At 38.7% G+C, this 72,089-nt stretch overlaps 1 long non-coding RNA gene across 1 annotated transcript; it reads left to right on the forward strand.

Annotated features, from left to right (window-relative positions):
* Positions 1-7,804: 7,804 nt before the first annotated feature.
* LOC135328113 (uncharacterized) lies at positions 7,805-34,026 on the forward strand. The gene is made up of 4 exons (XR_010388852.1): positions 7,805-7,909; positions 24,553-24,645; positions 28,954-29,070; positions 30,797-34,026. It is a non-coding gene; the product is annotated as an uncharacterized LOC135328113 (long non-coding RNA).
* Positions 34,027-72,089: the final 38,063 nt, after the last annotated feature.

Consider the following 72,089-nt stretch of genomic DNA (forward strand, 5'->3'; position numbering starts at 1 on the left):
ACTACCCATGGCAGACATACTCTGTGTCCCAGCACATGGGAGATGGTTCCCTGCTATACCCTCCTCCTCCTCTGAGCTCCCACACGAGCTTTTGGGTGCGTCAACCTGTTATCTCCCAGCCTGAAAACTTTTTGGTTCAACATTTAAATGGGAGCAGGTGGCTAGAATATTTTTGCCTTTGGGTTCTGATTCATGGATAGGGACCACAAAGCACAGGATTGTCCAAGGCTGGCCACCCTGCCCCGGAGGACCGGGGCATGCAGGCAGAGGAACAGCTCATGAAACAGCTGTTCAGCTACCACAGTTTACAGAGCATCATATTAAGGCAAACCAAAATTGCTGACATTTTATTTTAAAATACTACACATCAAACAATGCTGTCCCTTTTACATCAGCAGCTGTCATGTTAGATCTACTACAGAAACTTTGATGTTCAACCTCATGACCTCTCAGAGTACATCTTCATTAGTGTTTTAATTCAGATCAGGAGTACAAATTTGAAGCAAGTCTCCTATTGTCCCTAAATATTATGCTTTCGTTTACCCTGAGGAACAGTCTCAGGGCACACAGACCAGTTCCTTTCACTGAGCCACAATTGCTCTGCTAAACCAGAAATGCTCTGGCGATGAACCTAACACTGAGGGGCTTCCTGGCCATGGGATCAGGCAAGAACTAGCCTGACGTTGGACCTCCAGCATTGACTGTTTGGGTCTACAGATCCAGCCCTATTGGGCTGGATTTCAGGTAGGAAAACAGTGCTGATATTTGCAGACTACATTTCTGATTTCTGGGAGGTTACTATTTTTTTTATTGGCATTAGTGAAAAAAAGAAAAAGAAGCCACTTGCTCATGAAAGTCTATTCTTTCCACTTGACAAAAGACAGGAAGACATCAAAGGGGTGTGTTTTGGTTGATGTGGCTGAAAAATAACATGTTGAATAGAATTATATTAAAAACCTGTCAAACACTAGCTTCTAAAATTCTATTCTCTTTCAAAGAATTACTTCTGTTTGCCCTAAAAAGACAATGTTTTAACTGCCAGGCTCTCATAAAAAAAGGAATAAATTTGGAATCTTCTATATCCTGTTTCCCTAAGTTCAGGTAAACCTCCTTTGCCTTTGATTAGGTTATAATAGTGTAAACATTTTCTCTTGCCAGCGATTTCTTGGCATCTGCTCATGTTAAGTTCAATCTACAGTCCTGTAATTTAACTTAGATTCAATAGATGGAGAAATGATAGCCCTAACCCTGATAAAGGGCATTGCAGGTGAACTAAGAAGCAGGACATAGCACTCTTACAGAAGTGAGTAGCAGCCTGCAAACTGCTGTGCCTGCTGTTGTAAATATGGAAACCATCAGAAAGTTAGAGATACATCTAACTTTTGACAAGACTTTATTTGACAAAAGAGAATTATAATCAAAGTCCAACAATCTGTACTTATGTGGTTGTTGTTGACCATTTAATAACATGTTAACGAAGCACAGCTGACTGAAGCGTCACTAATTGGTCAAATATATATAGCATACTTCTTAGTACAGTATAATATAACATTTAAGGGTACATATGTTTTATATCAAGCTTCAGAAGTAATGTGTGCAGGTTCCATGTGGAATACAACACTCTGTATGGCTCCAGAGTCTGTAGAAGTGCCATATATATGAACAGAGTATGGCACGGGTCCTGTTATGTAAAACTTTCTATAGAAGCATTCCAGGCACAAATAGCTCTTTCTCCATTATATATAACTCATAATGCTTTAGAAAAGTTTCAGCTTTGACCCTAGTCAAATTGGTGCACAGAGTGACGGGCTGAGCTTGAATTCTATCTGTCTCTAGAAGTGATTTTAGGAAGCAGATAGAGTCTTTTGGAATTAGGAAAATGAAACAATAATTGTCTCCATTCAACAAAAAGACAGAGATGAGTAACAATTTTTGCTCTCCACTTTGTTAGGAATAATTTTGCCCATGAAGAGAAGAAAAAACAATCCAAAAGGCAAATAAGAAGGAACTGGAATCTGAAGGAAAATGCAACAAGCAGACACAAAACTGCTGTGCGTGATTTTTGTATGCTAAGAGTTTGTGGATTTACTACTGGCTGAAAAGGGGATTTTGAGCTGTCATCAAAAATACTCTTGTGGTATTCCCATTGCACTCAGTGTTATAAGACTCTACTCACTCTTTGCAGACAGAACTTTGTCAAGAAATTTCCAAGTCCATACATTTTGCTTAAATTGGCCAGCAAACCTCTGACTTCTCAGCTAACTAGTCAGGTTGAAAAAGCGACACTATTTTAATTATCAATGAAAACAGCACCTAAATCATCAAGCTCTTGAAAGCATCCAGCCCCTACTTAACATCAATATCCATCAAGACCAGTCAACAGCATACAGTAGAAGACACAGGTGAAAAGAGAATAAACCTGTGCTGTAGTCCCTGCTCTTGCATGAATGGATGCTCTATTCCTTTTCTCCATGCTTTTCTCACTGCTTCTGACCTCTGTGTCTAGATTTCAGGACTAGATTTGAGGCAGGCACATACTATTATTGCATATGGTACTCAGGGCCTTGCCCTTCACAGAGCTGGCATTAATAGCAGCAGAAGAATAAAGGCTGCTCTGAGCCTACCACACTACTGTGCTGCCAAAGAAGGTGGATTTCATGCAGAATACAGCTGAGGTCACCCAAAGCTTTTTGAGGACACAGTGGGAGCCAGCCCTGTTGTTCAGGGAAGCTCCCTCCTGTGTGCAGCACCTTCGCTCAGAGTTTCCCAGGCATTAACGATTCCACCCTCGCCCCATGCCTGGTGGGAGGGAGGCAAGCAACAGCATTTTACAGGTGAGAAAATGAAACACAAACTACTTCCTGGCTTTCTGCCACCGAGTCCAACACAAAGGCAAGAGGAAAGTTCAGTGTTCTCCTTCCCAGCAATGTTTGTTTGCTTTGTTTATTTATTCATTTATTTATTCATTATTTTAAGTCCCTCAGGAAATCTGAAATTACTCTCTCAATGAAACGGCATCAGTAAGGGGAAAATCAACATGAGCTCAGTAATGGCTGTGAACTCTAGTGCATCTGAAAAGCTGCTACCCTTGAAATAAATAAAATAAGGTAATAAGAAAAAAAGTCACCTAGAAGGGTTGCCGTACATGCATTTATCAATCTGCATATATGCTATAGCTCTGATAGAAGGGCCCAAACCATAATACTTCCAACCACGCTGCTTAAACTTGGTCAGGTCAAATATAATGAACACAGTAAGACTCTGGTATCCTTCTTGCTGCCTTGCCAGAGGTCCACATAATGGTCAAGTCCCTCTGTGACTAGAATAGTAACCCTTCCTTTGAAACGGATTTGGATTTTTCCCCCCTGAGCGTGAAGAGCAATGCAGAAGCTCCTGAAAAGACAGAGTTGCTTGTCCTTTTCACGAATTTGCTAAAACAAACCTCCCACTTGCATGATGCGTTCTGCGTAGGTTGCGCACTGCGTATGTTCCTGTAAGGCTGGGTGGACCACTTCGTGAAAATGTGTTTGACATTTTGTGTCGCCGTGATGGTATGGTGGGGCTGCCTCTTAGTAAGCAGTGGAGAAAACACACTTCTCCGAGTTAGCTCACCCACTGTTACCATATGTAGGAGGGAAATGATGGGGTGCTGACTAACACTGTGGGGAAGCTTGGAAAATCCTATGAAAACTGAAATAGGAGACTATCTTAGGCATTTCCTTCACCTCTGTCTTTTAGGCGTTTTCTCTTCCCATCTGTTCAGTCTGCAATTGCTTCCATGTTCTGCCATTTACATTGCTTATTTTGGGCTTCTGCTTGAAACTGGTTTGAAACTAGAAATGTATTTATTTTCAAAGCTAGACTAAACATTGGGAAATACATGACTATACAGTGACAGGGACAGAAATAACTATTCAAATTAGGAAAACTCCAGTTTGTAGCTTTCATGATTTTCTATAACATAAAAATGACTTTAAAAGCATTCAGAGACACTTAGAAACACTTTGCAGGTTTATACCTTTGTCCCCATAGGAGACAAAGAGAAACAACCACTGACATTAATGGAACAAAAATAGAAACTTAATTATCGTAAGTAATGACATTTTACATTTCCACTTTCTAGCACACAGAGAGAAATATGAAAGGGAAATGGCCACAAATACATTATTGTTATAACTGTAGTTATGAGTTATAATTGCTATGCAACTTCTCTATTTTTGTACTTCTGTCTAATTCATAGATAATCTGCCAGTGCATCAAGAGAACAAGCCCAGAGGTAACAGATTTTCTGAGAAAGCTATGAAATGGAAAAGTTACTCCTCACAGAAATTGAGGAAAGACAAAAGACAGAAGGGTTTTATAGTGAATCACAATAAAATGGATGTTAGCATTCCCCTTGACCGGTTCTCCTATGTCCCTTAACTGTATTCTTCACTGTATGTTTTCTCCTCCTCCTCCTACCCTGGCTATTCTATAACAGCAGAACAACAGTCTCTGTCTCCTCCATGGTCTAAAATCATTTATGCTGTTGAGAGGAAACTGCTTCTCATCGCAGCTGAAACTTCAGTAACGCTTCTAATCTATAAAGTATTGGCACATAACATTTACAGCCATCATATGCCGTGACCAATTTAACAGCTGATTTGCTGCCCCTCTGAGCTAAATGTGTGAAGCTTTTAGACAAATAATGAGCAATGTATCAGGGCCCTAAAAATGCCAATTTGTTTCAAAGAATTCTGTTTATCTTAATTGCATGCCAGCGCAGGAGGAACACTTTAGTAGTGTTCCACATAAGGTTTGCTAGAAAATAGCGGTCTCCGGTAGTTCAGACCATACAGAACCTGCTGGGGTTCATGTAAAACAGTTCAGTCTTGCCTATGAGGACCATCGTGCCCATGTTCAACATGTGCAACATTTCTGTTTCCCCCTTCCTGATGCCATTTTGCACAGATTGGATGGGTAAGACATGTTCACACTTGAAATAATAGAATGATGCCAAGGTCCCAGAGCTGGCTCCAGAATCAACTGCAGCAGACCTATTTCAGCTTAGTGTTACAGTAAAACTAAACAGCCTTCCTGAGCAGCAGGGCTTTCTTGGATAAGGTGGTAGTAGCAGCACTGTCCTGCAACCCAAGCTGGTATCACTATATATTGCTATACTATGGGCTGCAGATGGACAGGTCAGCTTGGAAAGATCTCTAGCATCCAGCTCTGAACTCTTGGATAGAGATTTTCTGTGCAGATTTTATCAGTTTTATCCAGATCCAGAAAAAGTGAATTATTGTTGGAAAACGTGAATAGATCTTATGACTTGCCTTTTGCTCTTCTGTTTTGAACATAGTCTAAAGAAGCGTTATTATCTAGCTGACACATGAACACAAGATACGTGGATTCTGTTTCTGGGTTTCTCTAAGAGCTGCTGGACTACCTGAGGCAAATTGTCTTCGCAATTGCTTTCCGCTAAGACAATAATATCTCTGTTTTCTAGTTTGTGTTTCTACAGCTTCTAGCACAACTCTGGAACCATAATATTGATAATAGAAGTAAATCTAAGAAAAAATATATGAATCTTTGGAAATATAGAAAGATGTTAAATATATACAATTTTGTCAGTGAAAATGCTCGCTTTTAAAAGATAAATTCTCTCTCCCCTCTTTTTTTTCACCTTTTGGAAAATTCTTTTGGCCATACATACTTTGCATCTTTCTCCAACATCTGGAGAGTGTCTTTTAGGGACAGACTAAAATTGTAGAAGAGAGAAAAGTGAATAACATAATTATGGCTTTATTTCGGTCCGCTCATGAAATTGAAGGATTAGCTGTAGCAGGCAGCTGTTAGTCAGGGAGGTGGCCTGAGGTCAGGAGGTTATGCTCTTGACTACAAAGAAGGTCTCTGGATTGGAGAGAAGAAATCTTCAGCTCGTAACAGACTGGTATTTTAGCTTAGTTTCTTAAGAAAAGTGGATTTGTGGGATCACTCATATATACACATGTTTTTGTATAGCCCCCAAAATACCTTTTGAATCCATTTGTGGTGTTCAGTCCAATTTGCCAGAGATTTGGAGGTCTCGGAGATGTTTGGTTCCTACATATATTGGGACAACAGGCAGCTGATTAAAGGGAAGAGACCATACTAGTTTCCCACTGAGTGAAAGACTTTATCAGGGACTCAGCTCTTACTAAACACCAGAAAATCCATGAGAAAAGGGTGAGACATTTTGAAGATGTCTGCTATGGGGAGAGCTTCTATTAGTGTTCACCCTAGAGACTCCAGCTGTGAAGAATACATCAATAAGAAAAAAGATTTATTAAGTTGCACAGATTATAGGTTTAGGTTTATACAGAATAAGCTACAGAGATGAGTGTAGCTACTGGGGAGGCAGAAAGGACTTTTGGAGTCTGAGCTCTAGTTTCAAACCCAGTCTGATAGGTTCTTCTATAACTCTCCTAACGCTCCTTCCAGTGGGAAGAGACGGTTCCTGGCTGCTCTTGATCTTTCTCACTGCTTCCAACACCCATATCATCGCCAGTATGTGAAGTCATGAATATGATGTCACATAGAGGTGGGGTTAGTTGCCACTGTACTTTTTAGGCACCAGAAATCCCAACCACAAAACACCAGCCATATTTCATTATTTCCATTGCTCATGACATTCCCTGTTTAAGCATCAGCCATTGCAGCTGGTAGGATAAAAGCTCTGCTCAGTGGAAGCTAATGAGGTAGTAGCAAATTGTGGTTAAAGAGCTCTAGTAAACTGAAATGAAGAAAGTGTTGATCACAGTGTCTATTAGTATTGTATTCTAAGCATTCATCTTCTCTGTTAGTGCAGTTAAAAGGTAAAGGATACAATTCTGTGTCCGAGCAAATAAAAACCCTGTTGGAGGGCTGGCATCAGTTCATACACATCAGTACATTAATATAGTCATTTGACTTTTGGCCTGGGACTGCCTGTGTAAGCTCAGGGGATGGGTGGAGCCAGATCACAACAAGCTACACCCATCTCTGTAGCTTATTTTATACAAACCTAAACCTATAGCCCCCTTCTCCAAAATACCTTTTGAATCCATTTGTGGTATTCAGTCCAATTTGACAGAGATTTGGAAGTCTTGGAGATGTTTCTGCTTAATCCTTTTTTATAAGAACGTGTTGTTACCTGCCACCAACATAGTTTTGGTTTGTACTGCACACAAACTGTGTAATGGCATAAAACCTCCAGCAATAAAGAACCGCGCTAGATCTGTCAAGTTCAGTGGCTTTGATCCTCTGAACAAGGCATTCAAAGCTGGATGCCAGCAGTTAAACATCTAAAATAAATATGTGCCTCGTTCATTAAAAGTGCAGAGTACCTTTAAACATTATTTAAATATGAAATCCAAACACTGAAGCTGATCAAAACCAACACTTATGACTTGTGTGTGAAAATTAACACAAATATACAAATATATATAGGACAGCAGATAGGAACTTTTAAAAATGTATTTATCACTGAAATCTAAATTATAGTAGGCTATTAAAGTAGCAAAACAGCAGACTCTGAAGAAATAATATACAGGCTCATGGGAAAATGACATTCATTGCTGAGGATCTGGTCTATATTGCTGGAATAGATTACATATTTTGTAATTTGCATTGCTTATTGGGCAGGCATAAAAGTCCATGTGTTAAAGGAAGGAATCGTGGAGATTTCTGAATTCTTTCTTCTGCTCTCCAGGCCCTCAAGGCAGTTCTGACTAAAATAAGAGCTCAAATTCCCCTTTAGCACAGGAAGGGGTGCTTGGGACTGTCCCTGAGGGGTAGTGCCATGCATAGTTGAATGGCAGATTCCTGGACAATGGGATAGATGAAAATCACAGCCCTCTTATCAAAGAGAAGAACAGAAAGGTATGAGAGAGCTGACAGAATACAGCAGGTAATAACAGCCTCCTTTTTGGAGGATTATCTTAAAATACACTAACAACTTAAAACAACCTCTGCAGTCTGCTTTTCATTTGGGCAGTTATTGATTGTTTGGTTTCTTTGTCGGGTTTCTGTTTGGGGTTATGGGGTTTTGTTTGTTTGTTTTATCATTACATTTTAAGTATAATACGATTTGCTGTCAGTGACAAAAAAACAGTGAGTTTGCAGAGATTCTGAAACCTACCAAAGCTGCACCTGATGAAAGGCAGAGTTCCCTAGGCTTGGGTTAACGTGCTTGAACCAGGATTGTCCACTTGCAGTAAATAACAACTTGCAAGATGAGTGCTTATCCCTATATTTTCAGTGGGCATTCAGAGAAGAACATAAATGTTCAGTGTGGTTTATATGAAGTTGACAGAACAGCAACAGAATTAGAAAATCTTATTCTATATGCAGAGATGGGGTACATCTCACCTCACTTCATCTCTCTAAGCATTATGCACTGAGTCTAAGCTAGTCAAATCAGTACTCTCTGTAGCTGACAAAGATACAAGCACCTACAAAGGGCAATTCATCTTCTCCAACAACAGATGTATAAGAGGGATGAAGGAGAAATCTGTCTTTCATCACAGACTGCAGGGAGAGCATAGATGATGAGCTGAGGCCAGATGCCTAACCTTTAGATAGCTGATGTTAAAGGAGATGAATCTGTGACTTTATCAGAAGACGAGAGTAGATTGTACTGTCATGTGACCTGACAGAATAAACTGCTTCCTGAAGAATATTTACCATGGATTATTTTAAAATTCATTTGATTTCTCTTCTTCTGCTAAGAAAAATACAATATTTGGTATTTAATTCACTGGACTACCCTCGCATGAGTTTCTCTGGTATTTTTGGACAACGCCTTTTCTGAAACAAGAAATTGAATGTGAAATTGAAAGCAGAGAGACAAAGAGGACCAGGGAAAGGGAGGAGCTTGCTATTTAATTACATGATGCTAAATAATTGCTACTTTAAGGAACAGAGTATTATGCTGCTATTTTGAAGTGTCGACCTTTTAAAGTATTGCTGGACATAGAAACAGAGGTTCAACAGTGCTTCATGCAGTCACAGGATGGGATAACTGGAATCAATTCATCAATGGCTCCAGTTGACCCCAAGGCAGTATTAATGCCACAACAGAAAATGTCAAACACTATGGGGCTTTCTACCATAACGCTCATACAAATTCAAAGCTTGATCTAACAAGGGAGTTAAGGTGCTTAGAGAGTGATTCAGGCACTTGAAGTATCTAAAAGCCCCTTAGCTTAGCTGTACTGTTTAAAGATTCTCATACGCAGGCCACTCATACCCTAAACTATCCAAACCTCACAATTTGATGCTTCTTCCCAGAACCAAGCAGCATCCTGCTGCTATGCACTCTTCCACCAGTCTCTTCTGAAAGGCTTCCTTCTCAAAGTGTATTTAACACACAGACAAAACCCATCCCACCACCCAGGACAGCTGTGTTTACCCTATTAACAGTAACACTCCTGTCTACTCCTTACACACAATGGGTGGGTGGCCAACCTGTGAATCTTGGGCTGTTCACATGAGACCTCCATGCTGCATGTGTGTGAACTGACTAGCAACAGGGTCTTCTTGATGATGTGGGAACTGCTGGATAACATAAACCTTAAATACAGGAGCAAATATATCCAATACTACTGCTGAGGTTATTCTTGTTACATTATCCTGTGACACCCTTCAGCCTAGTGCACACTGTACTGGAGTTGTGGGTCCTTTTGAGATCTAGTATCCTTTTCTCTCTGTGAACCATCCCCTTCTCAACAGTTTTTGGAAGTTTGCCTTTAACTCTCATATTCAAAGGTAACCGGTTTGCCAGATAGGCAGGGTTAGAGCCATGCTCTGTTCTTTGAACTAACATGGTAGACACCTACCACAGGAAAAGGTCTTGAGCGCTAAACTGCCGAGAAGTAAAAGGTGATTGCTTGCAGCTTTTAATCAAGTGTCAAACTTCTCCAGATGAAACCTCATACTTGAGTTTCTATCAGGTATTTATAAATGACCCACTTGGCACACTGAATGCTTTTTAAGGTAATTTGTTCTCCCCGGACTTTCTGCTGGAAAGCTTAATTTCTACTGTACTAAAGACATAGTTCTGATTTCCACTGCAGGACCTTGAAGCTAAAGCTAAGGACTTTGGTATTTAACTTGCAGACAAAGAAGTCTTTTGTTGGGCCTAGCCCTCTCTCTATAAATCTTGTCAGTCAGGGAGGGGAACTCACTTGTCAGTATCTAAACCATCTAAAGCTACTTTCAAGCATAACTAGGACAGGTGTGGTGCAGTTGTTGGTTTCCTCTTCTAGGCCTGCGGCCAAATGAAAGACAGGAAAGAAGACAAGACAGGAAATTTATAGCCATGCAATTATTAAATATACTGTGATGAGTCCTGGGGAAATCTCTATGTACAGGTACCTTCACAGAAGGTGACAATCCCTTCTAGCTCTCTTGTGTTGATAATCAAGGCAGACATTCATTCATTTACTTGGGAGTTCTCTGTTTTTCCCCTCTTCAGTGGGAAAGAATCTCAATGTGGTGCTAAGTCCATTGTTTCTCATTCATCCTCCTGAAACAGTAAGTTTGAATGCTGCAGAATATTTCCCTATATTCAGCTATAATCAGATGGTATAATGAACATATATTCAATTCTATTTTTTAATTCATTCTCAGCTAATGAATCAAATAGTTTGGCTAGCCCATAGTTATGTTTCAGTCCAGGCCAAATGTTATGAATCATGGGAGAGACCAAAGTACAGTTACACATAAAAACATTTGTGAAGGTAAAGGTTCAAAGGACTTGGCCTGTGGCTTCATGAGACAATAAATCTATCTATAAAAATCTTAATACATGATCAAAAATCCTGCAACCATATGAGGCAAAACACTGATATAGCCTGTGCCTCTGGTTTACTCACTGTGGCAGTCACTTTACCTGTTTTAATTTTTTCCGAACAATTTGACTAATTTTGTGCAAGCAGGTCAAATAACACCTCTCCTTCTGCTGTTGTCCTAAAAGCAGAATTAGCTGCCACAATTGCATGTCCATACCTCACCTCATAGGTCCATACCTGACCTCATAGGTCATGCAGAACTTTGGGTCGTGTGTAGGTCCTGGAGGAGTATGCCACAGAAGCACGGCTTGAGGGCGGCAGCTCTGTGCTCAGAGGGGCGATGAATCTGGTCAAGGATTTTTAATGCACTGTTCTAGTCTTTTCTTACAAATACAGAACTTATAAAGGGAAAACGTAGTTTTTCACAAATTGACCCAGATGTGTATTTGGAGAAATAGGTCTCAGAACATTTTCTTTTAACATTCTCCAAGTGAAAAATGCTAGCTTTTAGAACAAAAACTTTGGGGCCAGAAATTTAGCTTTTAAGTAAAATTAAAGGTGAAAAGCTAGCACTGTAATTCATACTTCTGATAGTTTCAGAACATTTTCACTGTCTCAACTTTAGCATGTATTTATTTACAGTTACTCAAAAAAGCTGGAGATTTTTATTTTTCATTCTGACTTCTGAGAAGGGCTCATTGATTTGTTCATTTATCTTTTCTGGAAAGTCTGAATCTTACAGTTTGGGGAAAACATTTTCTCCCTGAGTGCAATGCTCCCCCTCAACTTTAAAAGCCTGTCAAGCATCTCTCTGTAGTTCTGATTTATTGTAGTCATGCCAAAGGTGGACAGCACAACTCTGTGCTTGCTTGACCAATTCAAAGGGGGTGTTTATGGGCAGACACTGTGGCCTAGAGGATGTTATCGCTTTCCCACCCCCTGCCAGGATGGAATCTGACACTTCTCACTTTGCTAATGTTTTCTTCTCCCTTGCCCCTGGCTGTGGCTAAGTGATTGTTTATGGCAGATACTTTAAATCATTATCACCTCCTGGGCCTTTGAGTATAGCTGCATAATCTGCTTTTGCATCGGGGAAGCTCTTCTATCAGTACAAAACAAGGCCAAATGTTTATCTAGTGAGATGATAGTCAAAGTGTCTCCTCTAATATTTAAAAACAAACAGCAGTACCTCTGTTCAGTTGCAATGAACACTGGCCAGCTAAAGCCAATTTCTGACACTCTTTCCTGCACAGCGCGACACTCCTTGGATAGCTAATCCCTATTTATTTATACAGCATCAGAAATATCCAGGGAACTTAAAGGATGATAGAATATATGAATAAGCATCGCAGCTTTGTTTATGGCGTTGCCTTAGCACTTAAACCCTGGTTCCCACTGTGGCGGAGCTGCAGGAACTATAACAAGAAGTTTGCTGCGGTTACTTTATGGCCGGCAGCGCACGCTGAGGGGGCAGCTGTGCAGAGCAGAAGATTGCCGGGGGCACCGGGAAGGCCATGACCTCTCTGCCCAAGCTCTGGAAAGCAAAGCTCCTCGCTGCTCCCTGGGGAAAGATAGGGGTAAGCAGGACAGGGATTACTGATTAGGAGGGAAAAGAGCCTCTCCCTGAGTCACCAGGGACCCCAACCACATCCCTCCCAAAGCCCTGAGAGAAACAAGTCTGGCTTTCAGGGTTGTCTTCCACTAACACCCCTCATTCTTCCCTCCCTGCTTTCTCTCATCCTCCAGCTCGCAACAGTCAGCACTGTTTAAATGTTATTGCAAGGCCTGCAGCAGGCTCGGTCAACTGCCACAGCAATCCTTGCAGCTTACCAAGGATTTCTAGTAGTTGTCAAGTATTTTGTTGGCAGAGGGGAGTTCAAAGGAAGCAATTGAGGGATACCCATCAGTTGACTGGTAATAATCACAGAGACCTCCTTTTATGCGCCAGGACCAGGGATAAGTTCTGGAAAGCTATCTGAGGAGGAGTTGGAAAACAAAACTCTCACCTATTGAAAGTGCTCGAGTGGGTGTTGAATAGGTGCTGAATGGAAATTGGCCCAAATTTCTAAGTCTTAGGAATTTTAGATCACTTGTTACTAAGTAAATGAGAAAAACACTGTCAAATCTCACTGGATGAAATCCTAAACTGACAGTTTGCTTTAGAGTCCACATGGAATTTTAGACCTGCAAAGGAACTTTAATGCTTTGCTTGATAAGGAGTTAGTGTTAATGTAGGAGTTGATGTGTAGGCTTAAATCTTGGTCCAAATGAAGTTGCTCAGAGCTTTGGCACTGCCTGGAGATGTTTGGAGTCTTTTTCTAAAGAAGGGGATGCAGAGAGGAGGGGGGCATAGGGGCAATGTTTAGGGAAGAAATAAGCAGGTTTCATGGATATTCCCATTCTTCAAAGGAAAGTGTGCTGTCCAAAAACATTAACATCAACAGAAATGTAATGAGTTTACATTTCTGGTTAACCATATAACACAGCTGTTACCTCACTTCACTACTAAATACATTGCAGGTTTAGGGCATGAAATTACACTGACATCCAAACTAATCCAAAACATAGCAGCAGAGGTAAACACAACTAAATAAAGAAATCCTGGTTGTGGCTTTAAAAAACTCCTACTGTTGTATACATTGGAAACATCCAGAGTTGTCAGCACAGCCATCTCGAGGCTGACTGTACAGCACGGGTTCCCAGGAAATATCTTAAGTGACTAAAGGAATCGAAGTTACAGTTCTCTTCAAGCTAGAGACACAGTAGTTGTTTTGTCCATTCTGTTATACCACCCAGTTCCCAGTAAGTGCCTGATGAAGAAAATAGCGGAGAACTGCACAGGAGCATTTTTTTGACATTGTCCATGTGAGTATGGTTAAAGGAAAATCAATCTTTCCCTTGGAGTGCTTAAAAGGTAGTATCGTTTCCTGTCTTTGGCTACCAAGCCTGGACTATACTGAAATAGTGAGGTTTATATTTTGAACACTCAAAGAAAGTGTCAGCCTGGCCGTTCACTTCTTCTCTTGGCTTTGCCTTTAATAATGTGTCCACACTGGTTAGGCTACCTCTGCACTCTCATGTTTCAATCAGAATATTCCTGCTGCTTTAGCTACATCTCCCAACACCTGACGCAGCAAGCTAAGCCTGAAAGCCTGACATTAAATCACCAGCTCTGAAACTTTGTGAATCTGATCTCAGCAATCACATTTTTTTCTCTCTCAGCTGACTCTGATTTATTCCAAACTAAATTTCTTTCTTTCTGCTTTAGCCAAACCGCCTAAGCAATATTATGCATATTTATTTTATCTGATTTATAAACAAATTGTTTCCTGCTTCACTGCCGTCTCTGACACATCCACACTTCAGCCTTCCCCTTGCCCTATTTTTGTTTATATCTTCTCTTTCTACCTAATCTGATTACTGTTTCCTAACCTTGCCTTTTTTTTTCTACTGACAGATGTCTCAAAATCCTATATAGTCTGTTGTTTTTTTCTCTTGCTTTGTCTACATCTCCGAATGACCTCAGGATATGAATGACTCCGTTAAAGCACACTACTCATATTTGTCCTTTTGCTTCTACGCAATTCTAGATCAGATCATCACTGTGAAGTTGTATTTCTGATATCTCCTCTTTGATACTCTATTGCCAATTCAGGCTTCAATGCTTGTAAAGAAATATAAATACCTGTTCTTCTTGGTTTCTCTTCTGCCACCCTGCTGGCAGCTTCACTTCTCCATGCTCGCATTCTTGAAGTATTTTGAGTTGGACCCCTCTTTGCCTCCCATGCTTCCAGTCTTCCAATAAATCCTATCATCTCCTTCTTCAATACTATCATATTGCTCTCTTTCTTCAAGGCTCTGCCATTCTGCTGCTACTCAACCCTGAGTCTGGGTTATCTCTTGCCTTGATTAATCTAGACCCTAGCTTTATAGCTTTTTCTGAAACTTTAATTATTACATTTGTCCCTACCTTGTTTTCGGTTCCTCCTGGGGGTCCAAAATACCTTTCGTACTTGGTGTTGTCAGTTACTGTCACTTTTGTTTAATTCTCTCTTCTTTTTTAAAAAATGTCAGTGTCTGAATGAAAAATGTTTAAAGAATGACCTGAAACTGAATTTTCTTAAAGCAATTTTTTCTATTAATTTTTCCCCTTGGTTATTAGAAACATAGGCAAAAGGCTGATTCACAGAATGAAGAGAGAAGCTGCTACAACATGCTCTTTTGCTGAATAGCCCAGAGTTATCTAGAATTTGAAACATCCCAGTTCAAGTACTTAATGCCTGAAACAGAACAAAGGATTTAAGATATTTTTTTCTCACCACCTGTTTTAGCTTCAGAATATTCTGCTCTCTGGGCTATGATTTTTTAATCTTGATATCTGCTGTGGAACTTGGTCTACTCTTTGAAATATTTAAGTGTTCAAGACAGCAAGAAATTAGGATCTGACTGTACAAGCTGTTAGATTATAGAGTTCCTCTCCTCCTCAATCCGAGTTCCCCCACACACACATCAGGCAGAAAAGATTTTTAATCTAAAGAAACCATGTTCCAGGTTACCCTAACCAATGAGTTGTAAGGAAGCATTTGTTCTAGAGATGCCAAAATTTACAGTTAACACATACAGATCATGTTCTTAATAACTTGTTGCTGAATCTGGCTGTACTTCTGGAGTGACCAAAACTGACTATGTAGTGAATCATTGTGAGACCCACCCAGCCGAATCTATCTAACATGGTTGGGATTTCACTGGTGAGATGCAATCTGACTTTGGGACATTTTTATGTATAATAACTTGCTTTTATCTATGTAAAGCTGCAGGAATTTAAGGGAGAATACAGAATGAGGTTATTAGCAGTTTTCATCTTGTTGCTAAGGATTTTGGAGAGTCATTTTTAGTTAGTTTTAGGGTGGATTTTTTGCCCTACTGAAGTAACATTTTTTTCCAGGGAAAAAAACCCAAAAAGCAAAAAAACGCATCTGTGGCTTAGTGAACACAAAGAAACTGCCCCAAAGCAGCAAACATGAATTTAAATTATCCTCCCAGTGTGAAAAAAATTTGCATGAAGCCTGAAGTTCTTTCAACAAGGATTTAGAAAACTGACATTTCATACATCCATTGTGTCCTCATAGGAACTTGGTCACTATCATGGCCAATTCTTGCAAACTTTAATAGCCCTAAGGAGGAATTCTGATGTCCTTAAACTTTTATTTGAAATATTAATTATGATGAGTATGAGGAAAGGCTGATCCTTTGAATTCTACCTTCTAGCTTGATGAGGATGTATTTTCCACTGACTGTAGTCACAGCTACTCATTAAGAGACTTTAAGCCTTTGATAGTGCAATGGAGTGGAACATCAGCTATTCATCTCTGGAGAGCACTATTCATACTGTCTTAAATCATAACCTCAAACGAGCTGCTGATCTCATCAGCTCTCATTTGTTTGCATCATAAAACCACCACATGGTTTGGCACAGCAAGTGTTCCCTGTTGAGGGAAAACTGGCTAGTCAAGAGGTGTAGCAGGCTTGGGTTGGAGACACGTTCAGAGAAGATAACCGAACACTAGCAACACACTGAAACTAGTATTATTTTAAGCACTAAACTAATTTGCATATGAAAAGAATATGCTACTTGTGTTTTCTGCTGTCAGTTACCTTCATTCCTTGACTATTTTTCCTTGTTCTTTTCATTCTGTGATCCTTTATAACGAAGGGTTTCTTATTTTCAACTAGTACTATGGAAACAGTCTGGTCAGAATATCTGTGAGTCATTGCCTAGATGTCTGCATCATTTACTAATAAACACAGCTGACACTGTTTTAGCTGATCATCTCAAATTAAACCTTCCTTTCCTAGCAAACAAACATGACCTGAAAGAAAATAACACCCTAGTCTATTGCATGGCCTCTCATTATTTTCTGAAATCAATGTTAAATGAATGTTGAAAAAGGTTATTTCAGCTTTGTGCTCATGAAAGTTGATCCTGCCCTGAACCATTGCATGATAATTAACTCTTCACTATTGGAAGTCAACACACAATTACATCTTCTATGTTAGTGTTCAAATTCTGAGGAGGAAGTGTTCAATTAGCATCGTCAAATGAAAATGTAGACATCTACCATATAGAAGGAACCTTTTGTTGACTTAGAGTCAAACGGTGTCAAAGGCACAGCAGGAAATTGCCATTAGCCAATCTGGACTTTCTCAACATTTAGGTCTACAGCCCACAATCATCAGCTTCTGAAGGAGAGCAATTTAGGTAGCAAGTCAATCACCTCTGTGACTTTGGTCAACCCACCTATGGCATGCATTCACAGATGGGAGGAAGATTGCTTACACATTCCAGCTCCTGGGCCTGGTGCTTGACTTTTTTCTTTATCAGATGTGCTAAACAACAATGGGAGACTTGTTATTTTGGAGGCAAGAGATTAATGACTTATCTTTAAAGTTACAACAGCTGTTTCATTTTATGAAGCATATTTTTAAAAATATTCATGGCTGCGTTTGGTAATTGATATTTATTGTCATGTTCAGGAGATGAAACAGTGGAAATTAGGATTAATATTTAAATGAAGGACTGAAGCATATGGAATGTTTTTAAGTGAACTCAGAAAGACGTGCTGAATATGCGCCCACATGTCGCTTCCAGAAAAGGCAATATTGGAGCGATGTGTCATGTGTATTCCATTTTTCACCCCACAAGTGGTGGCCTGTGCCATGTTTGCATTCAGCAATTGCAAAGTTGTAAGCTCTGGCTGATATTGTGCAACAGATGTATAATGATGGACGAATGAGCTTCCAAATGTTCCCCTTATTCAGCTATAGGGAAATGTAGCTCACATATGCATCCTTTAGAGAAAAACATTGCAGAACTTCATGGAACACAAAAGATTTTAGATGATGGTGCTGGAGGGAGGATGATTTCCATGTTATATAGAATCTGTAGCTATTTTAATTTTAACTAAACAGATGGTTAAGCTCAACACTGAAGGAGACAATTAGGATTCATTTGGTTTCTCTCAAAGATAAGAGGACTCAGGCTAGTTGCAAGCTCTAGAATTAGAATTAGTTAAGCTAGTTAATTAATTAAAACCAGAGCTGCTGTAATAATGCATCTCCAGACTCATTCTTTCCCTCATTTCCCTTTCTATATGGGTGAAAGGACTCATATCAGATTCCTCTAACTTTTAAACTGAGGGGTGGATGATTGGAAAAAAATAATAGAAATAACAGATACTTTGTTTAAAAATGTATCTTGCCTGGAAGGGGAACTTTGCTGAAGATGCATAGATAACAACCGCTAGCAATAAATATAATGAGGTAAATGTTAACTTCAAAAAGTTCCTGTTTTGTATTTATTGCCTAAAGAAGGCACATCCAAAGATAAAACTAAATATTCCTTTAGGCTGTAGATATGGAGTACCATAAAAGACTGAGTGTGATCTTTGCAAGCAAATGCACTAGCAAGGTTGCCAAATGCAGTTTCACTTTATCTTAAACTGACTTGCTATTTTTCTCTTTAATTTATCTTTGCATGGGTTTGAACAACTGCTGAATTCAAAAACCAGGAGAATTTTGGCAAGATATACCAGAATATAATGCTGAAAGGACTAAGACATGAAGTGATAGTATTGTGACTCAGCCGACAGATGGAACAGATTGTGATATGCTGGTCTGTACCTACCCATCACAAAATCATCCCTATCTGAGAAAAGAAGTTGAAATTTTCATTTTTTCAAGTAGTTTATAACACAGGAGCATGTGTTCTTACCTTGAATAGCTACAAAAAAGCTTAATTTAGAATGTAGCAAAATGTTGTTGTCTGATCCACTTACTACTAGTGACAAAATTGCAAATCTATGAAGACAGAATAACTGATGATATGTCACACTGCTGATGAGATAAAGTCATTATTGATCTACATTTCAATAACACAGCAAAAACAGTGATTACTTCACTGCCGGGGAACTAATCTTCCAGCTCTGAAAAATTAACAACAAGTATTTCACCTTAAAGGATAAAACACACACAATAATAAACAATTTTAAAGGAAGCTGGAGGCATGTTTTCCAAGTTCCATTTCATGTATCCTTTGGTCACCATATCAACAGTCTGCAATTTTGTCTTTCTAATGGGTAGAACTGTAGCTGTACTACAGTAAAGTAGAAAAAAATGTTAATTTGATTTTTGTAACATTAAAGGAAGAAGATTTTACTATATATTAACTATTCCCCAGCCATAATCACCGGTAGAAATCAGATGTATTAATGCACCTAGAAGTTCCCAAGATTTAAATTTTTGTTCTATGGGAAATTTTACTATTTCAGGATAAGTTTTATTCCAGATATGAACAAAGGTGCTTAAGTTTCTGATGGAAGGAAAATCCTCTAAAAATTTTGCTAGAATGTCTGAGATTTACAGGTTTCACTGCAGCCCTAACTCAAGGAGACTCTTACAGTGCTGAAGAAAGGAAGCTCTGTGGGTAGTGGGGAAGAGAGACATTTCCCCAACTACAGAATAAAAGCCTAGAAGACTAAAACTGCCAAACAGCTTTCCCCTAGTCATAGATCTGTGGCACAGACTTTGGAAATTTTCAGTTTATCTTCCTGGCAAGGTTGTTCCAGAATACAATCCTGCAAACCCCCAAAATACCTGAGCAAGCAGATTTAGAATGAGCAAAAATTCTGGGAAACCGTCAGTCAAGTGGAATTCACTTCAGATCATTTTTCAATGTCATCCACCTTTCTAATCCAAGTTCTCTGTCAACAAGGTAACAGGGTATTTCACAGGGAAAAATATATGTATGTGTGTATGTGTGTACACACACACATATATAGGTATGTATGCATTGATTCATGGAAACCTATATGGCCACCTAGGAAGAAAAATGCTTTGCTGGAATCTTTCTGAAAAGGTTCTGTCGAAAGCATTCTTTTTAAGACTTTTTCTCCTTTTTGTTTCCTTGATTATTCCTCTCTGAGCACAAATCTTTAGAACTGAAGTTATGAATTCTTCAGTCTTCTGTCTACGGATGAAAACAAATAAAATGTGTTGACTTTAGTAGCACATGGAATGCATATGAAGGTAGTCAGGAGAAAGTAGTAGTTCAATGACAGTATCTTGCTTGCTCAGGTGTTATTAAGTAGGATTTAAGAACCAGAATGTAGTAGGGTTTTTCATAGTGATTTTTACAATATGTTTGTGTAAAAGAAAATACATATTTTTCTGGCTATTTGTAGTAATAAGCTGGTGATGTACACATCCGATAAAACTAACCTCTCCTTGCTGCAAATGAGTAGAGACATACATTGCTTCTTTTTGCAGTCTGTAAGGAATAGAATGATATTTTAATGTGTGCTTAATTCCTGGTCCTCTTTTTTCATTGACAAGTAAGTGTCCATAGAGTACAGTTATCACTACAGCTGAACACTTTATTAATCTGTGGAGCAGGTATCTGAGCTAACCGTTGTCTCTCTCCGATCCAATCTGCACTTACTACAGGAGAAAGGGGAGTGTTTTTTTTCTGAAAATTCCTACACAACTCCAATTTTTTTTTAGATCACTTAGAGCTTTGGACAGTTATTAAAGAGAGTATGAAGAAAAGGTAGCACACAAGGGGTAAGGAGCCAGAGTTAGAAGATCAAATGAATAGCTTTCTGAGAAGAGGCAACAGATCTGTCTTTCTAGCCAGCACTGAGTGATTCAAGTACTGAGACGTTAATAGCCTTGCAAAGTTTAGCCTGAAAATAGGTGTAATAAAAGGAAATTCTGCATATACTGTAGCTTCAACAACTAACTTTCAGGCCCTGCTCTGTCTCTTGCCATTACAAATTATGGTTTTGAACCACTATTTTTTTTTTTTTTTATCTCAGGACTTCAGCATTTCAGAGCTTGTGACATTCCTCTTGAATCAGCAAAAAGCATATCACCGGCTGCGTCTTTGACTTTGTTATGCTCCAGTTAAAAATACCTTTCACTTTACTGACACGATGCCACATGCCATGAAATGAATTTCCTTTCACAGGTTCTTGGAGTCAATTGGACAAACGTAATCAGATCCACACCTTATTCATTGAAGTATCCCTACTTAACTAACTTAAGCAAGAAGTGAAAAAACTGGGTTTAGAGGCTCAATATTTTTAACAGTAGTACAGCCATGAGTGGTGCTTCTCAGTGCTTCTGAATTGTCTGGAAAACAGTTAAAATCATTCGCTAAAGCTTCTGGCTACTCATACATGCAAGTAAATGGAATGTATTTGGTTAGTTACTTGCCTGTGTTTAAGTGTCCCTTTACTATCCTGCTCGCACAATTCCTGAAGTAAGCTTGGTAAAACTGACCCAGTTGTGGCCAGATCCCAAAAGACTCCTGCCTCTGGTGACTCCAGGGTTTCTTGAGGAGAATTAGCAATTGGGAATAATGCATGGGATATTTTCCTTGCAGTGTGCAAGATGACTGCAAGATAAGTTTGTGGGTAGGCTGGGAAATGTGGAGTGACAAGATGGTAATAAAGAAGAATGAATTAACGTATCATGGAACTTCTCCGTAAGGTGAAAATAACAAATGTTTTCTATACAAGGCTATTAGCCAAAGCCATGATATATTTCTACTGATCTCCTGGGGTGATGATAATAGATCATCACTCTTTGATAGGGATGCCAGTGATGGATACAAAGTTTAGTCATGGATACAAAGGTAAAATTCCTCTACCTTCATGGGGATTCAGTGTTTTGACCTACTGGTCATTAGACATGCTGTTTTGGATGCTGCGTGTTTGGGTTCTGAATTAAGTTTTCAAAAGCAAATAGAATTGAGATTCAGTGCATCTAAGCTTCTTCAGCTTAGATGCACAAAGAGCAAGATGTGTCCATAACATTCAGAAAGATTTTCAATAAAATTAAATTTCATAATCCTGTGTCACCCTTATTCTTCTTCCCGGGCTGTCTTCCTACTTTTGCTTGAGATCAGTCGATGTGATGTTCAGGTGTGATAGAACTCTTAGGAGTGGGGACCTTGGAAGCTTCACTTCAAAAGTAGTCAGAGTGTGTTAATTACTGATGTGAAAATTGTATTTCTAAACCAGTAACACTCTGTGGCATTTCCTATTCCCATACTGAATTGCATAAAACTCAGAGAATATGTTTCTTATAAATGAAAATGTGTTAAATCTATTACAGGCTCTGATTTAGTTTAACAGCAGGGTTATATGCATCTGAAAAACAGGTTTGTAAAGGAAAGATTTCCAGACACTAACTTATAAGAATGATAGCAGCCACCACTACGTTGGAGGTATTGCTGATACAGGCAACATCCCTGCTAATAATTTTTTTATTCTAGTCGCATGTAATTTAAAACCAGCTCCTGTATTTCTTTCTTGTATTGGATTCACAGTGGGGTAAATCAGATCTCATGATTTTTTTCCTATACAATAACGCAAATTTACTGTTCATGAAATTCCACTTGCTTGGTAGCCATAGTTACTCACAGATTAGACTTACAAACCATCTATAAACCTAAGGACAGAGTAGCCTCAGCTGAAGAGAGTGGTGTTTAAAAGCTTGGCTTGCTCTTTCTATCCACATGTATTATGACTTAGCTCAATACAGTTTATATCATTTGATCAGTACCTATAGATATCTTATTGGGCAGCATAATAATATTCATTATTTTGGTTCTACCAAGAAAACCTCTCATACTAACTGTTAACGTAAAGACCTTTCATTTTCAATTAGATCTTGCAGAAGGTTATCATTACTGCTGTTTAAATAGAATCATGAACAGTGAATAATTTGTCAGTGAAAAAATCTTATTTTACTCTTCCTAACATTCTCTCTTTATCCTTTACCTCTTCCTCATCAAAAATAGACCAGTTTACTTAGTACAGTAACTCTGGAAGCAAAGATAATAATCATCCTAATAAGTCCGATAGTCATCAGTTCTTCAGCAGACAGTACAAGACTATTATCTTCCAATTACTCAGGAAGGCTCAAGCTGCACTTTGAGGGCATTCCTGAAACGAATGCAAAATCTGCATTTGCCTTTCAGTTATATGTCTGTCTTTTAATTCTAAAGAAGCAAATTTACACCATAGAAAATATATCTTCCACGGAAATCACTGTGTAGCTTCCTGCCCCAACTAGTATTAAGTCCGTGATTCCAAATCTGACTCCATCAGTGATACCCACAAACAATTACACAGTTGCTCTGAATCCAGTCTGCTTGAGTATGTGCATGGTAATATATGATGGTAGTGGGAGAGCTAATATGAAATGGTTGTAAATCCAGCATATAAAATCAGCATATGAAAGGAAAAAGCTAGGAGGATTTAAGTGTGCATATGAATAAGTTCCGAGAGTAAGTTTATTTTGTCACCCTCAAAATCTATAGGAACATCTAAAAATTACCCTAAGTGATTAGAAGATTAATGTTTACGTGTGATGGAAAGAAGAGGTGTTATGGATGGTGTGAGTTTGCTGGATTGAGCAACTTGGCTCCTAAGAAGACGTGCTTGGTGATGAGGAAGGGGGAAGGAAAGATAAGGAATTCCATTCTAGTCAATAAAAAGTTAAGGAGAAGCATTGCATGGACAGCTCATTCTTTAGCAGCATTGTTTAGCGTTGTTTAATTGGATGATTCTTTCCTGCTGAACATAATGCTAAGGGCAGTAAATACTTGGGGGTTTTCAGGAGATGATGCCCCAGATACTTAATTTTTGACCAGTGAATGTTCCATTTTTCTATCAATAATGTTGTATGCTGCATGTAAGCAGCTAGCAATCCAAGGGGAGTGAAGTGAAAAGAGAAGATACAATTTACAGATGCAAGAACTACAGGGACAGAGCTTAAAGAAAAACCAAGCCTGAGATGTCATTTTGAACTGACTACGGCATATTGTCTTCTTGATTGTCCAAGAAGGGCCACTTTGTTATTCTACTCCTGTAATTTTAGCTTTTGAGATAGAATAAAAAGATCTAAAATGCTCATGCATAGCCTTTTCTAAGCTTGAGTAGGTTGGTTTCTTTCTTCCTGTTTCTGAACACCTTGCTCCCATGGATAAAGGTTCATCTCTGACCTGAGATCCAATGATCTTTTGGGCCTTCCTGGAGATGGGAACGAAACAAGACTGATGTGCAATGGGGAAATAGAACAACTCTGCTATGTTGTTCTGTATGCTCAGTTCTTTCGATTCTTGGCTGAACATCTTTGCACCTGGAAGTAATCAAACCAACTGTTTGGTCTTAACTTCTCCCACCTTCCTTACTCTGATAAAATGCACAGTCATGAGCATGGGTGCAGGTCAGGAAGGACAAGTGGCAGATGTAGTGGGAAGTTTCAGGAGTGTTGTGCTTTCTATCCCTTACATAAGGGTGGCTTAGTAGTAGTTGAAGGACTCCATTGTTGAACTGAGATCTTTGACATGGATATCCTGCCTTTAAGCCCCTAACACTCATGAAGGACAGGCATTCATTTTGTCATACTGTCCCTTTCTCAGTGATCCTTTTCCTGGGAGAGAGTGACTGGGCTTTCCAAGCCAGTCTGAACATTTTTTTTCTCTTCATTCACTGCCATGAAACATAACCACAGTGAAGATGAAGCCTCCATCTGTCTGTTCTGCATGAAATTTGACCTGTGATTCATAAAAGACAATCCTCACTTTTCAGTCAGCCCCCCTTCTTGAATGCTTCCTTCTCAGATTTGTTAGATAAGTGAATGCATTTTCCAGATATGTTTTTTTTAACTCCTCTCTCCTCTCCCATTTCAGAAAAGAAGCCATGAGGGGGAAGAAATGGACTGTAAAAGAAGTACAAATCGGGAGATTTGCTGAATGATAAGATCAGACTCAAGGGGCCTCCAGGTAAAAAAGGGGTAATTGGACAGCATAATATCAAATGACTTTGAGACATGATGTGACTAGTATCCATATAGCATTTAATTATACATGTCCAAACACTAACTTGTCTTCAACCAGCCTTGTTTTGGGGCCTGTCTCTATACCATTTAGCTCACAGTGAAGGATGCTTTGTTCCTTTAGGCATAAAGGGGCATTTGTCAGATATCCTTCAGCTTCTTTTTAGGAAGAGGTGAGGATAGGAGTTTGCAGCCTTTCTCTCCCCTGTCTCTGCATTATTGCCTGCTCTGGTCGGTGAAAAGGAGTGCCCACACATCTGTTCAGTTTCCTCTTCTTCCGCCCTGGTTTTGATATAATGTTTTCATCCAGTCCTCCTTTCCTTAGCCTATCAATCTTCCTGCACACACATCCCTTGGCTCCTCGACTTTCAGTGCATTCCAGGGAATGGCTTTAGGGTTTATGGTTGCTCTGGATGCATAATTCTCTTCTCGCAGAAGTTTTAGACCACCATAGTTACTTCTCTGAAAATAGCCACAAGAGAGTGAGTGAAGAATAGGGCGTAGGATGCAAGATCAAGGGTGGTGTCTAAGAAAAAACTTTTCTATATGGTGCATATTTTTTAACAAGGAAGAATAGATCCTCTTTCTTTTTTTTTCTCATTAATCTTCCATTTCTGTTGAAGGAAATCTCTCTACAATACAGGCTTGTACACAGTGTGAGAGTCTCAGCCTGCCATGACTAATAAAGACACAGGGGATGGGAATTCTTTTCTAATCACAATTTAAGATCCATAACAGCTTTTAAAATACATCCTTTTGCACTAAGCTGATTAGTGCTGCTCCATTATTCACAAATGTCTGAGAAAAAGTCAGCATCTATCACATTTTAACATGTGCTTCTATTTAAAACTGTGAGGAATATACAAATTATGTTTTGTGTATGTACAGGTATATATAACAATAAAATGGTATATGCAGGGTGCATGATTAGAGTGCACTACCTTGAGTCAGTCACAAGGGACATTTAGTTTTTTATTATTGCTAAGATAATTTTTTTTGTCCTAAAGGGTATTTTATTTTTCCTTCCTTTATACATCCTGTAAATGTTAGCATTATTATTTTTTACAGAAATCTCCTGTCACATAAACCATGTCCCAGAAATCAGTGGAAGACTTTTGAATATACCTCCTTAGATATGTTTTATCCAGACCTAGCTGATGTGGAAGAATTATGACAGTTTTTCTGTTAGGAAAAAAAAACAGCTGCTTACACAAAACCAAGAGATTTTTCTGCCTATTTCTGAACATCTTAAGCCATTAGCAGACCTAAATGTCCTATGCAAGTATCTGCCTCAGGGTAACAGTGCTGTGTTCTGTCCTTTCCTGGAATATTTAAAGTTAGCTATGACCATTTTTAGCTTTATACACAGATAAAGTACAACATTACAGACTTTGAAGGTGATGGCAATGAAAGGTACAGCGACTTGAGCAAGCTGCATCCCTTTCAGTCTCTTCTCTCAGTGGCAGAGGAGAGCAAGCTGCAGCGGCAGCTGAATGTTTGTATGAGGACGATCTGCGCAAGGCCAACATTAATTTTTCTGCTGTCCTCTTTCATGCCACTGAACTACTTCTAAAATTGGTTTATTTGTATCAGATGAAGCATAGACAGTCCTATTCCTGCAGCAAAACACAGAAAACAGCCCTTGTGTTTACTAACTCACAGCACTGGTAGCCCTGTTTTGTTTGTACTTTACAGAGATCTGTGATTTGTGAGAGGATGATCCCTATCCATACAGAACAGGCAGAAGAGACACAAACTATAGCCTTCTGTCTGTGCAGAAAGCAAGACCTTTCCTTTTTTCATGTTGCTCTCCAGAATTCTTCCGTTGCATCACCTTTTCCTATTGCAAAATCCTTGTAGTGGGGTTGCATCCAGTATGGAATTAAGCCTGTCTCACTTGCTGGCCATTATACATGTTTTGTTCTTTTTTTGTTTTGTTTTGCTCTATTACTGTTTGTTTCCATACTCATCTTTCTGTGGCTTTGATTCAGACATAAATGTTTACAGACTTCTGGACTTCTCTTTGTTGTGAACTTTTTAATCAGTATAAGCTCTTGGGAAGTTATTGGTCCAAAGACTGCAATTTACATTCCCTCATGTATAAGGATAGCAAAATAGGAACATAAGAATCTGCTCCCACTGATCTACTAGCAGCTATTGCCTTTGTCACCTGTACTAATGCTTCTTTGGCTTTGGCCAAAATGGGAAAGCTTCATATTGATTCTATTCATTATACTGGCAGCATAAGGAAAAGGGACAGAGATGTTATATATTTTTAGTGAACAAGGAGCAGAGGTGTAAGAGGAGAAAGTAAGAGGAGAAACTTGAGAGGAGCTACTTCCTGAGGATATCTGGTCATTGCTGAGACCAGAACAAGCAGTTGCCTGTATATTGATCTCATCCATATCCCTTAAACCAACTACATTCATATCCCTTCCCAGCTACAATGTCAGGTACCATCTCCCTGCTGCATCTTCATACATGGGTTTATCCTGCACCTTAGTTGGTCCTGCTGGTAAGCAGCTACCCCTGTCAGCTGGTAAGTGGCTAATACCAATGAGGTAGTGGCAGTATTTTGTTATCCTGTCTCCTCAGCCTACTCTGTTCACAGCACTTGCTGCAGGAACTTGTGGGCATTGGAGGATAGATACTGGATCTGCATGTTCTTCCCAATGGAAGAAGATACTTGAACACTTTGTGGTGTAAGGTCGGAGGGTACAGGAAGAGCATATTGTGGAGGGCTATTGCTTGTGGGAAAGAGGTGACTGGGTGTGATATAAGAATGGAAAAACAGGAGTTATACATCAGCTCCAGAAAGCTTGTCACAAGGCCAATATGCCCGGCCTTTTCTGAAAGGTGTTGGTGGACTCTTCTATCAGCAGTAGCATAGCAAATTAAACTTAGGTATCCCTACCTTAAAACTTGTTATGCCTCAGATTCATACTCTTCCAACACATTCTTTGTAACCACTGTAATATTTCTTGAAAGATAGGATAAATATTGATTACAGCTCTCTATTTTTTCAAGCTGCAAGAGACCACTTGCTCATCTCCAAAACCGTACATCTGCCATATCAATATTGGCAGTGGATTTGCAGTGCATTTGTACTTTTTTGGCTTATTTGGCTCTACTTATTTGCTATCTTCCTGCAGTAAGGCTTTACATTTTCAGTGACATGCTTGCAATTTGTGTATCCAATAACCACCGCAATGGTAGATACTGAAAACTCTGGAGATATGATCTGAAACATGCAGACCTGAATTTTGTCATGCACATGCATATCCTTGATCCACTAATTGGGCTGTTTAGGCATTTGGAGTGATAGCCCCAAGGCAGGATTGCACATCCCAAGTTATCTCCAGTGTTTCAGTGCACACGGATAAATAAGGTTTTGAATCAAATCTTTACTCATGTCTCTCACTGCAGATGAATGTGTCAAATTACCAGCATAGATCAATTAATTGATTAACATACAAAGGTTTTAATGCTTTGAAGCTATTATGTTTAATACTGACTTGTGGTGCTTTGTCCTCACTTGTCCAGTTCACCTCTGAGAAATGCAGTCTTCTGGCTACAGCTAATGTGAATGATACAGTATAGTAAGTGTTAATCTGTAAAATCTTGTAGTTCCACCTGGCTCAGATCACTGCTCTCCTTCTCTATGCATGTGCAACTCCTCTCCATGTTAATGAAGAAAGCATGCTCTTTGAAGAGGAAATGCACACATTATGCCTCACATCCTAAAGCACTCAAGATGGTTTTTGGACATGCTAGAGATAAGTAGCATGATGCACAAGTACATATAATGCTTGATGAGGTACCATAATACTTGCTGAGATACCATAATATACACAAAACTATTATCACTCAGCTGTCTTCCACTACACATGCTGAGACTATCAATAATTATACTTGGTTTGGATTTCTGGGTAATATCTTGAACTGAATTCAAGTACAAGTATAACCTGGCACTAAGCCTTTTTTTTCTGCACTACAGGAAAAGCAGGGCTAATTCAAGAATGTTGTTTTCACTGAGAATTTTGAATCATATATCTGTAACTATTTTGCATAACTGGTTGATTTTTTAATGTTATTGTCTCTTTTATGTTTTTGCACCCACTTTCTTCTTTCACCTTTCCAGCTTTAACCTAGAAGAGTATAGAAGAGAGAAGAAGGTAATGTCTAGTGTTCTTATATTTATGAGAAAATTGTAATCAAAGAATAAACTGAGCCTGATTGTTTTGTTTTGTTTTAGAAGTCTGCCTTTGGTCAAAATGTTTTTGAACAAAAATGGTCCAGAGCTCTCTGCAGCCCTGCACAGATATGAAAGTCATGCTAGAGCAAGAATCATGATTAAAGAATGAAAATAAAGGTAACAAAACAAAAATATTATGAGAATTTTAATAAAGTCATCGAATTAAAAAAAAAAATCAATATTGACTGGCAGACTAAGCACACAGAAACTGGCAGTCTGCAGACAGAGACAAGAAGTAAATAACTCTATAAAGCAGTTTACCCTCATTGATTGCTCCATCAATTTGGGGGGGGGGGGGAACAAACAAAAAAAACTTGTAATATGACCTCTAAACCTTATCTTTCCTAGCTGGTACTGTACTGTATTCCACATTGCCAGTGAAGCTCGGAGCAAATGTTTAAGCTGTAGTACAATTGGCCGCGTGCTTTGTACTCATGTCTAAGCCCATATCAGGCTCTTGATTCAACTGTGTGTATAAAACTATCATTGATACCATTGAATATGTGCGTGGGAAGAATGCTGTATTTGGCCTCATTTCTCCATAGCTGAGGTATGTAGGCTTTTATGTAGAGCAAAATTAGGTTATAAGTGGTATGAAGTAACCATTTTAAGAAAACATCTCCATCTGAAGGTGTATATACTACAATCAAAGAACCACACAGAGTCTTATCTGGAAATGGCCATTGTTTTGAAGACAAATGGGTAAAACTGCCAAACCCTTAACAGGCTGAGACCAAAAGCACTGCTCATCTGAGTTGTAGGCATGACCAGAGAGGGTAAAAGGATGAAGTAACACAGTTTGTCCCAAGTCTCTGTTTTTGATAAGTCAACAGGACCGTGAACCAATTACATTTTGATAATTCCTAATGTTTATACTGTTACAATTCTAATTTTCTCTTGAACAGCCTACATTTTTGTACAACTTTGTGTGCCTTAAAAGGGCACAGCTTCAGTTAATAAATCAACTGTGATGTTTACTCAAATCTTCCTAAAAACCCTCTCAGCTTTTGGGTTTCATTTTTCTCCTTCCTAACAGTATCTCTATTGTTAGGGCCCTATTTCTCTTTCCAGGGACTACCTAAAAGATATGCTTACATCTTGCTTTGATAAAGTTACCCTCCATTAGATGAGAAGGCTCAGCACTCAGCCATGGAAGATACACATGACATGAAAGCCTATACTGGAGTACCTATGCCCATGTGATTCCATCTCAGGATAAATATTGCCCCTAATTGTGAATAATTAGGATGAAATCATAGTTAAGGTTTTATTTCTTTAAGATAGTTATGAAAAGTATTGATAATGAACTTGAAGAACCAGCGAGAGAGAACATGGGAATCTGAGTGTTCTTCATGTGGAAGAATGTCACATGGGTTTGAGCATTGCAATTGCTCCTGATATGGAGTATCTGTGTCTAAGACAGGCTTAGGGTCAATGTGCAGACTTGTACTTTCTCTTATCTGTCCTGAGTTCATCCTCTACTGTATTTCCTTGCGCATTAGAAGCTAAGCTTTGGCTCATTTTCAGGTTTTGATGCTGGCCAAAAATCTCAACATTTCCAGTTAAGTATTAGAGAGAAACAAGAACACAAACAAATATTTCTGAGGAAAATAAAAGAAACAGGAAGCCCTTACTTAAAGGGCCAGGTCATTACATGCTCCCTTGCACAAGTGCATTGCAATCCCATTTTATTGTGTGAGCCTCTATTTCCTGCAGAATAATTGTATTCATCAAAGGGCAAGATGAGCAGTGCTTTGTGAGTGAGGCAGTGGTGAATTTTTTTTTGTTGTTTTTGATTTGTTATCCTCCAGTTTAATCTTATGCCTCATTTACTCCATGCTAGCTGAAGTCTGCACTGAGGAATCTTCTTCGTTGGCACCCCTCTGATGCTTGCTGCAACAGTATTTGAGCACATCTTCAGAAAAATGTACTCCTCCTCAACTCCCAGTTTGAGGCAGGAAAGTATTCTCCACATTTCACAGACGAAAGAAAAGATTAAGTCACTTTCTCTGTACAATATAGGGAGCAAGTGCCAAGGGCTCAAAACGTGTCCAGCTCTCTCAGATTACACTCCAGTGTCCTAATTATTATGGCAATTAGCCTCTTGCGTGCATTATGGTTTAACTCACTATATATCATGTTATCTCTGCAATGAATGTAAAAGAGCTAAGCCTAGCAGACGTTATCAGGGGACAACGCTCTACAGGACAGTGCTCAGTTCAGCTTTGTCTGTCTGGCAAGCAAGCAGTACGTGAGCATGTGGAACGAGAAGTATGGGCTCATGTAACAAAGCCTTAGAAGCAGCCCTACAATCACTTTTTTAAACTGTTGTTTTCCAGGCAAATGCTTCATGGAGTAAGATTCACACCGCTTTTATTGGACTGTGTGCATTTGATCAGTGGTAGAGGAAAGCACCAATTCCACAGTGTACCTATATTTCCTGAACAAATGTTGGACAATAATAAGCTGGAGAAAGGCAACAGTGATGGAAATGACTGTATGAATCAGCACTGAGATGGTGATAAAATAGCTGCAACTGCATTTGTGCTGTGCTGGACACTGTGTTGTGCAAAAGACCCAGTGCTTCGATTAGCCAACTATGTGTGGAAGCAGAGAGAGAGATGTTAGTGAAAATACAGCATTACCACTTCTGCCTTCTGCTGACTCCTAGCACTGCCATCCCACAGCAAAGCTCAGACATTTGCCAAACAGTAGTTTCCCCAAGGCTATTCCTTCCTCATGGCGCCCCTCTTGCTGCATCCTCCACTCTGTAGTGACACCTCTGACTCATCTGGGAGAACAGGGTCTCTTCTGTTTCCATGTACTTGCATATTTTCTACAAGAAAAGAAGATAATTACTTGACTATAGCTTGATTATAGAGAAACCACTCTGCAATGTTGTAAATTTCCCAGTATGACTGATTGTTATCTTCTAAAAACAGCTCTGTAAATCTACTGCACTTGTGGAAACTGCATTAAATATGTCCTTAAAGCTTTGACATATGATTCAGTCTACACTAGTTTTCCAAAGACATGTCTCTGAACTTCCTCTGGCATTTAAAGTTTCTACCACCCACCTCCTGTAGTCCAGAGGTGTTTAAAATACAGTAGAAAGCTTCTTTAATAGTGCAAAATACACAATTTTTCATCATCCCTTATTTTTGAAGGTTGTATTTACTAGGAAAAAAAATCATTCTGGGCTACTACCTGGACTGAGAAGAAGCAGCCTATTTCAGATGGAAAAAAGTAAAGCAGAGTTACAGGGAGCTGAAAGGCATCTCACAGAAAAGTTTGTGCAGCTTTAGTGACAGGCACTGCTTTACATTCTGCCTATAACAAGCACACATTTCATTGCAGCTTCAACTCCAGCTGGGAGCAGAGCTATGTATGCACTAAAGTAATATACAGTGAAAGGATAGTTGTATGGTAGAAACAAAGTACTGGGTGTCAGGAGATATGGGTTTCAGACCTGGCTTTGCCCTCAACTATGCATTGAAATAAACCACTTGGTTGGTTTCTCTCTCCCTCTGAATAGCCACTTGTAAAATTAATGCAGTACTTATACACCTCTTGGAGGTGCTGGATTGCTAAGTCAGTTTCTTGGAGGATTATTTTAGGTGAACCGTAGAAGTTGCTAAAATGTTACTGCAGACACTGAAAGAATTCACCTTCTGCCTTTAGCATCATTCTTAATCATGTAGCTAAAAGGATCTCAGATAGTCCTGATGCTTTGGGGAGCCAGTGGAAGTAATATCATCAATGACTAGTTAAGTATATTGTTCGACTGTGGGCAGAGTTTTATATTCTTTGCTTTAGATATCTAACTTTAAACTACTGAAAGTCTACATTTAACTTAGGAGCCAAGTCTTCCTGGGTTATCTGTATTATCTGTAGAGACCTATGCTCCTGCAAAAGGGCCTTCCAAGGTATCTAAATTAGGTTTTCCTTTTAAACTGCTCTCCAGAAGAGCCTATTTATCATCGTTAACTATGCAGGGTATAAAGAGTAATTAGGAATGGGATTCAGCTCACCAGGTTTCAGTGCCTGACAGGTAGATGCTTGCATCTGAACTAGCCATTTGGACTCTGTGGTGAGAAACAAGCACTTCAGAGTGCAAAATAGACATTTCTCACAAAAGATGTCTGTTTCTCCACGCTGCCCTAAAGAGAATGTGTACAGTTGCTATTAAGTAAATCTCTCTATTGAAGAAGTATCAAGTTAGAATCCTAAAGTCTGAATGCCTCCTTCTGGCCTGCTCCCTACCCATCCCTCATGTGAAAAAAAAAATATATATATATGTTATTCTTAGGGTTTAAAACTAACAACATGATTTTCGACACAGCTTTAAACAAAGATTAGCCCCCAAACAGAAATTCTGGCAGCAGATAGTTTTGGTCTGCCTCTTACTCTGAAGTGACAAAACTTTTGTTGAACAGGCTTCTTGGGCTCAGGATTTAATTTTAAGGTAGGCATGCCAAACCCAAATAGGCCAGCGCTCAGGGCAATTTGCCTGATTCAGAACAAGAACATGAGTCTCAGTTTTTCTTATGCCAGATGAGAGCTTACGGACTGAGTTGTTGGCAGTTCTTCTCTGGGCCTCTCTCTTTTTCTCCTGCCTCCCACTCTCCCTGTCTCCCTTCTCCCAACCCCTGAAAAAAGTTTTTGCCAGGTTTGCCTTAGTTTCTTTCTCCATCAGAATAGAAACATATTTCAAAATCTAAAATCTGTGACAAAACAGAATTCTTGTTTTCAGGCCAACGTGCCTAAAAGAATCCTTAGCATGATCAGGTCAGTGTAATCCATGTTGCTTAAGTGGTCGAAAGCCTCTCTGTTTTTAAAGATAAAAATAAGCTTGTGGGAAGCATCAAATGAAAAATGTTTTAGGAAAAGGAATTTAAGCGAGTTTTTCAAAGTGACATATAAAAACAAAAAGAATGTTTTTTTTAATTTTCTGGCTTCACTTAGTTTCCTGTTTCTGTGTGTTACAATCGCATTTTAATAAAGATATTATTGCATTCTTTTTGTCGTAGATACTGTTTTGTGGTAAATAAAATAGGATCCTGCTTTTTCCAATACTTTGGTCAGACTGAATAAAATTATTCTAATGCTGAATTTTGAGTCTGGTTAACAAGAAGTTCACTCACATCTCCTGATTTACCTTCTTTGAAAAAATCACAGGAATTAAAAAAATCTTTCAATATGAATGGTGACTCCACCTCCACCTTTATCTCTTTGTAATATTGCTCTTTCAGCTCTCATTAAAATAGTAGGACTGGCTTGGATGATGATCCAGGAGACTGTCACAGAACACCTGGCTCCTACGAGGAAGATTTTACTGACCAGGGTTACAGTGGTTTTTTTTTGTGAGACTGTAGTTGATAACAGAAGGACTCTGGTGCAGTCCCGTTTTGCTGAGCCTGGAATGACAAAGCCTACCTCTATTTATCTTGCATTCTTTGCCATTGTGTTTGGTATTTCACTTCATCCTTAGTCCTGCTGGTCCTTGCCTATTCCATGGCCTTCTTTCCAACTTTTATCCTTCAGCTTTCTAGGTCTCCAAATTAAGCTGCATCCAGAGCCCATGTTACAGCCAGGTAGATCAGTTGCTTGCTCCCTGCTCACTCAGACAACTCCTGTCTCTTCAAACATTTGAAGAGTGACATTACTCCAGAAAGCATAATTAATGCACCTGTAGCATGTTCTGCAGCACATACCAAGCTCTGAAAATGGAAGAAAGCCCAGACGATTTTCAAGCGAGCTCGACTTCATTCCTTGCAACAGAGCCTGTGCTAGCTGCATTGCGTCATTGCGTGCACAAAGTACAGCAGCAAGTGCAGGAAGTTTCTGCTCTTTCTGATTCTTGGCCGAGTGTTGACCATGTACCCAGTCTTGTACAACACTTAAAAACATTTTGTCCTTGCCTAGAAGGTCTTTGCATTTAGATTGGACATACAATTGCAATAGTAGACCTCAGAAGAGCTCTCTCAAAGTGATTTTCTTTCTTTTGCTTGTAAAAAAAGTGAAAAAAAAGCCCTGCATTTTCCCTCTGAATCAAATCAAAAGCAGAATTGGCTGCTCAGGGATTTGTTCTGCCAGAGGTGTTCTCACGTTTAGAGCATGGTAGTTGTTAAAAGCATTGTGCTTTTACAAGAATAAGACACACAGACCAGTGTGTGTATTCAGATTTAATGTTAGATACATAGGTAATGCTTATTTGAATCAGGATCCTGTCAAGATTATTTAGGTCTACCTAGTAATTATCCAGGTACCTCAAACTTTGTAATATATTCCTCACTTCCTAATCACTGTTTAGCGTCAATTACATTTCAGGATTCAATGATTTCTGTGCAAAACACTTTGGATGAAAAATCTTTTATGTGGTAAATGTATGATAGTTTTCATCAGAAGAGAAAAATCGTTTCCAGACTCTTCTGGAGGACAGGCTTAATCTAAAATCTGAATACAAACACATCATGGCTTCAAGAGGTGAACGTCTGCTGTCTGGATCTGAACTACTTCTGACTTTTCTCTGTAATGACAATGTTCAACTTTTCTACAACTTCTGTTCACATGGTTAGATAGGGCAGAGCATTTTGCTCCCAATATAGCTGAAAAGAACAAAGATGCTTCATTCTGCTTTTTCAGATCCTGACGAAAGAGATGGTATTTCACTATATGGAGTAATTTGTACAGAGTTCCTCTCATATTAATTAGCACTTTTATATAATTCAAAGATTTTCAGGACAAGCAATATCTTTGGGATAAACTTACAGGCCAAGAGTACAGTACACTTACATTTTAGCTATTTTCTGGAAGCGCTCCTGAAGTATAAATACCATCATCTCCAAAATTACAAAATCACCCACATGAGAATACTAGATTTTGCTTTAGAAATGTCAAGACAGATGCACAAATGTGAAATGACTTGCCATGGATCAAAGTTAGATAAAAAAGTTCCATAGTCCCTTTCAGACTTCATCATTTGTATTACATTTTCAAGGCTAGAACCTGGGAGTAAAGTTTTGTTCTCATTGTGTTCAGTAAAACTTCTGTCATCTACTTTTAAGTCAGGTTTTCACAACAGGCCTTTCTGATAAAAAGGAACATTCATTCCACTACTTGAGTGAAAGAAAAAACTTTGTTAGGAGATGATAACAGGAAGGCTTTTGCTTTCTAAAGGCAACTCATTAGAAAGTATTTCAACCATAAATATTTAATCAATGCTTTAGTCAACTCTGGTCTTGTTACAAGTCATGAAATAGGGTGATGTGTTGTGGGTCTCATCTAACATGTCGTTAGATAAGTCTTGTGTAGATGTCTACAGCAGATCTGACGACCTCAGTCTGCCTTCATTGTCAATAGAGAGAAATCATCACTTCGAGATAATAATTCAGCTGACAAGCTATTGACGTGTATATAGGATGAGATGAATTGCCCCTCAGAAATGGCTGTTTCCTCCATCACTTTTAACATGACCTTGTGGTGGCCTTTGTAGCCTGCATCTGGCCTGATGAAGTCTTTTCTCACTATCCAATCTCACTGTCATGGTCAGCCCATCTTTTCCCATTGCAATCCAGCTCCCTTTCCACCATTGCAATACAGCTCTGAAGCTTCTCTGACAAATGAATCCCAGAGTGGTTTAGCATTTGTACATGTGACATATTGCAGACATAGTACTCTGAAGTACATTGTAAAAACTGAGATTTTATATGGTACTTTGAGATATTCAAGTGAAAGCACAATCTGTACAATCTGAACCCAGATGTTCATTAATCTGCCTTGTATAATATGTTTTTTATTCTTTATTGTCCTGTTTTACATGTGTTTTTCCAGACTAGTTCAGTCATCTCTAAGACAGCTTGAGTCTTCTGTCGTGTCTTTAGTCTAAGAGTACAATCAAATTCTTACCTTTTTGGAGAAAATATTTTGTCTGAGCAGTTCCATGTGTGCTAAAGCATATCCATCTGGCATCCCTGAAGGGAACTCAGCATGATAAATATTACTACAAATTAGCATAGTTTGCATCCTTGGCTCTGAAAAAGGTTTTAATTGACTGTATTTACTGAATGGTCTTGGGGTATGTTTTAAGAGTACTCCCTGCAGAGAAATGGAGGTAAACACAGAGACTTTGACGCCACACGCGTGTGTTTGCAAGTGTGCACATGTCTCCTATGATCTTTTTTCTTGTCCAAGATACAGGTCTTGTTTTCTTGTTCCAAATGGAGCATTCAACAACTTAGTTATTGCCAGTAAAGCTTTTGGGTGCCTTAATTTTTCAAAATAAAATGTCAATAGCTGTTTTTTTTAACACATGACTCAGGCTAAAAGTGCTATTGCCAAGGTTTATCAGTCATTAAACTTTCACTCAGTGCAGATACCATCTGTTTGCCTGGGAGTTGAAGCAAGAAAGAACATGCACACCAAAGCATAAACAAAGATTTCATATGACTGTAGTACTGACTTATCTTTGGTTAAGATATTCCACAGAGCAGCTATGGACCACCAGGCACGTACTTACAGATAGGTATTCAGTTGGTAAATTGATGGAGATTCTTCTCTTGGCAACGGCCAATGTTAGGTGTAGGATGAAGAGCAGTACGAAAGCAGCCAGATTTTTGGGAAAGGGTAAATACAGCAGCAGAAGATAATAAAAGGCAGCTGGAACCACTCCCAGGTGGCTAGACAGATGGAAATGAATTCAGGCAGTTTCAAAACTAAAGTAAAGCATTGTAACACTCAAGTATGTGCAAAAATTAAGAGACTGAGCAAGAAGACTTTAGGACCACTCCCCTGCCAAAACAAGACAACAAAAAAAACAAAATAAACAAAAACAAAAACCAGGGAAGAATTGTTCTGCCGTCTCTCTAGGTAAAATTAAATTCCAGGTGGACCTACACAGAGCTAAGTATACCTGGTAAGGATCCTTCAAATTCAGTCTGACGGACTTCATGCTAGTAATATTATGTAACTAGTACTGTACACTAAAAGACTAATCCACCTGCAAAATCTCACACACTCACAGTCATGTTTTCTGGAACAGAGAAAGAATATTGCTTCACAGAAAGATACTGGGTCAGGCCTTCAGCTGTTGCAAATTGGCTTTGCTACCTTGATTTCAGTGGAGTTTTGCCAATTAATGCTGGACTAGATCCTTAGCTGAAGTTTTTACTTGTACAAGTTTAAAATGTTTCATTTAATGTCTCCTATGTTGGAACAATTCTCTCTGTCACTCCTCTTTCCCACCTCTGACTTGGTCCTGTAATTTTCTCAGCCTCTTTTTGCAGCCAATTTTGCCTTTTGATGAAGTGATTCTATTAGAAAAAATATTTGTTTGTAAGATATAACAGAAATGAGAATATACATCAGCTGAGTTCATGGTAAGAAGAGCATGCCCAGTAAGAACTGAGTTTCAGCTATTCAATCTGGAAATCTACTGTTACACCAGTACTTGCCTTTTTTCCTTTGGGACCTGGAATTGACCTTTATTATAATCTTGTTTTTACAGTGTCCTTGACAAGATCTGGGATTCTATAATGTGAGATTTGGTATCAACATAATTATGTATTGATACATACATCACCAGCTCCCCTTCTGCACTTGTATCACCAAAAAAAAAAAAAAAAAAAAAAAAAAAAAAGACATAATTATAGGATATTATTGGTGGTGAGATTAGCAATGATATTGCAAAACTCAATCTCTCACCCAAGGCCTTAAAGTTCTTAGTTCTGAGATACATTTTCTGCATGATCCCTGGAAACTGGTTATAATCTTTACCTCTGTTTCCTTTCATCCAGTTAAACAAGTCATATTTTCCTTCCTTAACAATGGGTAGTGAGAATAAGGTTGTTAGTACGTGAAGTGTTAACTTGACACATACAGGTGAAATGTGGTTCATGTCCCCCAACTCTGCCTTTCTGTGCTGGATCGTTCTGTGCCACTCTCTTAGTCTACCTCCATAGGCAACAGAGCAAAAGATACTTATGGAAGATGCTTCATCCCCCCGATCTCAGATTCATCTCCTATGACAGGGTGAATCAAGATCTAGGATGCCCATTTTGTTCTTCTTGGGCCATAGGAAGAGCCTAGATTTCTAATGAGCTTAAACTTTTCGGTAGCTAAATTTAGATGAGATAATGACACATGTTCCATGTATTAGTTATACACATGACCAAATGTTTTTGAGAAGTCTAATATTTATAAATTGAGATATATACAAACCAACTCACATAATCATTAATGACCATTGCTGACTGAGAATTTCCCAACATTTCATTGCAGAAGTGTCTGAAGGAGGAATTTGAGGGGAAACAGATGATTGCAATATGCTATGGTTCAGGTCAATCTTTAGGGAATTTATTGCAAGATCAGTCATCAACTTTTTATTATAATCCCTGAGTTATTAGACATGCCATGTGTCAGTTCCTCTGACATGAAAGAGACTAAAATATTCAGGGCTGGAAGCAAAAATCTCTGTGTGTGATATCACACAGGCATCAGGATGACAGAATGAAATTCAGCTGAGTTTAGAGACCAATTGCAGACCTATTCTGAAGGCTTAAAAGATGTATCACCCTTAAGATCTATAAACTTGCTCTTTTCGTAGGCAGCCCATAAAACTGACCTCTTATGCCTAGAGGGGCTCAGCTGTCTCACTCAAGGCTATTTTACTTTTTCCACAGTTAGATTGTTGGGCAGCCCATAAAATCAAGATCTCTGCCTGGAAGGCAGAAGCTCCCTGTTTGACCTGCAGTTACTCTGTTTTTGCCAAAGGAGGTTGCAGGACTAATATACAAGTTAGGCCTCTGCCAGTAGGACACATCTGCTTGACCTGAATTTGCTTCACTATTGCTGCAGGAGATGACTGGAAATTAAATAATCTTCTTAGCAACCTTGTCATTGTTCTGTATCGACAGCTTGAGGACATTTTATGTGTCCTTCAAACCCAGAGTTCCTACAACTGTTCTTGGGCAGATCTCGAAAGACTGCACAATATATGTATGCATTCTACTTTTGCTATGACTCTGTTCTAATATTCTCATGGTGTTTATTGGAAGTTCCTCTTCTAACAACCTGAATTCCGAGCTTTTTCTGCCTCCAACAGTCTAAGCTTTGTGATCAAACTGTACATTCAAAATGAACAACTGTTTGTGGGGGAAAAAAAAAGAATTTGTCAACTTAAAATGGTATCCAGGAATTGATGTGCAGGGGGCATCTGTAGCTACCACCAGCCCCCATTGTCACCAGCTAGTGCTAGTTCTCGTGACTGAAATCATACAGCCAAGGAAGATTGTGTTTTTCCCTATTATTCAATCAGATCTAGAAACAAGCCAGGAAATTATCTAATCGTCTCCCCAGAGCATGTAAATCAATCATTTTCTTGCAGGGATAGAGAAGGTGGCACAATTTCCTTTGGTAAAAACTTAGAGGTATGTACACCTTAAGAGTTATGCTCATTCACCAAGAACAGAATAAGCATGATGATATTCAGATAGTAGTATCTTTTATTCTTTTGATTCATTTCTTTTTTATTCCTTTCCCTTATTCCCCACTGACAGTAGCAACTACTTACTGTCACAGTAGTTTATGAAGATGAATTATTTAATGCATTTACAATTCAAATCAAAATGCCTCAGATAAATAAAATTAAATATCACACACACAATTAAGCAGGAATAACTCAGTGAGCAGACAAGTCCCTAGAGTTAGAGTTTTCTCCTTAAGATATGAATGGACTGTTAGAAACTAACCATTTAAATGCATTCATTTGACAATATAAAATGTAATATTTTCATCTGCATGGCCATACAAAACACACTCTGTTTCCCAGTCCTGCCTGTTTGCAGGAAATGAAGACAAATACAGACATGTAGATTCTGAAGATTATATGTGTAATTTAGTTTCCATATAGTTACTGCTGCCTTTATTGACAAAGTTCTCTCTTTGTTTCTTATCACTTTACACTAATATGACTATATCTGAATGCTTTATCTATACAGTTTCAAGCTGTGAGTTTCATAACCTGTTCTGCTGAAAGCAAAATGATAAGAGGAGGAAAGTAACCTATATTGCAGGTGAGAGTCATGTAATGGAACAAATCTCAATGGCTTACAGTGCCAGTGGCTAGAGATTAGAAAACTCCAAATACTAGCTAAAAAGATTAGCAAAAAATTATTTACACTAACATTTCTCTAATCTTCATTTCTTGGTATTTGGGGGATTTTTCTTAGTCTGATTTTGCATTATTGTCATATTGCCATATAATTTTGCTTCTTCATGAGCTAAAAAGGAAAGGCACAAAATCCTACACTCATTAGCAATTTTTTTTGAGTTTTAATCTCTGATCAGTATTTAGCAATGTTTCAGCTAGTGTTAGGGAACCCAGCAGGTTCAGGACATGGTTGGACTTGCAGTGTAGATACAGATCTAGAGCATCAGGCTGTTTTTTTAACATGCCACTCTTAGGAGGTCTGCTGTGCTAAAACTTGCTGATCAATTCAGCCAGAAAATACAGAGCTACAGAATACTTGTACTCCAACAGTAATCCACTGGGGTTCATAATTTTTATATTTATCCAAGTCCAAGTTTAGCGAACTGTATAGATTAACTGAATTTTTACCTTCAAACTGAATTTCAGATTCCTTTTTGAAGCTCTTTTCTTTCACCCATCTTTTTTCTCCTCTGCATTTGCCTCCATTCAGAGATGACTACTTGAATTCTGGCTCCCTAGTGCAGTTCTTCATGCAAGACAGCAGTCACTGACATTGTCCCAAAATTGAAGGAGCTCAGATTAAGAATTCTGAAAAAATGAGTAGAAAACAACTAATGCTTTCAACTTACCTTCTTTATACCTTACCACAGACCTCAGTTATGTAGTGTGTTGATAGCTTTTGTTAACTTTCCATTGAACTACCTGGTGTTTTCACTCATAAAATTCAGCAATTAATATCTGAAAATTTATTTTAAATTACATCCACTGGAACCTCCCTCCCCCTCCCAACACACACACACACACACATTCATTTACACCACTGTGTCACTTCATTTTGATTGAAACTGAAAGCAGCTCCAGACAAGAATCCCTAGATTAACTTTACCCTTTCCCACAACTTCTTCCTCTTGGTTCTAATTCACTACTGACTGCTCAGATATCTGGCAGGGCCTAGGATATAAAAAGTATCAAAGTAACTAAAGCCACCTTTGTTCTCCCCTTACTTCCATGCGGAACTGAGGAAAATACAATCCAATTCATTGTGCCTATACCATTTCATAATCATCCCTCATCCAGTTTTCCCCTCACTAATGGCAGTAGAGGGGTACTGCCTAAGTCTGGAAAGCTATGGCCTTGAATGCTGATGGCTTCCTGAACACAATTCAGATGGAACATACACTCAACCTTTGTGTAGCCTGGTATATTGGCTTAACCACCAGGAAATGTACAAAAACTTCATTCATATTTCTTTTTTAGCAGTAGAATGGGATATTATGTAGCTTTTGGAAATTTGATAAAGATGCAGCTTCAGAGATTAGTTTGTTAATGAAAGCATTCTGATTTCCTCAAAAGAACTATGTCTCTGTGCAACAGTCATGGCTGAAAGTGTCCCTCAGGGCTTGGAGTCTTCTTCTGTACTGCCAAAAGGATAATATTTAGAACAGAGACAGTCATCTATTCATCTCCAATCTTGATTTATGTTGCACACTTTGGATAACATTCACTCACTAGTGGAAGATGACAAAGCTTTGTGTATCTTCTAGGCCCTGGGTAAAGATGGAAGTGGAACAAGAAGTTGAATGAATCAGTGAATCTGATTCTCTGACACTGTGCAAGCAGTTGTTTAAAGTTTCTCTATGCTCTCTATAGCTTAGCAATGTTAATGCACTTCCCTAGAAATGAATTTGATCTAAAGGTGTTCAGAGCCTTAGCTTAGTAGAACTTTTGACCTGAATAAGAGCTATATGGCTATGAAATCTGCTCTTTGAGGCATTGTAAAGACTGACTGTATAATCCATATACAGTGTGACATGAAGCTTAAAGAAACACTTGGAAATGTACATCTGGAAGAGGAGAGGACTTTGGAAGACAAGGAAGACCGGCCTTCTAACACAGGTGAATAAGGAAACCTTGAGCTTGGGGAAACAAGCACGAGGCTGGGAGATAAATGTTTGTACAAAGTACATCTGATGGCTAATTATGAAAAGAAGTGAAGATCTTGTTAGGGAAACTGTTCAATCCAGTGTTCTTAACAGGGTTCGACTTCAGGTTTCCACTGGTTTAATGCTATAGACCTGGCTGGCGTAAGAGTTATGATTGACAGGTGAGGTGACTTGTTTACATCGAGTGTAATAGTTTGGGCATAGCTGATTACACAAAGAAATTACAATCCTCTTCTCTAAGTTCTTGGATCTCTACTAGGGTCTGGGCCACCCAGTCTCACCCCTCACTAAGTTCTCTGTAGGAAGCAGCCGGGGGTACTGAAGAGGTTATTCTTCAGACAACAACAGCACAGCTTGGTCAGTGGTTCTCAAACTATTTTTTTCTTTGCTCCTCAATGGGGTGCCCTGGGATAGGAGACAGTGATGATGGTTTAGCTCCATGGCTCTCGGGAATGATAGGGTTTGTCTGCTCTTGCTGCTTGTGCAGTTCATCTCCTCCCATAACCAAAATGACTTCAACACAGATTCTCCTTTACCCTAACTGCAACTTCTTCCTGTGGAAATCTTCCTGGTAGGGTGCCCCTTCTTCTTTTCTCTCCGTCCTTTCCACCACCCCTAGTCTAACATTTTGTTTAGGGGTTTTCTTGTTTCTCAGTACAGAGAAAAAAAAAAAAAGAAGAAGAAGAATTTGGTCCACTGAGGCCTACAGCTTGCCCTGGGACTCTGGAACAGATCTGGTGAAGCATTTCAGACTTTCTGCCTTGTTACTATGTTCTTTATTTCTCCCTTCTCCATTCTCTCTTTCCCTTCCATCTTCTCCCCCTTCATCTTCACGGTTTTGGGGTAGCAGTCTTAAAGGGAGAAAAGGAACAAAACTTTTATTCTCTTATTCCTGTTTTACCTGTACTGTCCTTGTTTTAACACTATAAAGAATCATTAGGGTGTTACCATTTTCATTCATTGGTACGGATTCAGAGTCCTGTAAAGCATATGCTCTAAAGCATCTTTATTTACTGGCAATGACTTACTGATACAGGAGTGGTTACAGTCCTTGCTGAACTGTCAGGCACTCTAGACACACAAGAAAGTAGTCCACTTATTCCTCTCTCTTCAGTTCCCTGTCCTCTGAAACACTTGCTATTCTACCACTTCACTGGAATTTTCTCCAGAAGGTTAGGGCTGAGTCAGATACATTGTTGAAGAGTGGTTATATGACTTACATAGATAATATCAAGTTGGTCTTGCTGATAAGACATATAAATATTTGCAAACAAATATGTATTTTTTACCTGAATACAAAATATCAATATTAGATATCAAACTTCATGTAGTTTACTAATTTCTCAGTGATATTAGGGTGTCAGCTTTCTTCACAGGGTGATGGTCTGGCCTTTACACTTCTAGTCAGTGATCATATTTTCTTGCATGAAGGTATGCGTAAATGCATAACTATACTTCCTCATGCCATGTACTATGCACAAGAGATTGGACAAAAAAATGAACAGTGTCTTTAAAAACTGTTTTCCTACTCCTCTACTAAGCCAATTTTCGACTCTACAGATGATAAAGTGAGAATCTTCAGCTTTTACCACAAGTGACTAAAAAGGCAAATGAGCATTTGTTTATGCACAATTTAAGCCATTATTTTGTTTCAGAGATAAGCAGGGTGCATATGTCACAGAAAGTCATTCCAATAATATTAAAGGATCATGGTTGAGGTTGGGGGAATTATGACTTAGCTGGCACCTTACTTAAAAGGGAATACATACTGGCGAAGTGGAATGGAACTTCTGGAGTTAAGTGGAAATGTTAACAGAGGTATAAAAGAAGATTTTTAAAGAGGAAAGGGAGAACCCCACCAGAGAGAATGTATTTTTTACTCTGTCTTGATAGACATAACTATCAGCAAGTTAAACCTGCTTATGCCTGTTCCAGAGCCAGCAAAGTCATTTTGTTAGATGAAAACTCGACTTTATTAGGTGTTACTCTGCCCCACTTAATAGACAGTAATCAAACAAATCCATCACCAATTAAACACACAAAAAAAATCGTAGTAGTAGGTGATCAAGTACTGTCAAGAGGTAAAGCAGTTGAAAAATGCTGCAGAATAAACACCAAAAAAAAAAAAAAAGATTAAGGTAATAAATATGTTCCTGCATTTATGAGATGTGCAAGCTTTTTAATGTATTTCCCACCTTCCCTGACATAAGTAAGCAATGCTCCTATGGATATTGGCTTGCCTGCTGCCGTGCCTGACCAGAAAGCCAAAACATACGGAGAAGGATGATGGACCAGAGCTCTGCAGAAGAGGAAAATTCTCTGGCACTAATTAGTTGACATTACTGATCAAGATTGGCTTCAGTACCTGGTATGGACTAGCTAAAATTATTTGCTCTCTTTTCAAGTGAAGTTCTCTTCTGTTGGCTGTGAGGGAGAAGAAGGAGGCAGCAGAAGTGGAACAAGAAGAGAATGAACTTCTCTGCCTTTTGGTGAGGTGAAGACTAGAACTAGCTGAACTAGAAGATAACATTTGAATACTCATGTCCATATTCTAAAAAAAATTGTCCTGCTTCTGAAATCATTTCTTGTCTCTTGCTGATCTTTTTGAATGTAGAGAGTTTCCAGCTCATGAAAAGGATGTTCAATAAGAATTCATGCACTGAACAAAAAAAAAATCCCTCAACTTATATTACTGGCAAGTGCAGTTTGACTAAAACTCTGTGACCATTAAACAGGAATGATAACAAAAAAGGCATATCAATATGTTGGCTCTATTTAAACCCTTAAACTGGGCAAATATAAATGCATTTTTAAACAGTTTAAGGCTAGTAGATGAAGAAAGTATGATCTCTCAGGTAAATTCCTAATTTTATCCATAGAGTGTTGCTGCATATCTAAACAGCAGAATTTTCTATTATGAATTTTCCAGAAGAAACTGCTGGAAGATATTGAAGATGGTAAACTTCATTGTGAACTATGAAATATTGAGAGACACTTACAATCATTGTTATAAAAGTGCTCTTTTGGAGTGATAATTCTTACTAATCATAACCTTCACCAAGCCCAAACTCCATTTTACAAGTCTAATCCTGCATGAGTGCACTACCAATCATTATACTGAATACTGAGATTTTGACACTTTCTACATGAATGAAAGAGCTTATATATGAGGAAATCCAAGTTCATTAAAACATTGCCAACTTTAAATGTATTAGACAAAAAAAGGAAACACACAATTCAGACACACTTAACCCAGTTTAACCCTCATTTAACTTTTGTGAATAAATCATTGATTTCTAACGTCTCTGAAGAATCATTTGTGTTTCATTTGTTTAAATATGTCAGATACAAATCCATTTAACCAATCCAACAATTCAAACATTGTCCAGGCTTTAACTGCGCTCTCCAGCATAGGATAGGGCACAGCATGTCCCAGAGCATGTCCCAGTGGAACCGTTAAAAACCTTGTCAGTGGAAATAGGCCATCTAATCTCACTTACCTTAAAGCAGAAAGATAAATCTACATGTAAAGATCGTGGCTGTCTTGGAAGTCTAACAAATTGAGGCACTTGTCTAATGTTTATTGGTTAAGACAAAACTCCCTGGTTCTGTAAGTGTTATGTGCCCAGGTTAATGAGCCATGACATTCATTCTATCTCATGTAAGACTTTTAAATTTATGTTAAATGAAGCTGTACAAGCACTTCTATTTTCCTAAAAACTTAACAAAATATTTGATAGTCTGTATGGCTAATGGTGGGTAGTATAAAACAGACTTTAGTGGGAACTGTAATTAGAAAAGCATGTAAAATCAAAAAGAAGGAAATCAAGCAAAGCAGCTCACCTCTTGCAGTTCATCATTTTTATATTTTCCATATCAAGTTTTGAAAAGTGACATTGAACTTTGCTCAGTATGTAATCTAATCTTGGCCAGTGTCTAATCTGATGGCTTAATTAAAATGTTTTGTGCGTGTCCTATCTGCCAAGATGTTTGTAAAAGCCTTATGCCCATATAAATATTAATCTCAGACCTTATAATTTCACTTGTGCACAAATAAATAAATCTTTCTTTGGGAGTAGAATACAGGAATTGTTCAGCCAAGCCATTCATTTTTGCCATTAGTCTTGTCAATACAGTTTTAAAAGAAATATTCTGTATGTGAACTGAAAACAGACTATTTTCTGGAGGGAAGAAATAGTTTCTTTTTGATGCAGCATAATAAGACTTTGGATTTATTAGATGCTATTCAAGGGGTTAATACACTGGATGTTCTCAATAAGTCCAGGAAATAATGTTCTGGTTGAAAAACTGCCAAATTCCTAATAACTTAACTGACCATTTTGAGACACTGGGCCCAAGCACTAAATCTTATACTGGGCCACTAATTTCATTCATTAACATTGTTGATACCACACTGTCCTTGGTAAATTTTAATGCTTTGATCTCTTCTGAAGAAAAATATGGCTTAAAATGTTAGTTTATTTGATATTGTCTTTGTATGCTTTGAATTTAAGCATTTGAATTACTCATGCAGCTTGGAAGTAAGGATAGAATTCACTTGACAAAATGTAGACGTCAAATCTATGGCTAGTCACCCACAATTCCCTTTCCAGACAGCAGAGTTAGTTAGCAGAGGTATATTTCATCACATCTGAAAATAGTTGTCAAAAAGAGGTCAAGTGTATTACCCCCTAGAAGTGCTTGTTTCTCTCTATTGGCATTTGCGAGCTCAACTATTGAGGTCTGTTGCAGAAATCTTAAGCTGAGTGAAATGAATCCTAGCACAAGTGTTTATATTTTCATTGTCACATGCGGTTAGGAACTTGCACATAGTGCTAAAGAGGTTGAAAGAACATTTCTGAGGCCTCTACTCCAAATCTGTCCAGCTATTGAAGAACTCTACTTATTTCATATCAGGAATTTTGAAAGAATCAGTTTTGGGCTATAATGATATTTTTATTTGCTCTGACTAGGGATTCCAGCTGCATATGCAGAGGCATGGGTTTGTGTGTGCTGTTTGCAAACTTAATGAGTGGGTAATGAAGCCACTTAATGAGTGGATAATGAAGTAATATGAGTGCTAATGAGGAATAAGTTTAAATTTTGTTAGTAGCGCAGGCTGAACTCAGCAACGAAATGCTAAGTGTGACAGGTGTTCTGTCTGATGTAGTGGTGAAAAAGAAAGCAAGAGCAGGGCTCAAAGTGGACTGAATTCCTTAAAGTACCCCAAAAGGAAAATTGTATTTAGAATAGTTAAACTCAAGATGAAGAATGCTGTTCAGAAAGCAGAAAGAAACTAATTGTTGCAGTGGAGACCACAATAGGATCGACGACAACAAATCACAAGCAAGAGAAAGCCAAATGGGTCTTTATTGGCATCAGAGATATCTGTTGTTGAAAGTTGCCAGGACCGGCGATAATGACAGTTCTTGGATTCAGAACAAAAGCTTCACTGTATTTGATTTAAAGATAACCTCGATAGCTTGGAGGGCATTTCATGAATGTATCTGGGATGACTTACCTCATGTCATGAAAACAATGTATTTTTAAGTGATAGCAAGTTCATTTTCATAGAGTAGGGAGAAATAAGGTGTGGAAAACTGACTCATTTCAAAATGTGATACAAAAAGAAAGTGGTGTTTGGTTTGGAAGGTGTGTCTGACAGCAAACTTTTAATTTTTATGCCCCAAAGCCTTGGAAAACCTGGAAAAAAGGAATTAAAACATATTAATAAAAAAAACCCTGCTATTATGCTGAGGTACAATTTACCTCCATTAAGGATATAGTACCGCTTATATCTTGCTTTGAGTGAAGTCTCTGAGTGTATGGAGACTGGTTCCAGTGGCAATTCAACCATTGTTGAACACTGCACATTTTCGAATGTGTAACAGGATAGGTAAAGAATAAAATTCTTGAATTACATGAGGGAAGAGACAGAGAGAAAAAGCAAAAATGGAAATACATATATGTTTTTTATCCAATACCCAAAATAATAGTAACAGGACATGGGATATATGATTAAGTTATCACAGTTTAGCTAATTACTGTCTATCACCTAAGTCAAACTGTTTTTGTTGTCCGGTGGATATTATTAACCCGCTCCTAATTCTGAGGTAATAAAATAATCGTGAAAATCTTTAAACTGATTTGCATTACCTTATACCTAAAATAGTCTAAGCACATACTTATAGATATTACTGTGAACATGCAATAACTGAACCTGACTGCATCCTGTTAGACTGTGTACTCAAGCCCTTGAACCATGATATCTGCTTGAATGCAGAAGCATTCAGGAATAAACAGTATATAAAAATTCATCTTATTTTTCTCATCTACAAATTTATAAACTGGTTAGGAAAATTCTCCTTTTCAAAAAGAAAAATGATTTTTGAGGCAACAGAGCTAGAGCTGACCAAAAAGCAGCAAATCTGGTTTCTGGAAACTTATATTTTTCCACATGAATTGATTTCGTCCTATTCAGATCAAAACCATGCACTTCCAAAGTACTCCATGGCCCTGAAATTTTGCACCCTACAGTTGTGGGTTTTGTTTTTTACTCCTTATTCACAAAACACTTATACACAAGCAAACACATCGTGCAAGTTGCACTAATATCATTAGTGGTGCAGTTGGCCAAAACGGATTATTTCACTGCACAGTTGCAGCTCGCTTCAAATACAACTATCCCAATACCACAGACCATGAAAGCCTGAGTAATTGCAGATTCCATTTGTGAAAACCTCTGAGAAACTTGTTTGAAACTGAGGTTCTGGGGCTACCAGACTCCTCACTGTAAAACTGAGAGCTTAGTCCAGTTACATGTCTGGGACTTCACAAATTCGGGGATTTCAGCCTCCTGGCTGAATCCCTCTTCCAAAGGAGAACATGGAAGCCATGGCTTTGCTGTCTTGTATGGGGAGAGGGAGCCTAGAATAGCAGTTGCCTAAATAAAAATCCACTTAATCCTTTCTTGGATTTAGCAAAACAGTCATTGAACTGGAAATGCTTCAAAACAGTCTGAGTTCAAGAAACCACTCCTGAATTAATGTTGTTAATTGAATTGCCCAACAAGCTCTCAAGAAAAACCTGAAATATTTCAGTTTCTGGGTCTTTCAAATAGTAATTGACTGGGAGGGGAATATATTTATAAATTTCTTCCCTATATAAATTATTCAGTTCATTGCACACACAAGGGGCCATTTAGAAAGAGAAATTAGAAGTTTTTGATTGTTCAACAGCCAACAGACTTATCTGCTCCCGGGGAGGGGGAGGTCTATTTGGTGCTGACACACCATTCTTGTGTCTAAATGGAAAGTGAAAGCTGATCTGTTTCAAGAAAATTCTCTTGTTAGTTTTGGGAACTCATGAAAGATGGGACTTTATTAAGGAAACATGTTAGTTCCCTATATTGCAATTGCCAGTAGGCTATGTTTTTTCTTTAAATCTATTGCAGTTAAACATGAGTTTGTTTGGAAACCTATAGAAGAATCTAGGTGAATAGATGCAATCTGTTACAGTTACGGTAATCTGTAGTGATTATTTCGTAATGCAGAACTGTGGAGGCGTTGAATCCATACCTGAACCATCAACATCTTGGAAGCATATAAACAACTTTAGTATCAAGGAGCCTCTTTTCCCACAAAGATTCAGCATGGCATTAAAATTCACACCTAAGGCTGTAGGGCAGAGATGTTAACAGCTGAACTGGAATAAGGTATACTCTAGACAGAGATTAGTTCATTTTATTAGACTGACTTGTCAGAATTAGTTTTACTTTGTAATCTTTCCTTACAGTTTAATAAAGTGTTTCCACAGTGAATGTATTAAATAGAACGTGATTCTTTGGGTTTTAAACATAGATCTGAATATTAATAAATGATTACATGGTTATATTTTGCATGATGCACTTGTCAATGACATTTCATGTACTTATCAGTTGCTAGTGATGTTTTAAAAAACTGCACTTTTAAATGTCAGAATACATGTGCTCATGGAATATATCTGGCACCCTCAGAGAAAGTCTGTCACTCTAAACAAGTTATTTTTCTGTGAGTTATCTGATAAGTGGCCCATATCCCTGCAGAGCTCTCATGTAAACCTTAGAAAAATGTAAGAAAATCTCATTATGATCACAATATGGTCCTGGATGTTTTGTAAAGCCAATTTTCTTCCAGTCAGCTTACTATTCCAGCCCTGGGAGGGACTCCTCCCTGTGTTTTGGGAGCCCTACAAGTTGTTTCTGAAATTCCAATATAATCACCAGTCTTACACCAGAAATCCCATGGAACAGGCCTTTTTGGAATGTGTGTACTTTAGAAAACTGTATTTTTTTTAGGATTTCTTTTTGTAGCTCTTTCTAGTGGAATTGACTCAAACCTCAACCTTACAAGTACAGAAATATCCTTGTTCCCAACCTGTCAAAATATGGACACTCATTCAACTTAATGAACATATTCGTATTCCTTTCCATGCTGCCCCGTATGCCACATCCACAAGGCCATCCCTTTAGCTTTCAAAATGTGCCTTAAAACTGATCCCTGGGCTGCTTACAAGAGTCAAAGCTAACATCAAGCTAAGACCATTGACCACTGCAGTGACCACCATAATGATCAATATTATCTCGTTTCCTTAAAAGCCTTTGGCTGCCTGTGTATATCTAACTACAAATTTGTCCTTCAGCCTTTGGTACTGCGGCTTCTAAGTGACTCTGAGATGCTACAGTCAAGAACTTGTGTGCCTCCTCTCCAAGTAGTCTCCGTGATGTCTGAAAAACATAGAGCATGGCATTTCCATCAAGATTAGTATATCTACATGAAAAGCACTTAACATGAGACAGATATTTAACTTCCTTTCATATTTGATCATGATATAGTCAACACTATCAATAGAATTTATTGGGCAGGTCAATTCGCCCTGAGAGAAAGAGGCATAAAGCTCTGTTCAGCAGCCTAGACTTAGGCATGTAACGGACAGAACTTTACCTATAACACATCACCTTCTGAAGCAACAAGTGGATAATATGTTAGGCCATCTTGAATGACACTGGACATCTAAGTCACACCCTTAGCCTGAATTCCACCTTTGGCATGCAGAGGGTAGTCCACTCTATGTAGATTTCTTCTGTCATTAACAGAGCCAAAGTAGCTCTGACAGAAAATTTGGAAAGTGTATATAAGTAAGTGATGAGCTGCCTGGACTCATAAAGAAGTTAGCTAAATTCAGATGCATATTCAGATTTCTTCCTTTTTAGGGACGTCTTCTTGGGATTATACAGAAGACATCTCTGTTCATTTGATAGTCCATAGCATGACAGTTCCAGGGAGTAGTGCCTGACCTCGAGGCCAAGTGTGAAAACGAGACATATGCATATGCTACTCAGACCTGGCTCTCCCTGAAACACTGGCTTTGGACCTAAGTCTTCTCTGAGAGTCCTGTGTGACTTTCTTCACTCTAAGAAATGTTTTTTTCCCTACATTTTTTTGCTGTGTTGCAGCCTACTAGAGTGATTTTTTTCCATATTTTGCCAAATATGTATGTTATGTGTTTTGGAACAAAGCATGAAGGTGTGTACAGATGTTTGAACATATAAAGCCTGCTGGGATAGTATTAGGGGTTGATTAAGGAAAAAGTATCAAATGTTCTGCAGTCTTATTATATGGCCTGCAATGGCAACAGCACATTGACATTTGGGCCTGATGCATAACAGTAGTCCTGCAAACCTTATCTGGTCCATATATTCAGTAGGATTCTGGTTCTTCCTACCATCACTCCCTTAGACTACTGTTGTGCTAAAAGAAGGACATAATTTCTGTCTTCAGTTTAGAAAAATGAGGTCTACTTGGTTTTTCAGAAAAAATGAAGAGTATTTTCTTCCTCTTTTTTGAAGAACTGATTAAGTCTTGCTTCAAGAAGGCTCAAGGATATGGATGCTGTATGCCTCCCTGTACACCATATGACACTTGCAAAGGCTATCACCGAAAGACGGTGTCTTTGTTGACGCACTATATGGAGTTGCATACCTGGTAGCTCTTCGGAATTGTATTCTAAATTGTAGAGTGATCCTGCATACCTAACACAGGTTTTTAGACTGCACGATAGGAACACAGATGTTAGGTATTGCAGCATAAGGGTTATTAAGGCTCATCTAAAATAATCTTACAGACAGAAAAAATTATATCAATCATTGTTTTTTATCCTGATGCATTATGTTATTGCAAGTTATAACCCTGCATGTATGACCCATATACTCAGTTAAATAACCCCATCTAACCGGGTGTCCTTTTTGGGACATACAATTTTCTAGTGCATGTAATGGAGCAGGTTGTTCAGCTGGCAATATGAATCTCTAGGAATCTCTATATAGTTGAGTTATAGGAAACCAAAAAGTATTAAAATACCTGCTTTAGAGGAACCAACATGTTCAGAAAGGCAATTCTAGCACTAATCCACAAGGTATACAATGTAAAATTTGTTAAATTCTATAAGTTTTTAACTTGTTCCTACATTTTACTTATTTTCTACATACTTAAAGGACTAAAAACATTAAGCATCAGATGTGTTTCTGACTGTTCTTTATTCCCTATGCTTTTATTTAAAGCACCCAATGCTTTGAAAGATATGTTCCTGGAGATAAGAAGAGCTCCACTACGTATAGGATATAACCCTTGCCTTTACTGTTTCATGAGCTTATAGTCTATGATAGGAAGGTTCAGAACTGACTTTTTGTAGGATCTGAGATGACCACATCATACAATTTTCTGGCCTTGAAGAATAGGGACCTCTGAGTTCCTGAAACTGAGTCATTAATATGTTGGAGCATGTATTTCTGTGAATGGTCTCGCTGTTCCCCTGAATATTCTCCCAGTCAAACTGCTGACCCCATATACTCTGGTGCAGATAAAAGGCACCAGTTGGACAATTGTCTGTATCCTTCTTTCCAGAAGGAAGCACTTTCTGAAAGACTACTAAAGGACTTATTTTGATCCAGCTGGTGGTTAAACTGGTGCTGATCTAGTAATTGCTCTTTTAAAACACACTTGCTACAGGACTGTAGTCTAAATTTAGCATAGTGAATGTTTTTATTCAAAGGCTGTGCTAGTCAACAATTTCCAGTGCTGGAAAATATTATGAAGATGGCTGGGAACAGCAGGCTGTCTGTTTTTTTCCAACAGCATTAGAAATTACCAGCTCTGAAATGAAACCCAGGCTCCCGTTCAGCCTGGAAATGAAATAAGAACCACCTATTTCTCCAACATAATCTTGAATTAATTCTGCCTTGTTGTTGGAAGCATAATTCATTTCCTTTTAATTTTTATGTTCTTTAAAGGTTTTCTGATTAAAACTGGGAGGTGATGTGATAGGAAAATTCCAACTTTGTGCTGCTTATTTCTTGCGAGCAAGAAAAAATGTTCCCCAGTGGAGGTCTCATAGGAACTGGTCTGTAAATTTGATTGTACTTATGGTCCAGGAGAAAGGGAGAGTAGGAGGGAAGGAGAAAGGAGATGAGAGAGAAAAAAAGAGAGAAACCAATGAAAAGGTGAAGCTGAAAACAGAAAGCTCTACGTGAAGGACAGAGAATTGCTGAATTGTTGCTGCTCACTGAGCTGGTGTCCTGCATTAGCAAGAACATTCTGCTCGCTATGGAAAGGAGCAGGTTTGGAAGGACAAGTAGGGGCAGAAATGCTCTCTTGCCCAACCTCAGCTAGACTGCCACCACAAGTCAAATTTACAGTGGAGGTGGGACAAGCTTGGTGACGGCCTTGAGCATGGACTAGGGATGAACTACAAAAGCCTCAGGTTACTAAAGTAAAGAGGAACACGGCTTCTGTGTGAAGAGGTGCTGCAACGTGTTCAAAGGTGTCTGACTTAGAGATCTTGCCTGCACTATTACATTCTCCCTTAAACACAATCCAGCAGGGACCCCCAGGGATACAGCTATTTTACCTTCACTGGGTGACACTAACTGAAGTGCTGCTGCTATTTTGATAATTGATGTTCTTCAGACATGAAAACGGCAATATTTCAATGAAAGCGGATCAGATCCATCACTATAAACTACTATAATAACCTATCTCAGAAGGTTTTAGTAAAGCTCAGTATCTGTACAGGTGTAGATTGACATATATAATAAATAGAAAACTGAAACAGGTATTCTAAAAAGCATCTTTAAAACAAACAAGCAAAAAAACAACCCCCCCCCCCCAAAACAGTATGCCAAAGTGATTTATTTTAGTTTATTCCGGCCTTGACTAGAGTAAAGGAGAATGCTTTATTTTTAGAACACGATTCAGGAATAAATCTCTGTTCAAGACAGCACTGGAATAGTTGTTTAATTTCCATTGGCACCTGTGGGACCTAAGCACATGATTCATATTATACAGATGCTTAAGTGTTTTCCTGAATAGGACTGTGACACAGTGACCCAAACACAAAAGTACATTAATGTATTATATGTAGTCTCTATAATATGCCAGTAAACCAGAAACAAAACCACTGCTTGTGCCAAAAATCTCTCATGATATGTAGTTTGCAGAATGGTACATTGTGGGTTTATTACTATAATTCAATTTTATCACTGAAGTTCAGCTGATTTCCTGAGAGAAAAGGTAAACACTGTAGAAGAATCAGCACTCGATTCCTTTGTACCTAAACACATTTATTTTCAAATAATCTTAAGAGCATTCCATTAGCATTCTGATAGTCAACAAGCAGCTAAAGGAAAGGCCATGCTATTCCCAGGACTGTTAAACAGTAGAGAAATAAAAGGGTTCCTAAGACATGGGTTGAAACTTTGTCAAGATTCAGCAGAAAATTCTCAAATGTAAGAGAAAGACAGAAACTCAATAATAATATCCTGCTCTGAAAAATAATTTGACTGAGATGGATCCTCAGTTCACTAGTTGAGAAATACTCTCCCATGTGATAGCTAGGACAGGACATATTTTAAGATTATTTCCCTATTTATATCAACTTCTTTGTAAGCATTTCCAATTTTACAATTAGGAACTTTACTCCTTTGCCAAGTTTTAATACAACTGCTTTTCACTGTAAGCCGAGAATTCAAACTTATTAGATAAATCTGGGGGGTACATGACACGTTCCAGCAAAAATCCAAATAAATCAGTGTTGCAAGTAAGTCTTTTGGAGGGTCTACAGTTTGAGAGGAATTAGGGGATCACAAGAAATGGGGTGCTCCTTGCTAAATTCTAGTTCTGGGTTTAGGATCTGGAAGAACCAAGTGTTAGAAATATGAAGTAAAGTCCCACCGTAGGCAACCATTGCTCCTAGATGGATTGCCCTAGTACAGAGGCAATGTAAGGGTCTTCCAACCACACTGTCTCAGGGAAATAAGGCTTGAACTGCCCTTTGCACTAAATAGAGCTGAATTTGGAAATCTAGAAGGGTGATAAATGTGCACATTTGCAGCAGTGGGGAATGATGATAGGTAAGTGCAGATGTGCAGGAAACAAATTCAGCAAGGTGTAGTCTAAGGTGAAGGGTGAAAGGAGGCAGGGGCTGAAAGAGCTCGTGGCATCGGGGAACTCTGGTTGACAAATCAAAAAGCAAGAGTGTGACTTGAATGTCAGGATATCATGTGGAAGCCAGTATGCCTTGAGAGGTAAAGAGGTAAATCAGGAAGATAACATACAGTAAGAAACATCTAGAGATCACGATGGAAGAGATTATCAACTGGAGGCAAGTATTGCTACAGGATTTTCACTTGAGTGCAAAGAGACTAGAAGCCATTTCTTACTATGTAGTTTTATATCAGGGAAGACTTCACAGATTAAGTGGATTAAGGGGATTCAGACAGACTTTCAAAGGATCAGAGTATCTTATCAATGCAGTTTTAAAATTCCTGTACTTACCTTGGTTTAAAGAGGGTGTAAAAATGACTGTGCTTTTCAAAAATAAAGTACTCCAAAGAGCAAAATCCCAATGAGCTATGACGATAGACTGACAGAGTCTGAATCAATTCATGTCTCTTGCTAACAGATGATGGGAACCGCTCCTAAAAGTGTTCCACAGATCTTACCACGAGGAGAAATTCACCAAAAAGATGGTGAACAAAAGATCACAAAGGTCTGGAGAGCATAACCCGAGAAGCTGAGTGTGTTTGGGGGTGGTGGGGGCAGCCCCAGCCCCGGTGTTGGGAACCACCATGGGTTGGGGCTGGGAGGTCCGTGACCGGGCAGAGTCTGGAGCCGGCACTGCTGCGTCATCACGGGGCAGCGACTGACAGCCCCAAGTGGGGGGCACGCAAATAACATTAATACTCCACTTTCTAAGGAGGCTACAGCACGTATTTGATCTGACTGGCCTGATATTTGAAACAATTGATTTATATTCATGGAAACTGATTCTATTTCCTGTTGTTAAGATGAGCATGAATACAAACTTTCCAGATTCTCTTAGTGTCATTGAAATTACCCCCAACATTCATGAATGGAGGAAGCAGACTAGATCTCCAGCTTACTCAATTTAGCCCTTGGCTAAATAAATAAATAAATAAATAAAGCCTTGGCTTTAGCATTTCTTTCTTTCTCTCAGAGGGTTTACACAGAAGACAACTGCTTCAAATTCCAGGCTTGGTACAGATTAAGGATCATCATCTACTCCTTTTTTTAATTGCCCACAAAAGAATCAACAAAATTCCACACATTCATTTACATGAGCTTGCATACCAATGTATTGAAATATTTCCCATGAAAGACCTCTTGAGTAGAACCTGTTCTATCATTCAGGCATGTTCAGATCCACAGTTTATATTTTCTGCTTTCTCACAAAAGCCCTGGTGGAGAATATTAAAACAGAATACATGGTTTCTCTAAAAGAAACCTCTCTATGTTCATTGGAGTTATAACATATTTGAGTGTCTAAGACTACTAGTGTGTTGCTTCATGAGATAAAAATCATTTTTAATTCCAGAAATTCTTTCAGCCAGCAACAGAACTTTTAGGCAATATAACCAATCTTTTTTTTTCTTACTTTGCTGTAAATTGTGGCAAAGTCCTATTTACATTGATATGACACAGAACAAAATTTGGAATATTGCAGTTAAAAGTGTGATGTAAGAGAGACAGATTATGAATGTCCATGGCATCTAATATTTAATGCTATAGGTTGCCTAGAACAATGGAAGGTGGAAGATACCTTACATAAATAAAAAGGCACATCATACTTGTTATCTCAGTGTATTTCCTTGAAATTTCAGATCTGTTCTTTTCCAAATCAGGTTAACTGTTCTGGAAATAGAAGGGAATGAGGAAAGATTCTTTCTTACTTCATTTGAGCATACTTTATTTCCCTCCATAAGTCAGATTGGATCTTAATTGCATAATAACTACTTGGAAATGGAAAGCAAAATTTTTTCCAACCACTTTCTTCAAAACTATTAGTTTGGAATGAAAAAGATTAACTGCAAAGTGGAATATTTTATTATACTCCCCTGTAGTAAAACCTTGTACTGTGAAATAAATGAACACAATGTGTTCCTTGTCTTGAATACTTCTTCTAAAACAAGCCTCTTTTAGAATATGGGGCTTGGCATGAGATGTCTATGTTCAGACAAGGACTGTAAACTGGGGACAACAGACTTCAGATGCAGACTTGTTCACTCCCAACCTATCAGATGCTATTTGTCCATTTCCCTGCATCGCTGTGAGCGTTAATCACCTAGGACAACGCTTGTAATACCATCAGTAGTAAAGGTTAATGGTCTTAATGTGCTCCAAGCACTTTAAAAGCCTCAGAGGCTTCGTTCAGTGACCGAAAAATATTATCTTACAGACTAAAGACTTTTTTTTTTCTTTTTTCCTGCTTAATGTATGTAACTAGATGTGCTTTTACTGTAATGAGCAGAAATGACCATTAAGGTCACTGATAATGCTTTGCGTCTACAGAACCATTAACAAATATTCCTGTATCTTCACACCATCTTTATGAAAGCCTTACGATCCTTTTCTTTCATCAGGTTAACCAAAGCAACAATTTTCTCATGAGTAGAACTTGCAACAATGGTCAAGAATTTAGTTGTATTTCAGTGGGCAATTTTAGCTTCTTCAGGCTTGATAGAAACTTTGGATTTTAGTTACTCAGGGATTTTAGGAAGACTTTCACAGTTTCGGATACAAAAAGTAATGGTTTTGGATAGTAGAGCTCTGAGACTGAGTAGATTCAAGGAACTTATTCGCTTTTATAGAATTATGAAAGCAATTATGACCTTCCTAACGGAGACTTCAGGTTGTAAGTTTAGCAGCATGGGCATCTCACACTCTCTTTGTGTTCCTGTTTTGTTTAAAAACAATCAAAATCTGGTAGCCTAATACCAGACATGATGACATCCATGCTTGTTTCTCTGATTGTGACAGCCATAATAGACCATGGAGCTTTTTTCTCTGAACTTCTAATTTGGATACAACTTTGGATCACAGGCCTGAAGGTTAATGTCCACTGGTGGTTCTATGATGGTCTGCAATTGTGAAATGAGTCCCACTTCTTATGCTTTAGTGCTCATTTCACAAATTTTCCAAAAAACCAATTTTAATATATCAGGCATTCTAACAAAATGATAGGTATAATATGACAAAAAGGGCCAACATTTTCCGTAAACAACTTCCAGTATTGTATGCCTGCACTGCATTACAGAAGCATGATTGTGAGTAGCAGAGACAGAACACAATAAATTTAGGGTGTACCCTAAATTAGGTGGTTCCAATGCCAGGGTCGGTTTAGCCATGATGACTTCAAACTGACGTAAGTTAGCCCAGCATACTGAGTAAATCCTCAAGGGACTGGTGTCAAGATGCCATAGCTACTCTGCCACTGGCACCCAAATCCACTTCCAGTACGTACAGAAAGCAGAGTCATACATTTCCATTTCAGCATAGGCACATGCAGGGGGAAGCAGGGTTCTCCAGTTCAAGACAGGCGTGTGGGTGGGAAGCTTTTGTATACATTGTGGATAAACAAGGTATTTCAGGCTTTGGGATGTCCATTTGGCAGCTCTTCAAGAATGCAAAAATCAGACTTAAATGAAAAATTCAGTGTTCTAAAACAGCTGAATCCTTCTTAACAGAAGTAATAAGAAGCAAAACACTTTCCTCCTTTACTGAAAGATAAATCCTTAGTCTAACAAAACAATTTTAAAAGCAACAAAATCTCCTTTTTTTCCATGTGATTTGATCAAATATGATTGATTGTCATGGCTAGTTTGGGAGGTGCATGTCTCTGACACCATGTTCATCATAAGATTTGTGGGTAGCAAAGGCCCAGTAAAAGTGTGGAAAACAGTTCCTTGCTCATTATAACTTGAGCATGGAACAGTCTGATACCTGAGCAGTAAGCTAATAGGTGGCCCATTGCAGAGGTTACTTAAATGTTTGGAATATAAATGGTAATGCCTCTTAACATATTGCCAGTGGTAACTCAGTAGCTTGAATAATCTGTTGCAGGAACAAAATGTTACACAAGTTAATGAGAAAAGTCCAAATTGCTAAGCAATATTAAGACCACATTAATTGAAATCCGTGTGTAAGCCATTGAACTATAACAGCATGACTTTTCCTTTCCTGCAATTAGTGTCTATAACGATCTGAATATTTTACACAATAGCTTTGCTGTAATTTCTTTTTTAAGAATGAGAGAATAATCTATTTATTATGTGTCATCATAGCAAGAATTTGGTGGGAAATTTTATAATTCTACACTTTTCTCTAAAAACAAACCATTGCCTCCATACAGAATCTCAAAGGTATGGGTCGTTGCTCAAAAGACCCATCCACAGCAAAATCAGGACTTTAATATTCTACATCATGAACAAAAATATATTTTGCCAGTGTATTAACCATGGATTTTTTTTTCTTTAGATATGAGAGAGTCTGAATAGGAGGTAATAGGAGGTAATAAGATTTATCTTGATCATCTCATTTAAATAGTGGAAATCTATAGATACTATTGTCTAGAATCCCCTTACACAGTGATTTTTCCAGAAGGTGATTTAAGTCCCCCATGAAGATATTGTCCACTGAGTACAGTTCATTAAATGTAGAGGGAGCTTGGGCCAACTGTATTCCTAATAGAGATGTCAGACTACAGCTAGTAGTCTGTATGTTTATAATTCTATTCACTACCATTTCTGTAACCTGAGTAATACTGTAGATGCTTATAAAACATAAAGGCAGACAGTTTTTCCATAATGTTTCCCTGCATGTGGAGTCTCTAGAAAACTTCAGTTAATTTGCTTTAATGTTGGATATTTTCAAATAACAATAAAGCCAATAGGATTAGGAAATACTGACACCTGAAAGACTTGCGGATTTGAGTGTCATAGTGGAAACTCACATCATCGTCTTACTATACATCCCTAGAGTCAACCAAGACTCCCTGCTCCTACACTGGCTAGACAATTCCGCTGATGGGAGTTTGTTTTTCCTAAAGCAAGATTGTTTCATATGGTCTTCTGAAATGTAGTAGACCAAGCCAATTTAATAACTTAGTGTTTTACTTCCCTGAAACAACCATTCTGGGTTTTTTTTTCTTTTTTTCTTCCCCCACTTGGAGACTCATTTCAGTTGAGGGTGATGACTAAAGTTTGGATCACTGTTTTCTGTTCAGTCAGGCTTAAGTTTTCTTATCTGATGTATGGATACAACACTGCATAACCCAATCTAAAATAAACAAAATAATAATAAAAAAAATCTCTCCCTACGTTCAAGCAAAGCAAGAACAGACAAATGGTAATTGAAGGAGCATTCCATGAGGCATGCAGCCTCAACAGGCTTGCTATGCCAAACACCATTTCAGTTAAAGAGCTGAGAGGTTTTGACTTTTTTTTTTTTCATTTCTTCCCATCTATAATTTCATGTTCACTTTTATGTCATGGCCATAAAAGCAGCTGCTGTTAAACCACATAGAAAATGATTCCAATAAAGCTGAATTTATAGCAGTAAACAGCACTGTGCCTTTTACTCTGTGCAAGCAGAAGAGAAGCACAGCATTTATATGGTACCATAACCAGGTATAGTGCATTACCAGCAAAGTTTCCTTTGTAACTAGACTGTAACACAAAACAGGGTGTAAGTTATGGGTGTTCAGGAATGCAAAGATTATTCATGGGAAACATCTGGCTGTAAGATATATGACTGACAAGGTATTGGAATAATTTAAACATAAGTCACATTCTCTCTTGTAATTAGACAAAGTAATTTCAGTCCATGCTGACTTGTGGCTATTGCGTGTTCTGCATCCTGAGCAGAGGTTCGTGCTTTTACATCCTTTAGACCTTTCCACTGGTGCTGCCCCATTCAGGGAAACTGTGTTAAACCAGCCTTCTTCATCACACTGAGGACAAGTAGCACAACATTGTCTTTCATGTCTCTTCAGATCCTGTTCTTCCATTAAGTTTAGTTCATATACCTGTGTATGAAGTCTACCACCTATTTAGTAACCAGACTACGATCATGATTATGTTTGCATTTTTTCTATACGCCACCTGTGAGCTGTCTTCTGCCACTTTTCACCCTCATTCACTTTTTTAATTATAATGTTGAAGGTTCATCTTGACATTCTGAACTTCTACTTTTGTGACTTTAAAACCATTATACTTTATGTCCTGTGCCTTTAGTTCTCTCCTCTGTATCTATGTACCTATGTACCTATATATCTACCCTATGTATTCTCTAGCCTTCTGGTGTCTGTTTCATTTTCAAAATGTACTTCCAAATGAATAATCTGTAATTTTGCCAATTTCTGAATACTACTTATCTATAAGAAAATATTTAAGAGAGTAAGCAGAAGTTCAGTTTATAAGGGACTAAAGGGTAGATTTACTGAAAGGAAACCACAGAAGTTTCCTTATTACTGCTGTAACTTTGATGGTGTAAATTAGGATAGTGTTGTGCTATACAACCTCAAGCAAAAAAGAAAATTTTTGCTTTGAATTTAAAAGGTAAAATGAGAGGAGAAGTTGTTTCACTAGATCAGTTAGAAGGTTCATTTATTTGTAGGATTCAGGATTCAGACACCTAAATTTACATGTCTGCAATGTAAGTATGTTCAGGTGAGTGATAGGCATTGTTCCAGCTCTCATGGTAGTCACTGAAGACCTAGAGTGTAATTTAGTGACCTTAGCTGCCTGGTGCCATTTGAGAAGCTTTATGTCGTCTGCCTGGTCTCCACCTGCCAATGAAGAAGAACATGGCTCTGCTATAGGTCCTGTGGAGTCAGTCCTGTGGAACTGTCTTGGATTCCCTAGGGCAGCTCAGCTGGTGTCAGACATCCAAATTTAGACAAATTAATTGAATACAACAGATGCTGTACAGCTGATCAAATGCCTTTTGTGATTCACTTGCTTGAACACAGGAGTCTAATGCCATTTTAAATATTTTACAGTAACCCAGCTGGGCTCCAGCTTTCACTCCAGAAGGCCATGCATTTCCCCTTTGTCCTTTATCATTAGCGGCCAGTCCCATGCTGATACCCCAGCACGTCTCAGATGGCATTAGGTGCCTACACTTAAGCAAATGAATCATGCCCTAGATGTCTACTCTAGAACAAGCTGAACAGCTCTCTAGGTTCTGCTGACTGTATTGTCTAAATATCTGTTGACCATTATGGCAACTTAAGCATCTACGGCATATTTAAAAGTTTACATGCATAGTCTAAACTTAGACACAGTTTAGACAATCCAAACTTTCACTGTATTGTATAAGGGGATAGAAAGGATATTTTAAGAAGTCTATGACATTCATTTTCATTTATGCCAATCTTTTGATACTTCTAAGTATCCCTGAAGAGGGATAGTCTTTCCAGCTAACCTCATTCAAACACACAAATTTAGGCATACAGAGCTGAAAACAAGCAGTATATTGGTGTTGGTTAGCAGGGGACAACAGTAGCTGATAGCACTCCACACTAATAGCCCAGAGACCAGCTGACCCTTGCTTTTGGTTTTGTGCTTCACAATCAAAAGCATTCTTGAATGTGCTTCATCCAAAAATGTTGTATATTGCAGCCTAATGACTTGTACTGCTTGGTTAGACAGCAGTTCCAAGTGGAAAACTGTTTAGGCCACCTGATGGGAAGCTGGTCTTAGTTTTGATGGAAGTAATAGCAGGTGCGGAGAGACCTCTTTGGCAACAAAATCATCCAGCACAATTGCTGCATTAATAGAACATGTGTTCTTAGTTTCATTTGCATGGTACTTTCTCCATTCATGTGTATTTCTCCAATTTAAGAAAACTAGTAACATTATATTAAAGCACACAATGCAGCTTTTGGAAAGCAGAGCTTGCATTTGGGAGGTAACTGTTCACATCATGGCCAAGTCAGATTTTTTTTTTTATATCAGGGCAACTCAATAAAGCCAATGAACAGATGAAACAGAACAAGATTTGTCCCTTACTCGCTGATTTTTACAGTTGCATGGGATGCTTATAAGGATCAGGATTCTCTGCTTTTTTCTTTATTTTTTTCCCATCTCCCAAAAGCTCAGCTTTCCCTCAGCAATGAAAGCTTTGGAAAAAAATGATAAAATTTGGTCAAGGATTTATTCTTGCTATTCCGTTTGTTATACTTGGGAACTAAAAGTTCATCTTTGATCAGTATAAGCTTGTTATGTTTATATTCTGCCTAACATTGAGCTTTCTGAGAATTAGAATTATAGAATCACAAAATAGTTGGTGTTGGAAGGGGTCTCTGAAGATCATCTGGTCCAATCCCTCTGTTCAAGAAGGGTCAGCAAGGGCAGCTAAAGGGTCAGCAAGATCATGTCCAGTTGGGTTTTGAAAATCTCCATGAATGGAGACTCCACAGCCTCTCTTAGCAACCTGTTCCAGTGTTCAACCACCCTCAGAGTAAAGTAGTGTTTTCTTGTGTTCAGATGGAATTTCCTGTGTTTCAATTTGTGCCCATTGCCTCTTGTCCTGTTACTGGGCACCACTGAGAAGAATCTGGCCCTGCCCTCTTTACACCCTCCCATCAGGTATTTATACACATGGATAAGATCCCTGTGAGCCTTCTCTTCTCCAGGCTGAACAGTCCCTGCACTCTCAACCTCTCCTTGTATGAGAGATGCTCCAGTCCCTTAATCATCTTTGTGGCCCTTCTCTGGACTTGCTCCAGCAGGTCCATGTCTTTCTTCTGCCCAGAACTGGACATGGCACTCCAGGTGTGGCCTCACCACTAGAACAGAGGGGAAGGATCACATCCCTCGACCTGCTGACAACACTGTGCAGCCCAGGATATCCTTGGCCACAAGGCCACAAGGGCAGATTGCTAGCTCATATTCAATTTGTTGTTTACCAGGACCCCCAGGTCCTTCTCTGCAAGATGCTATCTGGCTGATTGACCCCAGCCTGTACTTATGCATGGGGTCATTCCTCCCCAGGTGCAGGACTTGATACTTCCCTTTGTTGAACTTCATGATGTGCCTGTTTGCCCACTTCTCCAGCCTGTCAAGGTGTCTCTGAATAGTTGCACAACCACCTGGTGCAGCAGCCATTTCTCCCAAGTTTGTATCATCTGCAAACTAGCTGAAGGCACATTTGGTCCTGTCATCCAGGTCATTAATGAGAATGTTAAACAGTATTGGCCCAGTATTGACCTCTGAGGTGTGTGATCAGTGATTAACCTCCAGCTGGGCTTTGTGCCACTGATCACAACCCTCTGAGCTCAGCAGTTCAGCCAGTTCTCAATCCATCTCACTGACCACTTATCTAGCCCATACCTCATTACCTTGTCTATGAGGATGTTATGGGAGAGACTGTCAAAAGCCTTAATAAAGTCCAGGTAAGCAATATCCATTGCTCTCCCCTCAACCACCAAGCCAGTCATCTTATCATAGAAGGCTAGCAGTTTGGTTAAGGTTGATTTCTCCTTCATAAATCCATGCTGACTACTCTAGATGACCTACATGTCCTTCATAGTATCCAGATGCTCCAACACCTTCCCAGGGATCGAGGCAAGGTTGACCAGCCTGTAGTTTCCTGGATCCTCCTTCTTGCCCTTCTTGAAGATAGCAGTGACATTTGCACTCTTCCAGTCTTCTGGAGCATCTCCCTTCACCATGACTTTTCAAAGATAATTGGGAGTGGCTTTGCAATGGCATCACTGCAGCACTCGTGGGTGCATCCCATCAGGGCCCATGGACTTGTGTATGTTCAATTCTTTTAAGCGTTTAGCTCAGACAATTTTAAGTTCAGTTAAGTGCTCCCTAATCTGATCTTCCTCTACCAAGGTAAGTCTTTCTTGCTCCAGACTTCCCCTCTGGTCTCAGGGGCATGGGATTCTTGATGGCTGGTCTTACCAGTAGAGACTGAGGCAAAGAAGGTATTCAGTACCTCTGCCTTTCTTCATCCTTTCTTATCAGTGCCCCTGCTCCTTCTGTGGTCCCAGTGGGATGGTATATTCCCCAGCCTTCCTTGTGCTGCTTATGTATTTACAGGAACCTTTCATGTCTCTTTCCAGTTTCAACTCCAGATGGGCTTTAGCTCTCCTAATTCCATCCCTCCATGCTCAGACAGTGTCTTTATATTCCTTCTGAGTCACCTGTCCCTGCTTCCACCTCTAGTATACTTCTTTTGTATGTTTTAGAAACTCAAAAACTTGAAAAAAACCTTAACATTTGAGCTTGCTGTATGCCTCTTTTTGTCTATATTGTAACAGTGCTTGAGATAATTTCTATGCATATAATTCTGCTGGTTGAAACCAGAAAGTAAACAACAGAAGACCTCCAGAGTTAAAGAAACCCAAGTGTGGAGGAACTCTCTGTTGGAATCTGACGGTGAAAATGGAAGCTGAATGAAAGGGACCAAGGAGAAGGCTTGAAACATGTTCAATTTGCATTTTTACCATGTTAAGGTGTTTGGGAACAATTCTGTTTAAATAAGCTTGTTGTAACCTGGAAGAAATTATGGTTGTAATAATCTGTGAAAGTCTGAACAAACTAATCATGTTTAGGCATGCCTGAGCTGAGGTGTTACCCTAATTTAAGGCAATTTTTTGTGCTTCAGAGGCACAATAGTCACAAACTAAAAGGAAGTGTGGAAGAGACTGTTAAAGAAGTCTCCTCTCAGCAGGAAAAACTGTGTGTGGTCTTTCATCCTATGTAAACTCTCAGTAAAGTGCAAAAATCACTGAAAACCAGGAATAAGTAGTGGAACAAGAACAGCTCAACACAGTGAATAGCAGCTCATGCTTCTGGATCAGCTCTAACTTAGATGTGTCCTCACTAAAGTGCAGTGCTGGTGTCAAAGCCTTGGAAATTAAAAACTGTGAATGGAGCATTAACATAGAGTATCTGAGAAGCAGCCAGTTTCCCAAGTAGTTGTCTTCCCAAGAAATCAAAGAAGACTGAAACTGTTTTGAGAACTATTTTGGATAAAGAACAGGCGTCCATTGTATATTATCTTGTTTATTTTAATGTTGACCATTTGTAAGATCTCCTGCAAAAGGACACTTAGTTGGCCACTCGATTCATTGATTGCAAGACTGAAGTTTAGCTCTTTGAGCACCTAGATAGTTTGCTAGAATTTTGCTGAGTTCCTCACTGGGGAATATAATTAGTACTTATGAATGATCCCTAGAAACTTAACCTGGTCTATCTAGCTGCCTAGCTGATGGGTGACACATATAGCAACTTGTTTAACCTTTCCAGCGCTGCTGTGTATTCTGGCAAACATTTAACAGCAAAACTGCATTTCAGTGGAAAGCAACTGTTGCACCTTTAGTGACTAAAGAAAAGGTCTCCATCCCCAGTTGCTATAGATACACCAATTTTACTGAGTAGCACTGATAAAAATGACTAAATGTCTAACAAAAATCAGTATTCTTGAAAGCTGTCTTCGTAATATTGCAGATCTAGGGGATGGGAAACTGGGGCTGGCATTTCTATTTAGAGCAACACATTCACATCTCCGGTTACCATGTGTTTTGCATACTTTAGAATCAACAACTGACTTGTATCTAACCTGGCAAGGTTCAAACAAAACAAAACAATAAAAACCCCAAACATGCTTGTGAAATGGAGGAAGACTAGAAACAAGCCAGTAGGCCTTTTATATCTGTCATATCTTGCTGACTATTCTGCATTCCTATGCTATTGCAGCAATTTCTGAGTATGAAACTTCCTTTTTGGTGGTGTGTGGTGGGGAAATTACAAATTAGACCTATAGACAAATGCACAAAAAATCTAGGGGCAGTATGGCATTGTGGGTGAGAAAAGTTCTTTATTCACAGCAAAAGGAGTTTTCTTCATTAGAGCTGTCAGTGACTCCACCATCCCACACAAAATACTAGATAATGGTCTGTAGGAAAGAATTCTGTGCTGGCAACCAGCAAGAGTAACATTAATAGATCTCTTCTACCTCCAGTTTCTTGGATTCTTTCAACACAAGCATGGTCTAGTGGGTGTCCTGGGGTTTAACCGAAATACAGTCATTTCACTCATACTCTAATAAAAACATGTACATCCAAGCACAATCTTTTCCCCACTTCTAAAACAAAAATGGCTCAAGAAGAGAAGTTCAGCTTTAAAGAGTTAAGGCTCTGAGTGTCTGCTTTGTTCCCACCCTCTGTGACACTTGAATTTGTCTTCTGGTTTCCCTCTCATCTGAACACTCTTTTGCAAGTGTGGGGAGATGCTGCTCTGATGATTAAATACAGATTTTAGTGGCTTGCAGTGTTTCTGTTTCTGCTAAATGTTGGTGCTTTGGGATTCTTCAGGGTGTACCAAGAGCTGGCACATGCTCCTGCATTTGTTCTGGCGCTTTTAAGCCCCCACAGTGTAGCAGCACAGACACTAGAAGAGTAACCCAGCAAATCACCGGAGGGATAGAAATGCCAACCAAGCAAAGGCTGTTTTTAGTAGTGCAGCCAGGATACTTAAACTGTCCTGGAAAATGAGAGGAATTGGAGAAATAGAACAGATTTTTACAAAAAAACAATGCTATTCAACAACAACAACAACAACAACAACTTTGAATTGAGCTGAATTGTAAGACTAGCATGAGCCTGAGGAAGCAGCAGTGCTTAGCTGCTCCAGGCACAGGGCAGGAATCAAACTCTCATCCCCATTTTCTCTGAGAGCATGAAAATAACTGAGACCAGCCCTGATAGTGATATTGATTATTTTCTTTCTGCTTAGAATAAACAACAGATAGAACTGACTTTTTCTATAGAAACTCATTTATATCTTTAAAAAAGACAGTTGATGTTTCTTTCCTTGCCTCTCACTAATATTTTGACACCCTTGCTAGCCTGAACTCTTTTATAACACAGAATAACACTCCAGGAATTATAGGGGATTTATTTACCCTGAGTGTGGCATTCATCAGTGAGAAGGCAATAGCATCTCTGGTACCCATGGCAAACACAGTAGCTCAAACAAATTCCAAAACAGGCAGCTGTGATTCCTACTGTGTCCAGCTGTGCTGTTCGCACCTATTTTAAAGATCTTTTACAATATTTGTTTAATAGCAAACTGCTACAATCTGTATGCAATGTAAAGGTGCCATGACTAAACTAATAACCTTCCTTTAAAATTCAGAAGTTCTATTTAATGGTAGGGATTTGCCTATTTAAAAATATCACAATATGCTTAATTTTTATTTCAAAAGACTCCAAAGATAGAGTGCATTGGAAATGACCTTTCTGACTATTTGCTTCTGTCTTGCTGAATTAATCCTGACAGCTTCCTCACCAAGAGAACCCATATATTAATTAGTTTGAGTCTTGAATCTGCTCTAAGTTGTCACAACCGCAGCTGAACGTTTCAAATGTTTAAGTCTTCCTCCCACCTCAACACCTTTTCAGAAAAAGCAACCCCTCAATTTCCTCCAGAAATTAACTATCAAAGGCATAACCTGGGAAATCACTGAAGCATCATTCAAGAAGCCTTTTTTCCTCTTTTGTTTACTTATTACCTTGATGCTATCTCGATGAGTAGACCATACACTAGTGCTCTGTTGGGTCACACAGTTCCTGCTGCTCATCATCTCCGATTCTATTAAAAAGATACCATCAGTTTGTTTCAGACTCACATGGGTTTCAATTTAAAACTGAAATCATCTCACACAGATGGAAAACTTCTTGTTACCACCTAGGGACTGTGAATTGGCATATATTTTTTTTTTCTTCATAATCTTCCCAGTTTTTGTATTCGTTAAGAGCAGCCACTTGAATTCCTCCTGTCACCTGCAATATTATTCCCTTTATAAAGAACAGCTTTTACTCCACTGGGTTATGTCATAATTAACTTAACTGAGGCCAAAGGAGTCTTCCAAAATGATTTATTATATTTAGATTTGAATAATAAAGGCTTCTATTCAAGATTGCAGATCATCTACAGTGTAATTAGAACAAAGTCTCTTCAGCCTTCAAATAGTCATTTAAACAGGAACTCAGCCACCTAAAGAAACTCCTTTCCACTTCATCATCGTTCTGGGAGGCATGCCCTGAGACCTATCCAAAAGTATGATCCCATAGAGCTCTACTGGTGTAAAATCAGTGTAAGAGGGAAAATTTGACTCAGAATTTTCACTTTTTTCCCAGCAATTAGCTGCCTTTGAATTAATTTCCTTTTTGCTATTAATACAGAAAAAACGTCACTTCCTGGCCCCCCACCCTCACCCTGCCACTTTCCATCTGGAGAATGAAAGTAGGAGAGTAAGATTCATGGCTGCGTTACAGAAATGAAAGCATATTAGCGCTACCTCCAGTTTCCCGTTCCTGAGTACCAGGCTTCATTAGTCCATTTGTATACATCTGCCAAAATTATTGATGTAAATAAAATTAACACAGAATCTCTTTTCTTTTTTTAAACCAAAGTAATACCAAAGAAACAACCAAATAAACCAAAGAAACATTTTTTTCTACTTTCAAAAATACTTCATTTCATAACATTTAGGCCGTTATTTGGGAAAGGTCTTTAGCAACTGCACTGACTGAAGTCAGGAGACCTAAGGACACCTGAGTCTGGCTTGGATCAGGTCTAGCCCAGACGTTCTATTTCTATAGATTAGTTTCAAGAGCCATTTTTTCCATTATCAGAGCTCTTACCTATGCTGTTGATGATATTTTGTGGGAGTAACATGGGTGTTTGGCTTCTGCTTCATTAAAAAGCATCACTTCCCTTCTCTTCAGACCAATTATCTCATACAGTTTCCATTTCAAAACTTCCCAGCTGATTTCTGTGCAAGAAAATAAGAATCTGAGTCCTTAAATAATAATGTTGCCACTTCAGCTATTTGGGTTCAGACTCTCAAGAGAATGGTATAAATGCTATTTTCTTTTTGAGGGGGGAAACATTAATTTCTAGTACAACATGGCAATGTAATTCCATACGCAATATATCAAAGGGAGTTTTTGAGAAATTTGTGCAAAACCTCTTCTTTGGATCAGTTGGTATTGATATGCTCTGACCCCCTCTTATTATGTTTTCTTGCAATCCTTTGTGATAGAGATGCGCAGTTTTAATTTCTTTTTCCTCTTTCTTGTTGCAAACACATTGTAATAGTATGTACACTACCCAGCTTTATTCAACAGATTTTACATTCTCTGCTGCTATCCAAACAAGTTGAATAAACTGTAGCAAGGAATGCAGACAAATGTGTTCCTTTGTTTATAGCAATCACATAAATCTGTGTGTATTGATATTGGTACAGAGGTCTGTGTCATCCTGAAAGAGAGAATTTGGGCAGCATATCAATCTCTTATGATCCTGAAATAATGCCATGGGATCTTTAACTTCCACTTGAACAAGCACTAAAGGCAGAAAGATGGAAACTTGGATTAACTTCTTATCCAAGTGACACTTCTTGCAATGTTTTTGACCCTTACTTTAAAGCTGTCACCGGCTGCCTTGATTTATGGAAACACGATCCTTTTAAATCCTCCTCCCTCTTATCTCTGCAGGCAGTTTCCTGATTTGCTTTTCTTTCTCTTAGATCATCCATATTACTCCTTGACAGGGACTGTGTGGACAGCCA

This window comes from Dromaius novaehollandiae, chromosome 1, assembly GCF_036370855.1.
Source record: "Dromaius novaehollandiae isolate bDroNov1 chromosome 1, bDroNov1.hap1, whole genome shotgun sequence".
Classification (NCBI taxonomy): Eukaryota; Metazoa; Chordata; class Aves; order Casuariiformes; family Dromaiidae; genus Dromaius; species Dromaius novaehollandiae.